Source organism: Eucyclogobius newberryi, unplaced genomic scaffold (genome assembly GCF_026437365.1).
Source record: "Eucyclogobius newberryi isolate DKJ021-1_F unplaced genomic scaffold, fEucNew1.0.hap1 SCAF_14, whole genome shotgun sequence".
Lineage (NCBI taxonomy): Eukaryota > Metazoa > Chordata > Actinopteri > Gobiiformes > Gobiidae > Eucyclogobius > Eucyclogobius newberryi.
Genome location: NW_027315768.1, coordinates 17,038,808 through 17,106,629, shown reverse-complemented (window position 1 = coordinate 17,106,629; position 67,822 = coordinate 17,038,808). Strand labels below are relative to the sequence as shown.

Below are 67,822 nucleotides of genomic sequence, written 5' to 3'. Positions count from 1 at the left end.
AATTCATTTACATGGGGAAAACTGATACTTTTGAAAATTCAACAATTCTGCAAAAAGTACAAGTTGTTCAAATGTCAAAAGTAATAGCACACGTACTACTGCAAAAGCGATCATAATGAGGTATAACATGTTGAAATCGGTTAAAGCGTTTAGGAGTTGAAACTGGCTAAATGGAAAATCATGGAAAATATAATTATAAAAAATATGTGAAATACAAGAACATATAGTGCCTGCGTGACATCACGCAGACACTCAATAATAACAGATACAGAACAGATAATAACGTTAACAAAAACAGCAGTATGACAAAACATTAAAAAAATTGCATTTTGTCCAAAGTCCATCAGAGATGTCAAATTAAGTTTGAATGTCATTTTTTCCATGTGTCAGATTCCCATGTCAGTTTAGTCCTTGATCGTTGATAAGGTTTGTGTCATCCATTTCTTTGTGAAGGACTTTTTTCCTGCTGCGAAAAAGTACGTTCCTAAGCTATCCATTTATTGTGTCCATAGCAGGAGTTGAGAGCCCCAAGTACATAGTTCTAAAATTGAGAGGGATTGCAATGTCAAAAACAGTCTGCAGTGCCGTGTTCGTTTCAGTCCAATATCTTTGAGCAACAGGACAGTCCCAGAACATGTGATAGTGGTTTGCCCCCAGCTTGCCACAGTCTCTCCAACATTTAGCATTTCCTTGTGAATAACAAGCACTTTGACATGGTGTTATGAAAAAACTTGACACATTTTCTGGGACGTGTACACGTAGTTATTTTCACACTCTTTGAAGAAAACAAAAAACAGATGATCATAATGGTTGGTGCTGAATGCATTTTGATATATAGATCAGCAGCACAGCAAAAAGTGGAGATGTTTGTTAATAAACAAATTAATAAAAAGTGCATTCAAAGCTCTGAATCAGATTAGAACGTAAAGGCCTGCTGATTCTGGAGTATAAATCACCTTTTCTAACATAGAAATAAACAGTTGTTTAAAACGTGACCATTATTTTTCCTTCCGAACACACACAACCTTCTTCTTAAAATACCTCACCATTCACTATTTGTTTAAAAAATACTTTGTATTGAAAATCCATTTAGTCAGTTTTAAACTGAGTCATAAAAGTGTATTTATGTATTTACAGTGCATGCGAGAAGTATTCACAGCGCTTCACTTTTGGTTTTGTTACAGCCTTATTCCAGAATAAATTCAATTAGTTTTTTTCCTCAAAATTCTACAAACAATACCCCATAATGGCAACATGAAAGAAGGTTGTTTGAATTATTTACAAATTTATTTAAGGAAAAAAAAAATAATTAAAAAATGAATTAGTACACTAGAATAGATCAGAATCACAAAAGATACAAGTGACCTTGCCCCTATTTCCATTACTGTTGATCCGGAGAAAAAACAAAAACACACTTTGGAGGTTCAGTTCCAACCGGCTTGATGACCTTTTGTTTAAGAAAAAAAAGGCAAATCACATTGAGACTGATGTGGAGGAAAATTACAATAGTCAGACCTCTCCACCCATCCTCTTGGAGGCTGCACTGGGAGGCAGTTTTTTCCTCGACAAATAAAGAAACAAAGGGGAAAAACCTAAATGATCTGAAAGAAAAACTAAAACTGCTGGTGGTAAATCATGCCAAGAATGTGAATTAAAATGTTCTAAATGATTAGCCTGGAAACTTACAAAACAACAGGCTGAAAGGACAATTCAGAATGATTTAACTCCGCTCTATTAAATAGAGAATTCATGTAGTTTAGTTAAATGTCCACAGGTAAGTTCAGGATGCTTAATGACAACCGGCACTGTCCATTACATAAGCTGTATATTTGTAAAATTATTTATCAGGCATGATTAATGTCCATTCATAGATTCATACATAAAACAGATGTGGAGCAACTGTACATTGTGTCATTTGATCTTCATAGAGCATGTGGTCCGAGGCTTAAGACCCACCAACAAGACAAGGCAGCAGCTACAGCCTCAGCTTTAAACTATGAATGACAAAATGTGTAAGGACTAAAATACAGAGAGGATGGACATCAGTATTTACAATGCTTTTTACCTTTAACAGCTAAACAAGTTTATGACCCACATGGGGAGGACATCAACACCATCACAGAGTGCATCACGGACTACATCAACTTCTGTTTTGAGAACATTGTTCCCTCCCGGACGGTGCGGTGTTTTCCAAACAACAAGCCATGGATTAACCGTGAACTGAAGGCTCTGCTGAAGGAGAAGAAGAGAGCCTTCAGGTCAGGGAACAAGGAGGAGCTGAGGACTGTGCAGAAGGAGCTGAGGAGGAAGATCAGGCAGGCTGAGGCCGGCTACAAGAGGAGGATGGAGGAGCAGCTGCAGCAAAAGAACATTCAGGGAGTGTGGAGGAGCCTGAAAACCATCTCGGGCTTCAAAATCCCCCCTGCCCAGACAGAGGGGGATCTACAGTGGGTGAATGATTTAAATACTCACTTCTTGAGGTTTGATCGGTCACCCGCCCCTCCCCCTGCACAGCTGCATGCTCCCTCTTCCACAGCTGGACAATGCCCTGCATCTGTTCCTCTTCGCTCATCTGCCCCGGACCATCGGCTCCCCACTTCGCCTGGACTCACCCATCCCCCCAGCACACAGTCCCCCTGCCAACCACTGACTGTCACAGCAGCACAGGTGAGGAGAGAGCTGAAGAGGATTAAAGTGAGGAAGGCAGCAGGACCTGATGGCATCAGCCCCAGGCTCCTTAAGTCCTGCGCAGATGAACTGTGTGGAGTTATGGAGCATGTCTTCAACATGAGCCTGAAGCTGAGGGTGGTACCACAGGTCTGGAAGACCTCCTGTCTGGTACCTGTGCCTAAGACACCGCGCCCCAAAGACCTCAACAGCTTCAGGCCAGTGGCTCTCACGTCCCACCTGATGAAGACACTGGAGCGGCTAGTCCTGGACCACCTCCGCTCCACCGTGAGCTCTGCCATGGACCCGCTGCAGTTTGCATATCGGTCTGGCATCGGAGTGGAGGACGCCGTCATCTCCCTGCTGCACCGCTCTCTCTCTCACCTGGAAAAGCCTGGCAGCTCTGTGAGGATTCTGTTCTTCGATCTTTCCAGCGCCTTCAACACCATCCAGCCGCTGCTCCTGAGGGACAAGCTGGAGACGGCTGGTGTGGAGTATGACCTGGCAGAGTGGATCCTGGACTACCTTACAGACCGACCCCAGTTTGTGAGAGCCCGGAACTGTGTGTCTGACACTCGGACCTGCAGTGTGGGGGCGCCCCAGGGCACTGTCCTCGCGCCCTTTCTCTTCACCCTTTACACTGCAGACTTCAGACATGACACGGACAGCTGTGTCCTGCAGAAGTTCTCTGACGACTCTGCCATCATCGGACTCATCACGGACGACGATGACGCGGAGTACAGAGGACTGGCGCAGGACATTGTGGACTGGTGTCAGCGGAACCACCTCCTCATCAACGCGGGGAAGACCAAGGAGATGGTGGTGGATTTCCGCAGACGCAACCCCACTGCCCCCTCACCAGTGAAAATCCGGGGACGGGACATTGAGAGAGTGGACTCATACAAGTACCTGGGTGTTCATCTGAACCACAAACTGGACCGGACTCATAACACAGACGCACTGTACAGGAAGAGCCAGAGTCGGCTCTACCTCCTGAGGAGACTCAGGTCTTTTGGAGTGACAGGGCCACTCCTGAAGATCTTCTACGACTCTGTGGTGGCATCAGCCCTCCTGTACGGTGTGGCCTGCTGGAGCAGCAGCATCACAGAGAGGGAGAGGAAGAGGCTGGACAGAGTCATCAAGAAGTCCAGCTCCGTCCTGGGCTGTGCTCTGGACTCGGTGCAGGAGGTGGGGGACAGGAGGGTCCTGGCTAGATTCACATCTATGCTGGACCATGAGTGTCACCCCCTGCAGGTCACTCTGTCCGCTCTGGAGAGCAGCTTCAGTGAGAGACTGATCCACCCTCGCTGTGTGAAGGAAAGGTTCCGTAGGTCTTTCCTTCCTGCTGCTGTCAGACTTTATAACAAAAACTGTTAGTACTGAACACTCGCAATACTGACCTAACCTAATACTGATGTGCAATTCTGTCATATGTGCAATTGCTGTTGGAATTCATGTGCAATTCATGTGCAATCTATGTGCTCTCGTGACACATATTCATGTGCAATTACTGTCGTGATCACATGCAATGGTATTTATGTATTTATTTATTTATTTGTCTATGGGAGTTTTTATTTATTTATAGGAGATCTTCTACTGAAAGTGTTTTTCAGACTTCCTATAAGTGATCTGTTCTTCTGTATCTACCTCTGTATCTACCTGCGTTGCACCAATGACATTTCCCCATGTGGGACAATAAAGGAATATCTTATCTTATCTTATGTTCATTTGTCTTTACGCACCGCGCGCACTGGAGTTTGGATCAACTCTATGATTCAACCCGAGCCCAGTGTCTGAACCTGGCAATTTTATTTGTAGAGCACAATTCATACACAAGGCAATTCAAAGTGCTTCACACAAAAGGGAGAAAATGCATTCAAATCACAAAGACAAGACAGAAATTACAAAGCAGTTTAAGACCTAAAAGAGAAGAGTGCAAAGAAAATCATTTCAGTCACATGCACAGCTGAACAAAACATGTGCTTTCTCATTATAGATAATATTTACTTGATTTTCCATCAGGTTCAATACAACCATTTTGACATGATCTTGTTGTATATAGTGTTGACAATATAATGCTCACCTCGACATTTGTATTTTAATAATAATGATGACAATATGATGACACTTGTACAGTATTGTCAACATTAGATCATCAACATGGTTTAAAGCTAAGATACAGGTTAATCGTGGTTAAGGTTTGATTATGGTTAAGGTAAGAATCAGTCTCAAAGAAATTCATATTGGTGCGTTCACACTTAACTTCATTTCATTTATTTTATTCATCCATCCAAATTCAAAAGCGTATTTTAGCAAACAACACAATTAAAATTATACATGGGTGAATAGGAGCTTGAAGAGCATGAATAGCTTGTCGTTATTTGGTCATGAAATTATAATTTTTTTCTTCCATTGTGGATGGACTTGGTTTGGTCCTGTTCTAGTCGTTTTGTTGTTGTATTGTTGATTGTGATTCTTCTTGCTGTCAAAAAACACAAATAAATAGATTACTAACCCTAACCCTTACTAATAGATTATTTATGACTAGTACACCAATAAAATAATTGTTATTGTATTTTAATAATTGTTCTCTGGACTATACACTCTGAAACACATGCCAGAAACTCTTTTATAACAAAGACAGTGACAATATAAAATCAAAATCAATCAATAATCAATAATACACTCAATAGTACAATCTCAATTTTCAATGGAAAGACTAGTTGCCTAAAAATATAGCTGACTAGTTGGCTATAAAATAATCATTAGTTTTATCTCTACTAAGCTTCCTTCTTTTATGTTCCACTTTTACAGGGGAAGTTTGGATTTTTCCTTTTGCTTTCAATAATATTAACTTCATGAGCTTGCAAAAGGTGGTAGTGATAAATATTTCAGTAGACTCCATGATAGAAAAGACAAGGTGAACTTCTGCTATGAGCAAAATGCATGAAAGCTCGCTTATTATCTTTGACATGGCATAACTGTGAAATCATATGCAAAGCCCATGTACAAGACGTGTTACCGCTCCATAAAATAGTGATTCATACACGCCCAGTCCAATTTAAATTCTCAGTCACCCCACTATTTCATGCGCTGCCTGCAGTTCTCCATGTGCAGCTAAATAAATTACACAAATATAACAAGGTAATCATGAGAATTTTACTTGGCAGAACACGCAGAATGCATTAAACAACTTATCCCAAATGAACTAAAGGGCACCTCAGGTCAAGCCCTTATCGGTTTCCTCATGTCACTTTAACCCGAGTTGCACGGTTAAACTGGAGGTATACATGTCACGGGAGGAGCGAGGGAGGGGCCGTGCAGAGCCTCTAATCTGGGGCCATTTGTGCTGTCTGAGAGGCAGATAAATGCGATTATCCTGTGATGGTGGCGGTGGGCAGCTGCAGAGGTGCAAAACACGGGGGCTATAATGCTGCAGGACCCTCTGGTATGTGGCACCTCCCACAGCGCAGTGAGCTGCACAGACCCCTCCCCCACTCCCTCCTGGACTTTGAGTGTTAGCTACAATCATGTCACTTCAAAAGGGTCTGACTGAGCAAATGTTTAACACAGGGCTCCTCACACCTTGCGTTGTGAGCTAGATATGTCGCAGGTGCGAGAAAAATGGCTCTAAAGTTATACTTGAGTTTGAGTCATAAATGTGTTGAAAATGTTGTCTACTCAACTCAATCCACTACAATCAATTTGTCTCTGCTTCACTTGTCAGTAGTTCTAACGTCTAACATGCCACAATAGAGATTTCTCTAAATTAATCATATTTGTTTATTTGAAATGGAACAGTGCAAACACATAAAGGATTGTTTCCATCTGCAGCCCCATGACAGAATGATGTTATGACTGTCGGCCAAAAAACAAGCAAAAAAATCAAAGTTAAAAGCTTTACAGTAAATAAAAGTAAAATCTATAGTTCACTAGCAAGGACCACACCACAACAATGGAATAAGAGGTAGAGGCGTGGTCCAGCTCCCGTACCCAGTACAGTTAACATCTCCAAATACACTAAAAGCAGTCGCATAAGCAGTGAGCAAGCACTTTTCACAAGACAGCAAATGGGAAATATAACATAGAAGGGAAAAAATACACAAACATTTCAATCCTTAGTAAAAACTACACATTGTGACTAGAGGTTTGATTGTCCAGTTTTACTGACCTAGAGACGGTTCTGAGTGTTGCTATGTCCCTAATATTGGCTGGGACAGTGTGTGAACAGCCCTCCGAGACGGCCATCTGTCCAAAAGTTTTTCCTGAAAGGAATATCACAGTCGCCTGTGCATTGGGCTTGTGTGCCTGTTTCAAGGTGGATACATTTGTGCAGTGGAGTCTATGAATTATTTTATACACAAGAACACTATTGTGAAAGTTATATTTTCCCATCTTTAAAAAAAAAAAGGATTTCGAGATAACATGACAGTGGTGGGGAGAGTCATCCTTTTTGTCCAGAACCTTTAGAGATTGTCAATAAATCCTCTAAAGGGGACAAACTGTATTATAATAAAAACTTGAATATTGTTACAACAATGTTTCTTTGTCATTTGTTTACTCAAAGTTGTATTTTGATTGATTGATTGTTTGATTGATTGATTGATTCATTCATTCATTCATTCATTCATTCATGCATGTTTGTGTAATACTACTTCTCTGTACTTTGTTGTGTATATGAAACAAGTCCAAATGTAGAGTTAAAAAATGTCACATAGCCACTTTTAAAAAAGAAGAACGAAAAACATGTCAATGAAAATCTGCTGCTTGTTACGGTGAAATTTCACTACGAAGAACTTACAAAAGCTCTCTGCAGTTTTGAACAGGAAGTTACTGAATCATCTTCTGTTCTCTCAGAAACTCAATGAGAATTCCATGGTATGATGACGAGATCGAAACCATGGTATGATGGAGCTGCATAATAATAAAGACAGACCAATAATCACTGAGGCAGATATAGGCACAATAGACTTAAGTGATCATGCTCCTATCTACATAACTCTAGACTAGGAGCAACAACTAAAAACACACTATAGAGGTTCAATTCCAGCCTTATTATTGACCTCTTGTTTGAGACTTATGATAAGGAAAATGACAAACTAAAACTGCTGAAGGTAAAACATGCCAATAAGGGGAATCTTCAAATGCTACAGGAAATAAGATACAAGGAGAAATAAATGACCTCACAGGAAATTGTTTGGTTAAATGCTCTTTACCAAAATATTAGGAGAGTTAATCAACATTTTCTAAATGATCAGTCTGCAAACCTTTGAATAAATTACAAAATGAAAACATGATGATAGAGGCAGAGTAATAACAAACAAGAAATATAGCCGCAAGCGGCAATGATCGGCCCTCGCCACGCCGCCGCCACACCGCCGCCACGCCGCAAGAGGAGGGGGCGCTAACGCGCCCCAATTGTCCTTTTATTACGCCTACTGCTGAATCTGTGACGCTGTCACATCTTCTCCCCTTTGTTTTACCATCAAAAAGCTATTTTATTTTGAATTCTTGGCAAAATGTGCAGCTTTGCCGCACAGACACCGTGACTCTTTGAATGAAAATGTGGATAACTTTTGATGGTCCTGAAGATGAGTCTCACCAAATTTCAGGTTAATAGGGCTGATGCCCTGGGAGGAGTTTGTGAAAGTCTAAAGTGTAAACATGTTCTGGCGATTTCCCCATTGGAATAACATGAAAGGTTTCGGTCATCGTTACGGCAACGCCATAACAATTATGACATGGGTCTCATTGACTTTTTTGATGGGGATGCTAAAATTGAGTTGTGTGTCAAATTTCATATAATTTCGCAAAACTAAACATTTAACCTCCATATAAAATCTGTAGGGGGCGCTGTGGCGCCAAATGAATTTATTTCACTTCAAGTAGGTTTAGGGCAAAGAGTTTAACAACTGATTCTAATTTGACGCAATTCGGACTTTATCTGCGCAAACGGCAGAAATTTTAAATATGGGAGATTTCTGAAATTCTAGCTACAGTTTGCGGCATCGCCGCACCGAGACCGTGAGAGGTATCAATGTAATTTGGATAACTTTTGATGTCCCACTCCTCAGTAGCATTTTCACCAAATTTCAGCTTTTTAGGGCCAACGCCCTGGGAGGAGTTCGTAAAAGTACGACGTTTGGAAAAACTCCGAAGTCATGTTTAGCCATTTTTGAAGCAATATGGCCGACATTTGGTTGGGCGGACGGCGTTGCCGTAATAATATTTTTTACTTCTCTTGTCACCATCTACCTCTGCGCCAAATTTCATGATTCTACGATCAGATTTTTTTTGGGTCATTTCCCATCTCTCAATGCATTTTTGGTACATTTGGGGGCGCTGACGCGCCAATTTTTTTTATTTTAGAAAAGGGAAATAGCCAGAATGTAGAGAGGCACGATTTTTAGAGGTGTGCAAATTTTTGTGACTTTTCGTCAATGTTCACTGGGTGAAAAATAGGGGGGTTGGTCCCGAGAAGAAGAAGAAGAAGAAGAAGAAGAAGAAGAAGAAGAAGAAGAAGAAGAAGAAGAAGAAGAAGAAGAAGAAGAAGAAGAAGAAGAAGAAGAAGAAGAAGAAGAAGAAGAAGAAGAAGAAGAAGAAGAAGAAGAAGAAGAAGAAGAAGAAGAAGAAGAAGAAGAAGAAAGAATAATATTCCGATGCGAAAACAATGTTTCCCATTTTTCAAATATCATAAACTATACATTTTCGGAAAGCGCTCGCGCTTTCCTACCTCATGGTGTGGGTCCCTGGTCACTGACGGGTACTTTCGTTAATTTTGAGTGGGCTCCGCCCACTTTGTGTTTTTGGCCCTCTATACAGTAATAATGTTCAAATTTGCATTACATGCTTATATGCATGGAACATGCAAGAGATGGGGAACGTATTCGTGAGCTACTTAGCGCAAATGAGTGCTTTATATGGGGATGACGAGTTTAGTGCGCACTTTTGCACGGGCTTCGCCCGTTTACAACGGTAATGTTCCATTTTCCTACTACTAATTAGTATGCACGGGGCGTGCATGAGTGAAGGAGTGTGTTAGTGAGTGTTTGGAAGTGGGCGAGCGCTTCGCGCTCGATTTCGTGCGCACTACGTGCGCACTTTCGCAGCCGTGCTTCGCACGGCCTTACGAGATTAATAGGCCTCTCGCCAGCTTGTGGCGCTCGGGCCTAACAAGTTCAATCATCATTTGAATCATTCTATAAAAAACTCTGTATAGTTAAAGAAGATGAAATACATTATTTTCTGGACACTCTCAATTTGGCCGTTATGAGCGAAGAGCGAAATAAAAAAAAAATTAAAAGTAGGAGCTGAAATAACAGTGTTGGAAATACAGGTCGCAATCAAGAAATGAAAGAACAATACATCTCCAGGAGGTGAGTGGTTCACCTCAGAGTGGTGTAAAGCTTTAAAAAAACACTTATCCCACTGCTTTAAACTACTTTAAGCTGTTCACTTAAAAAAGCTCTGAGTTGGAAGCAGCCATCATGTGACTGGTGCCTAAAGAAGGGAAGGACAGACTCGACTGTGCCTCATATGAATGTGGACAGTACATACACCTCAATGATGTCTAAAATGATGGAACAAATACTTACAAATGTAAACCACAATGATCAGACAGGATGAATTATCAAACGACAAAAACAAGACCACATGACAATTTTCACACATAATGAGTCATATACAAAAACATCAAAACAAAGCCGTAATGATTAGTTTGGACGCTGAGAAAGCTTTTGATTGTGTTATCTGGCCTTATTTATTTAAAGTGCCAAACACATTTCAAATAGACAACTTCCATCCATCCATCCATCCATTTTCTACCGCTTGTTCCCTTTCGGGGTCGCGGGTGACTGGAGCCTATCCCAGTGACTTCGGGCCTTAGGCGGGGTACACCCTGGACAGTGGCCAACTTGTCGCAGGGCCAAAAATAGACAACTTAATAATAACAAATATTGGGGCTCTCTACGACGGTCCAACATCATGAATTAATTTGACAGATCCACTGACACTGTGCTTGGTCCCTCCTTTTGTTTGCATTGCTCTTTTAACCATTGGCCCAATATATTAAACAATCAAAAACAATTTATGGTACAACATAACATAAAATGCAGATTATGTTCTGTTGTATTTGATCAAACCAGACCTAAAGTGATGCATTTCCTTCATGATATTGGTCCAATGTCTGGATACAAACTGAATGTACAAAAAACTGTAACGATTTCTTACTGACGACCAACTCTATCCTTTAGAAAGACGTATCCATTTAAATGGCAAACAGAATCCCTTCAATATTTCGATGTGGTCCATCAATCTCCAACAAAACTTACTCCGCTCTTTTTCCACTATAAAGAAAGACCTAGAAAAATTGAACCTTATTCCACAATTCATTCTAAATCAAAAGATTGGAACTATAAAAAAGATTTTTTTTCTCCCAGATGTCTCTATTCTCTATATCTATTTCAGATATGAAAATCAATTTAAAAGCTTTGATATGTTGAAAGAATCATTTGGCTTAGGTGGGTAGGTACTTAGTTGGAGAAACTGTGGCAGGCAGGAAGCAAACCACTGTCATGTGTTCTGGGACTGTCCTGTTACTCAAAGATATTGAACTGAAATTAACAATGCACTGCAGATAGTTTTTGACATTTCTGTCCCTCTCAATTTTAGAACTATGTATTTGGACCTCAAAACTCCTGCCATGGACACAATACATTGATACATTTGGAATATACTTTTAATAGCAGGAAAAAAGGCCATCACAAAGAAACAGATGACACAAACCAAACCAATGATCAAAGACTGGACTGAACAAACATCAAACACATGGAAAAAAGGACATTCAGACTTAATATGGAAATGGAACAGGTGGGACTCTTATTTTCATTTCAATGTGCCATGATTTTGTTTCTTTGAATATTTAGTGCTACTTGTTCTTCTTTTTATTTTGTTTTTTGCTCTCTGGTCCCGTTCTGTTTTGTTCTGTGTTTTATGTATAATATTCTTTAAAAATTGAAAAAAGAAAATAAACTGTTTTGTCGATACCGTCAACAAGGCATTTTAATACCACTCAAAACATCAACATACTACTGCAGCACTAAATCAAACCACTCTGCAAAAGAACACAAGTGGTATAGTATTTGAAATAACAATTAAAACACAGTTTTTAAGAAATGTGCAGTTCCATACTTTCTTAGTTCCATACATAACTGCAGTAAAGTACCGTTCCTCTCCCTCAGATGAACAACATGGGGCCCATAAATCTCAGCACCCTCCCAGACCAGCACCCATCAGCTCTGGCCTCTGCTCATTAGCGCCTCCCTCAGACTAATGTATTCAGCTCATTTCAGATGGGATCAGGTCTCGTTTGCTCGTTTTGTTATTTAGGACAAGTGAGGGCCTACCTAAAAAGATATATTTGTAAAACAAAGATCACTTATGCAAATTAATCTGTAACATAAAAAATGATAAAAAAAATCCTTTCTTTTTTTTAATAATATAAATTAATTAGTCTAAAAGGGCCAACATGAATAATACAGACTTTCCCTGTAATTAGATCTCGGCGGAGCGTACGTGTATAAAACAAAACATGAATATGGATGGCATGTAAACATGTTTCCAGGATTTTCCTCTGAATGTTGGCCACAAATGGCTTGGGTCTGTTAAGAAAAATTGGAGAGACAGATTTTGTTGTTTAAATCTGGTAAAAGCTGGAGCAGATCAAACGTGGCATTAGTATTCACAGACAAATCATGTTTGGCTGCGCTTCCTCTCCCCCCACTCAACTCCAAGCATTCCCCACTGTGTAACCAATGCCCACTGCCGCCTGCCTGCCTGAAACCCACCCCGCAACAGTTGCTAGTCACATTTGTACAAATATGTTTATCCGGACAATAATGCCGCTCTATTTTGGAAATTATAATTTGGTGACGATAAGAGCAGACACCTTGTACCAAAAAACTGTCATAGCCTTTCAAATTGAGGCCAGTTACTTAAAAAAAAGAGGAGGAAAAACATCTAAGAGGCCACCCTTTAAGATTTGGATTACACCCAGGATAAGAGTGCCATCTACAGGTTGAAACGTTGCCATGTCAACCGAGCAGAAAGCCAGCGTCCACAAAAGCATGTGCCCTTTTCCATTCCCCACATAAAAGGCTGGGATAAATAGCCCTGTGCTAATGAATGATAAGTCAATTCAATTCATTTTTTTTTTTTTTTTTGCTGTAGCAGAGATGCCACTGACTAATGAGAAGTGACACCTGTGGACAGCAAAATATTCAAATGTTCAAATCAGCAGCCTTATGTTGGGCTTCCTGTTGGTAAAGGATACGCCACAGTGCTCAATCCAATCTCGTTTGACTTCTTCACATTTCATGGCTCATATTGAATTTTAAAGCCTAAACGAGAACGCTCTCACGAGGGGCACGAGGCCAGCACAGATTCCACTAACACTATTTGACTTGACATATCGTGTTAGCTACTATCCTCCTTGCTTTCCATTCTCAGTGTTAACATGGAAACGAGTGTGTTCCCAGGGTGGCGGCCAAACGGATCAGTGTTTGCATGGCGCTTAGGGTCTGTTGAAAAAATAACGGCGCGAAACTTTGAAATGAAAGGATTGTTTGAGCTGCTACAGTTATAATGCCGTATAAATTGGAATAGGATTAATGTTAATTGATATGAGGTTGAAGTTTGCACTGTTGTAGAGGAAATTAGTTCTCAAAGTTTCCATATTTGCACAAAATGTAATTATTTCTGTGAATGAGTTGCAAAATATTCGGCTGTAGCTGTTATATCGTTGTGCATAAAGAGGACTCATAACTTTTACTGCACAGGGTGTGGGTTCAATTCGCTGCGCTTTCCTTTCATTATCTGTAAATGTGCGTGATTGTAATTCCAAATTATAGCTTTTATTGTGAATAAATAAAATAATGATATTGGCTTTCTGACCACAAATACTGAGCCTAGACCACCTTGTTTTTTATCCTTCTTATTAATTAAACCTCTCAAACTTATTTAGAGCGATTCATGGATGTTTGAGTCATCTTTATTCTCTTGCATTAGGCCAATGGACCAAAACTGTCCCCCATATATGGCCACTGTTCTGTAGTTATTCTATACTGATTTATAATTTTAAATGTTTTCTTAATATGTAATACACATAGGATTCAGCGGTCAAGTTAAAAAAAAGAATATGCTGCCAGTCTGGTCCATCAGCGTGGCACTTTTATGACCTACCATAAAGAGGCAGGTGGAAATCAATGCCACAGCCTTTTTGTAGATTATTTGTTTTTGATCAGTATTGCAATGGTCCAAAATATAAAAAATAATAATCCCTGATTCATAGAATATAACTACTGTATATAGTAGTTAAAAGCATGTGTCTTTTTTAATTGAGAGCTAATGATGTTATGAAATATGGGCTACCAAAATGAAGCCACTGTTTGAGAACCACTGCGCTAGAGGAACTTTCAAAAGGTACTAACTTATATTTAACGTATAGAATCAGAACTGTATGAACTTGTGACAATACAAACTGAAAAGAAGAGTGAAACTAGGCCAAATGGCTCTTTTCTATGCTTTGTTTTGATCATCAGCGTAATAATATGCAAGTCTAAGTTATATTTAACGCTCTCATCTCTTGCACATGATTCTAAGCAGTGCAAATCAACTGGAGCCCTTTTGCCTGAAAATGGATCTTTCATCGTGTTTAATACAACCTAACAATTCTGTGCATGTGTGCCAATGCTAATTTCTCTCCAAGGTCTCACACCTTCACCTTACACAAATTCACACTTCTTCACATCTCCATATCCTTGAATGCTTCACGTCTTCAAAGCAATTTCCTCATAGCCCCATTATCTGATGCTCTGTGAACTGCTTCCCCTCGTGGCAGGTGCACATGACACCACTATAGGGCTGTGTGCAGGATGCTGGCTGTTAAATGTACCACTGGCTCCTGGCCCAAGCACCAACACGCTCTGTTCCCTTATACAGGCCTGGCCACTGGGGGCGGAGTGTTGGGCCAACTGGCCACTGAGGGGTGTAATCACTCCCCCTGACATATTTGGCACAAGTGTGGCTATTTGCTAGACAACAGAAGCTGAGAGAGAGAGAGAGAGAGAGAGAGAGAGAGTAGGGAGCAGAGGGGTGGATCATGTTGCTTAATCCCTTTTAGACCAGAAGATGGCAACATTGAGGCGGGAGCTATGGCTTGGAATGATTGGAGTCTTGTAATTGCTCATGTAATGTACAGCGGAGGGAAGGCAGTGGGATGAGAACGGGCAGGGGGGTTATATTTCCTCCGAGGTTTTCTTATTTTCTGTATTTCCAATTTTAAAACAGAGAAAACGATAGGTATAATAATATGTACATTGTTTTAGTAATACAAGTACTATAAATGTTAATTTGTTGTTTCTGATATTGTCTTTAAAAAAAAAAAAAAATATATATATATATATATATATATATATATATATATATATTTTTTTTTTTTTTTTTTTTTAAAGACAATAGTTGCGTGATGGCAAACATTATGGAAGTGAACCACAAATAGAAAATGCAGCTAGACTTGATAAATCCGTTTTGTCCCAGTAGGGGGAGCTCTATAAAAGGCAGTTCATGGGCTTTCGTGGCAATAATACAGTGGACCTGTGGTGAGCTGGAAATCATTATACACGTTTACAAAGAACTCTACTATTGGATGTAATTATACTATCTGCAGCACAAGTCCACCAATTATGTTTTGACTATTCCAATGTGCAATAAAAAAGTGTGAACGTTGTGTGCAGTTACTAGGGATAAGTCTAATGTCTGTTGTACTTTATAGCACAATATACCATGGTAACTGAAAGTGTAGTACTTTGTGTTAGTTAGTTAGTTATGTTAGTTATTCATGTAAACAGGACACTTTCTACTTCAATTCATGGTATCTTTTAACAGCTTTTTCTTTGTTTTTTTTTATGTTTTACATGGAACATACGCTGAACAGGAACAAGCACAGTGACAACATACAAACATTTTATATGGTCCTAAACATGTAGTCAGGTATGCTAGTCCTAATTGGTCCAAAGTCAGAAGGCAATTTTTATTTTTCATTTTGCAAATGTACAAAATAGATTTATTCCTGTCATTTATTATCAGCAGCCTACATCCCTGCTCCAGAAAGTATGTAACAAAGTTATCAATTTATTGTGCTCATGGCAGGAATTCTGAGGCCCAAATACAGTTCTGAAGTCAAGTGGGATTTGGCATTGTTGTGAACAGTCTGCAATGATTTGTTTATCTCAACAAAACTGCAATTTTATCCCTCATAATCAAATGTATACCTTACAGTGCTGTAAAGTGTGATGTGTAACAAAGAATGAGATGCTGTTACTATTGTTCATTTATTCATTTTTTACCCCTTGTTCCTGTCAGGGGTCGCAGGTGACTAGAGCCTATCCCAGAGACATAGACACACAGACAACCATTCACTCAGAAGCCGGAGAGAACCCACGGTAACATGGGGAGGACATGCAGACTTCACCCAGAGAGACCATGTGATATTGGTCTTGCTCGGGAATCGAACCCATGAGCTCGTTCTTGGGAGACGAGGGCGCCAACCCCTCTGCTATTATATTTCGGAAAATTGTTATTTCTTCAAGATCCATTGGCTGTCTTTGGAAAATGTAACCCCAATGTCAAATCACAAAACACAATGATTCCGAGACATTTTCGGATAATATTATTCCATGCATAAATCCTTTCTCTCAGGTCCAGAGGTTATCTTCACTCATGCAGAAATGGGCTTAGGAAATTGTCCATTTAAGGTTGACGATCTGTGTTATTGTGTTGGCAGTGACCTTGCCTGGCAGACATACTATACATTACATACCTTACAAAGAAAGCTGGATTGACATGAGACATGATCTTCTTAGGCTCTTTGTTCTTTAGGTTTGTAGATGTAGATGGATTGCTGTGAGTGGGTGGGCTTTTGGTTAACAGCAGCCAGTTCTGGGAATAGAAGACAGTGTGTCAACAAGCCAAAACAAGCCGTGTTCAGATGACATCACAACACTCTAAACTGCCTTGTTGAGCTGGAGGACACGTCAGAATTCTATGATGAATATTCCTCTTAAAAGTACAGATTTAGTTTTGTTTTCCAAGGATTATTATTTGTTTGCCCGTCGACTTTATCAGACATGACAGCTAAGCATGAAATGGGGATGAGCGAAGGAAAGACATGCAGTACATTTTTAGAGCTGGGAATTGAACTCATGACAGCGTGACCGACTGCACTTGGAGCCTAGCGTGTGTGCCGCCCTAACCACCAATAAAAACATCTACATTTGAATAAACACAAGATAGAAACAGTTAATGCCATACTGTGGAACATTTCAGGCAAAGCAATAACATGGAGACAAGCAGGTGGTGGGAAAGTAACATTGTGCACCTTTAAACAGTCACATTGCAGTGCTATTTTGACCTGATTTAATCTCTCAGTTATTACGCGGCTTGTCCAAATGAATCAGAAACTGGCACAAAGTCTATTCTGTTTGGTGAAATTATCATGTGGCTTAAAATATAAACACTGTTGTGAGAACTTTAACTTACAAGATGAAATTGGATAATTTTCTAACAAAAATGACTACGGTAAGGTGCAAATGGAAGTAATTCTACCATAACAACCTCAATAACATTGCATTGTGATAAATCCCTAAAGTTTTAGCTTTATTAAAGGTACAGTGGCTCTTTAACTCTCTGCTTCAAATACCGGTATATATGTTTACTTGTTTACCCCGTGCTAGTTAATATCGGTCCGGCTTTGCGAGGAGAGTCTGTGTAAACACATGCAGGTTTGGTCATGCACCTGGCTGTCTTTGTAACTGACCACAGTGTGTTTGTTTTTCTGAATCTGCTTCTGCTATTTGAACATTTTCTTTCCACAGCACCTCCTGTGGTTAGAGCAAATTTCAACCAACAGCTATTGTATACGTGCCAATGTTAGTCGTTACTTCTTAGCTGAAATGTACATAAAAAGGTCTTATGAAATAACATAGCAACAGATATATAGAGCAAATGGTTTACTTAGTCTTGCCTTTGCACTGAGGGTTTTCCTGAAAGGGAATTGTCCACAAAGCTGCCAACAGGAGCCGAGCATTTGCATACAAGTGCATGAGTGGTGTTGGGAGATAGATAAATGGAGAGGGGCATGAGCTTAGAGGATGTTTTGTTTCCCCGCTGAGTGCAAAGGGGAGTAAAGGGATTTCAATCTGGTCGTCGGGTCCTGCAGTGCGGAGAATGTGCCGAGTGTGCTAGGCGATAGCCGACTCCATTACGGGCGGAATCTCAGGGTAGGCCGGGTATTGTGGAGGCAAGCGGGGAGGCTAATCAGATTCCAGCTCCTTTATGAACGCTGCTATTTCTAAGGGGCCTTATGAATAGAATACTGTAAGCGGTTGGGAGGGGGGGAAATGAATTGGAGCTTGGTGCTTTTAAGGAACAAGGCAGATAAAGGATATTGTTGGTGTACATTTGGAGGGATTCCACATGCTTGCGCCCCTGCAGAAATCCAAATGAGTGTTTTATGGAGGCCCAGTTATTAATTATCCGAGATTAGGAAATCCTCTTCCCGCTCAGCTTTAGCTATGTTTCTCATGTCTGCTTTGTTTGCTGTTGAGGGTAGATTAGCTTAATTGTTTTATGAAGTATTAAATTAATTTTACATTGTGAGTCACTGACATTATTCTCCTGCTAACCAGCAGCTAGGCATCTCTAAAAATGGAACAAAACATCATGGTACAATTGGTAAAGTAATTGTGTGTTTTTTATTTTGATACTGGAAGCATTCATGTGGTGTTTTTTCCATTGGCAAGGGGGAAATGTGAGAAATAAGACTACAATTAGATAGATTAGTGTATGTGTATACACAGTTGATTAAAACATACACAGTTGGCGGGGAATTAAACACTTCATATGAAAGATATAAAGTCCTAGTGGAAGAAACCAGCAGAGCTTGTTGCTTCATCTTGCACCTGCTCATTCTCTTGTATCAAACATGGAGACAGTTACTGGTACAGTGAGAAACTTTACCATGGTGATTTGACTAAGGCTGTGGCAGTTGTGAGGTTTGTTGGTGGGTTAAAGAGCAACAAGAGATATTAGCACTTCTTGGACAAAACAAAACATCTGTGAAAATAGTTGAGGTTAAGGTACATTTTATTGTCCCCTTAGGAAAATCTGTCCTCTGCATTTGACCCATGCATCAATGCCACTCTCAGGAGGAGCAGTGCGCACAAGGACTCATCTCCAGAATTTGAGCTCGGCTTGGTCAAAACCTTAACTTGGGGATTTTACCTATGGTGCATGTTTTGGGTTGATGAGGGAAACTGGAGTGCTCAGAGGAAATCCACCCAGACACAGAGAGAATGTGCAAACTCGTACAAAAATAAATCCATGACCTTCTTGCCAAGAACTGAGAGCTTCTAAGCTGTGCTGTAGTCAATTCTATAAAAACAACACCGTTCATTGCCTCTATTAGGTTCATTAGGTCTTCGAGTTTTCATATGTGGAATTATTAGAGTCAGGCCTGTATTATAGTGTCATACCTTGACATTTTTAGGCAGCACTCTGCTGTAGAACAGATTTCACAGCACTGTCTTCTTTAGTGCAACTCTCGCTCTAATTGGTCAGAGTGGTCATGTGGTATGCGAGCCTGTGCTCCTTAAACGCTCTCGCATGGGAGAAATAAAACTACTAACACTACTGCACATGTTCGATGGGAACTATCGGATGTGGCTAGCCACTACAGACTAAATTGGCAACACTCGCCAATGAGCACCGCCATTGGCTCAAAAGGTTGGCCAATGCTCTTTATGCATTTAGGAACACATTGAGTGATTTGAGTTATTGACGAATGATCATTCACACAACATATTCACAACATTCACAATTTATCCAAACCAACAGACGTCTCAGACATGGCTTCTTGTGACTCCATTCAACTTTATTTCTCTGGTTTCTATAATATGCTAATACAGAACTTAACTAACTAATTATGGAGTCACTTTGTGCACAACAACTGTATTTTAAACTGAAAGAGACGCTGCCTGCCAAAGCCCTAAGACTCATTTCCTTACTTGGAAACCAGGGCCATCCAAGTAGCACATGTATACAGCATTAGGATGAACTCCAATTGGGATTCACATCCCCAAAACACTCAAAGTGCTCTTGGCTCCAGAATCACTCCCCATAATTCAGATTTCAAGTCGCACTGAGCTGAAGGATAGAGAACAGGGACAATCAAAAATGACTTTGAGAAGAATGCTTTCTGTCAGCCATCAAGACAGTATGCCCTAACCATGATTTACAGAGCAATAACCTGCGCCTAATAGGGCAGTATGCATTTCACACACTTTGTACAGAATCTCATTTCTTTGTGCTGCTAAATTCAACTAAGCCCCCCAGAACAACACGACGCTTATATGGGAGGAAATGTGTTAACAGAGCAGACAGTTCTATTCGCAGCAAAAAGGTATTTAAGTAGCGAAGATGAAGTGAGATGGAAAATCTAATTTCCATACAAGAACGGGAAAAACAGTCTGGCAGAAGGTGTAGTATTGTCAGAGCAATCATAGTGGCGCTGCAGCCAGGGCAAGAGGGTGGGGGGGGGCTTCTTTCCCTAAAACACATACAAATGAACTTGAACAATCACATGCAGACACACACGCTGATACACAGGGATGCAGGGATGCACAAACACTACTTAGTCTCAGAGGAGCAGACAGCCAGCACATTATGCAAACACAGGCTTTGTGTGCGTATGCCGCCGAACGTGTCTGTGTGCTGGAGAGAGAAATTAGACTGATTAAAAATCAGGGAGAAATCACAAACTGTTGGATGGTTCTCCTAGGGGCTAATTAGTATGTTGAATAGAGAGCGCAAACACACTGTTGAACAAATCAGGAAATATAGGTGCGATCATGATTTGTTTCTGCAAATCCACTTTGAAAAATCCACACATTTGAATTGCTAAAACCTTTGCGACAACAACAAGAAAATGTGCAGAAATATTTCAGCGGCCTTCTATTTCTTTTTCCCTTAATACAATCAGTTTCTTGGCCAAGCTGAATGCATAATATCTCCTCTGTGTTCCTTTGGGGTGTATGGAGTATATGAGAGAGCCTGAGAATACCGAGTAGAGCAGAGGTCAGTCCGTCGCCGAGAATCAAATCAGGTCTCCAGTCTGTGAAAGCCCAGGTAACGGCAAGCACATTTAGGATCTTCAGGAGCAGGAAATGAACTATTGTTAGCATGCCATTGTGCAGCCGTACAATGGACAAGGCTTGGGCTGTGGAGGGAGATGAAGTGAAATGACCCTCTTCACAAAACTGAATAAATATTTAATCCCAGCTGACGATCACGCCGCCATTTTTTTGTCCTTGACCATAAAAATCACTGCAGAGATATAACTTCAGCAGTGATGATAATCAAATGCCAACTCATTCTTACCTCATAAAAGACATCCTGAACACTTTCTTTTTCCATTCTATATTTTATGAACTTGATGCACCATCAGTATGAATACATTTAACAAAATACAGGCAGAAGGGTCATGTTTAATGTTTGGAGGAAATTGAATTGAATATTTAAAGCAGCCAGCAACAAAAGAATACTAGATAAAGTAAGGAACAGTGTAGCATAGGTTCGTCACCCGTGACATAATTAATTGTCTGTATGCGGGATTGAAAGCGTGCATAAAATATAATAGGTTTCAATCATGGCAATGGGAATTTCATGTTTCACAGCATGAAGCATCGTTACATGTAGTGTGTAATAAACATGCAGTGTACAGAGCATAAGGTTGAAATGTGTGTGCTCTAAAAGGGATTTCCTGGTGTCCCAAGGCAAGGCAACAGGACATAATGCATTGACATCACAAAACAGATCAAGACATAAAAGAGAAGAGTGAAAATAAAATCCTTTCAGTCATATGCACCGCTAAACAAAATTGTTTTAGCCTAAATTTGAACATTGTCAGAGTAGAAGCCTGTCTCACATCTTCAGGACTGTTCCAGATTTTAGCTGCATAAAACTTAAATGCAGATTCCCCATTTTTAGTCCTGAAAGTCCATAAAAGTATAGATTTGATCAAATATAAATCTATACCTGAAACAATGTTATTACATAGATTGTTGCATTTGTAAGAAAGAGGAAATGGTGAATGTGCTTCTTTGTTATTCTTTGATGACAAGAAACTAATAATGTACCCTCCCCTGCACATAGAGTGAATATAACTGTCACAGCGTGGAAACATATTGGTGGCGGTTCATGTTTTGTTTAATAATACGCAAAACAGTTTTTATCTTAGTGAAAGAGCTCCCACCTCAACCAAGGCAGCTTTAGCTCTATCTTGAAGCTGGGTTTCTGTTCACTGACAAATTGAGCTTGGTTCATCCTACTTCAGGGATGACGGATTGTGTCGGATTATTTGTTGGGCTTTTAGAATTTCACGATAATTTTTATGAAAAAGTCACCCTCTGCTGTTGATAGTTCATATGACTTTGAATACCGGCGGTACTCTTTTTCAGTATAACAGAATGTGTTTTACTGTAGCATTAGTTTTGTTGACACATATTACAAAGAAAGCAACATTGTTCTATCAAGTTGATAAGTTTATTTGTCACACAATTATGTCAGTTTTAGTTGCGTGTCAATAAATAAGTTACTTTTTGTTAACAGGTCCATTTCCATTCAACAATTCAAACAGGTCCAGTCCTTAGAACACTTTATACAATGGGGTCATGCACATATACAGTCCATTTACTCATCTAAATGTTCAAAGCCAAAACATAAATTGAAGAAGACAAGGCAGCCAAACTCGTCCAGCTCCAATGCTTGGCCTTTTTCACCTATTAAATCATTGCAATGTGGTCAGCTGATCTCTTAGCATCAGCTCATCAAGGCGTGGGTCGACATCACTTGGTGTGGGGCCATGAGGGAGGGAGGGGTCATTCCCACAGGTCGTCAGCTTAGGGACCAACACCACCCAGGAGTCTCCCTGTATCCTCACCGCGGCGCTGTGATACAAGCCACTATCTAGTAAGGTTGAATGTTATCTCTACATTTGCTCAAATAAACACTAGGATACCTGAGCGCATGGAGAAGCAGGAGACAACCGGAGGACACGACGAGGAAGTGTGTGGGGGCAAAGGTCGAGTTAAATGCTACTGCCATCTGTTGCATCGGGCAGCTTGGCACATTAAGGAATTGATCAACTGCATTTGACCCATCCTTCAATACATCAAGCGCAGACCAGGGAGCAATATTCAGATCTAAGTTTGGTCAGAACTACTGCTGACGGATTTGCCATTTTTAAGGTTGGAAACAGCAAACCCAGTAAACTCGGTAAAAGTCCTTAGTGAAAGAGCTTATTTTTTAAATGTCAAATGTGAGAAACTTCACCTGGATCCGTTGCATTTGAAGTACTTGAAGTATTGTGTGATGGGTGATGGAGATACCTGTTCCAAAGATGCATGGCCCTGGGCTCAAGGAGGATATTTCACTTTAGACCGGGGGAACCCTTATCTTTGCTGACAAAAGATAGAGCCATGCAGAGCCTAAGCAGAAGTCTCTGGGGTGCCTCTAACTTGTAGGTTTCAGAAAAGTCTTTTTACCCTTCTAGTGCTTGGATGTATTGCCAAACCTCAACAGGATTCCCTTCGTGTTTTTCTCAATTAGTTCTCCTTGTGGCCCTGTTTTTTTTTTTACTCCAAAGCCACAAAGTTCCTAGCACACAGTCTGCCCACACGCCCCTTAGCCTCACATCAAATCATGAAAAGCCACAGTATTTTCCTCCGCGCTATTAATTCTCTGGTGCAAGCGAGGAAGGCTTACACTGTGTTTTGAGAAGAAATCCGATGTTTGCAGTGACTGATTTCATTGGCCGCCTTAATCTGGGCTGCGGTTACATTTCTGGGTTTGTATAGAAAACAGAGAGCCTTTTTTTTTGTGGAAGGAGCCACGAGCGATCTAGCGGGTCAACAGAGCACCTGGGCCTCATTAACCGTCCTGTGTCTGTGTGTGTGTCTGTGTGTGTGTGCATATGTGTGTGCGTGTGTGTCTGTGTGTGCGTGTGTGTGCATGTGTGTCGCGAATGTTAAAGAACGTAAAAAACACGGGCATATGTCAGCACCCAAGGCACTGCCACTGCAACATGCTGGCCCGCTTTTAAAATAGGCACTGTCTGCATTTTTGCAAACGAACATCAAACAGCCATTTAAACGGTTGATAGCGATCATAAATCAAGCAAAAAACAAAGAGGATTACCGCTACAAAACGTGACCCAAATTCGCACCTCACCTAAAATAATGCATGTTTGAACGTCCCTTAGCACCCACTGTCTGTCTGCCACAAAGAACGGCAACGGAACTACACTTCAAATATTCATAGCAGCTAAAAAAAAAAGGAAGACATATGAGTGTGAGATGATATTCTAGAGTAAAGTCAGTGACAGTAAGACAGCGGAACAGCGTGAAGTAAATTATTTCACACGCCCTTTTGCTGGTGCACTCCAATAGCTTCGCAGATATTGAACAGGTCTACGAGAGCCGCAGGGCACGGATTCACCTTCTTCAAATCACTCGACAGACAGACATTTACATCATTGCACTTTACAGGGACACTAATATCTGCTGACAGTACAACAGCGCCTGTCTGTATTGTTTTTTATTCACGCCGAGTTGCTTAGGTGTTGCAAAAGTCAAAACAATGCCGAATTCATCACACTGTATTGGCTGTATTGTAGGGAGAACTGTCAAGGTCTCAACAACAAGACAGTGCAATATAAATACATAATGTTATTTAGACTGAAAGCTAGTGCTAGTTTTGCATAATGGCACTGTGGATAGGAACACTTGCTGTGACCATGTTCATTTATTCATTCCCGTCTGCATTGGAAAGTAGGAGATAGTACGTATGAATCAGAGTCTGAGATTATTGAGCCATATAATGAAATACACTATATTTCCATTTCACCGCATGGTATGGCAGTGTCTCAGTGCTTGCTCAAGGGCCTTGAACAGTGAGAAGATGGTACCACACGGAGAAGAACTTGTAACTTAAAACTGTTAGCCTATTTCACTGGGTCCATTGTATTTTATCATTGTAGGTAAATATCAAAGAAAAGTGACAAAAAATGCAGATGTCTCATTTTGCATAAAAATCAAATCAAAATCTAGCAATTGTGTTTTGAGTCCTGGAGACGACAATCAAACCAGAGGCAAAATGCAGCGCTTTTTTGTCACTCAGCAAGAAAGTGCGTGTTGCTTCTTTCTCTCCAGCCTCATCTCCTCTAAATAAATACATATTTTAAATGGATCTAAAAAGTGCCTAGTGAAAGTTCTACTGCGTAACCTTTCTAGTGAGCTGTCCGCCATCTGCTTGTCTCCATGGAGATGCTGCTTGGTTCTACAGTCATTATGTTACATGCACAAATGATGCACAAAGAACTGGATAAATGTGAACAAGGGGCTAGTAAGAATAGCTATCATACATATAACTACACTTTGAGTAAACAAGTAAACAACTTATATCCCTGAAGATCTCATTTACGGGGAACATTTGATTTCAAGACATACTAGGAATGCGTTGTTCACAATTTGTTTCCTCTCACAACACATATAAACACAGCAAAGTCGTTTTTCCTTTCGCTTTAATGCAGCGGAGCAAAACAAAACATGTGGGACTGTCCATAGTTTGTCCATGCGTACACGTCCAAACGTTTCTAATATTTCCCTGTCTCTTTAATTGACTGTTTCTCAGAGTCATGGTAGATTAAAAAAAAAAAATTGGACCAGTTATCCAGTTATCTTGGTGTGCACGTAACATATGGCATGGCTTTTATGTGTTTTTATTGCTCAAAAACCTCTTTGAAAAAACATGCATTCTTACTGTGAGTACACTCGCCTCCCCACAGATCTGACCTGTAACTTGGTCTGGTGGTGCCACAGACTTTTCTCCATGAAGATGTGTTGAATGCAATACTGTGGAAAACCTAGTTGCTGGGATTGATTTTTTGCAATAAACTGTGTCAGTCAATAGAATCAATGGTCTGGTGGAAGGAGAATGAAAAATGTGTCACTCAAACCAAAAAGAGAGCAGATATTTCCAGTAAGGGGTTCGGAGCACAACCAGACAACAAAGGGAGCTTTCTTTTTGAACCAAAACCATAAAAAGGCAAACCAAATATGACGTTAAAATCATATTACGAACATTGTATTTAGGTTGTAAATAAACAACAATTCTGTACATCAGACTTTTCTAAATATGACCAAAGAAATCCAAGTGAAAAGCTGGTTCGAACAGGGTTATCAAGCCTACTCTGTGACGGCCCGTCTCGGCAGTCTGGAAATAGGCCTGTAAGTGGCACTGATCAGGTATAATATGGGCACAGCTGCTCACAATAACAGCCTTCTTCCCCGGGCTGGAGTTGGACTTGATTGCCAGAACCAAACCCATCCATTTTCCTCTTAACGCCGCGTACATTCAGTGAAGGATTTCAGTCAAGTCCATGCATTTTCCACGCTTTCAGTAAACAAAGAAATCAGGGCCAAAACATGTGGTTCTCGAATAGTTCAGGCTTGACTCATACGATGAAATACATTTCCTGGTGGACTAATATATTGACAGTTTTATTTGAGGCTTCAGAAAGGGTAGAAAGAATGGGCAGGCACTTTTTTTCCCGAAGACTTCCACGTGAATTATAACACCTTTAACTCAACTAAATCAAGTCAGTCTCGAAAGTCAAGATGGGAAAAAATGATTTAGTTTGACCCGAGCAGGACTAACCCTTTCCTTTTGAAGCACACACATCATGTTTCTGTTGGAAATGTGCTGCAAGGTTCAAATATAGCCTCAAAACGTTTCTGTTTAATCATTTTGAATAAAAAAAATGTCTCTGTTATAACTATTTGTATGTGTTTTGTGATTGTTTGGACTGGTTAAAAGAATGTGTAATTAAAAACAAACGAGAAATGGAACATAATGTGATTTCCATGGAGAAACTGGGATTAACCACAGAATATCACAAAATAAGTATTAAAACTGTTGTAAAACTATTCAGATCTGAATAGTTTTAAATACAAATTATCATGAAGTTTTCACTATAATCTCAAACACATGAGATTAAAGTGAAAACTTCTTGATATTTAGTTTTTTACTGAAAACAATACCGTTTCATTTTATCTACTTTTGTAAAGCTCAAATACAATTTTGGGCTCGGAAAAACAATATTTTTCAATCTTATGTAATAGAAGCAAATTACAGTAACTGATATTTCAACCCTGGAAATTCAACATTGCTTCTTTAAATATATATATAAATGCATAAAACTACTACTACTACTACTATTAGCATTTTGAATTAATCTTCGAAAATGTTTTATGGTTAACTACGTTTTGCCTGGAATTCTGATACTTAAGTGTCTATATTGTACTTTTGTATTTGTTTTGTGATTTTACAGCATTTAAATTGTTCTAAAACACTTTGTATTTGTGGATCAATTGTGCTGCACAAGCAAATGTTGCTTGCTTGAAAATTGTGTTAAACGTTGTTAGCGTCAAAAGTCATGAGGTCATAAACTTTTGAACGGTTAAATCACATGAAATACTGGGCTTTAACTCGCAAACTCCCGCACCTCAGGACAAACTTGAATAAAACTCAGCACATCTATTTAATGATTACCTGCACTGCATGCCGAGTCGGACACGCGCCACAGCTTGAGAATCTCTCCTTTAGATAACGTATTGCCCTTTCCGCCAGCCCAGGCTCCGAGCATTGCACACACAGGACTTCAAACTACTCAAGGGTTTCCTCGCCAAACTCTGGCGCCGTTCCCTCGATGAGATGCAAAGTTGCTCATGTCAGGAAACTAGTGCGTGGACCAGTGAGCATGGCTCCAATCTTGGCCACGCTTCGGCCTTGCACTGTCAGGCACTGCCGATGGATTTAATGCTCCAGTATGCTATAGATATGGAGGCTATTGTAGCCCTCAGCGCAGCCACGACCTTTGATGCATCTGTCTCTTCCACATTGTCAGGGCATCAAAGCGCAGCATTCTCTTAGAGATGAAGGCTGTTATGTTTCCTCTTTTTCTGATCAAACAGTCCATATGGAGACTACAGTATACAGTATATGAACAGTACATTACATCTCAAATAGGTTCACCAGATTGTAATTAGGTAATCACATGGAAACCTTTGATATGATGAGTTCTGCCCAGTGGTTGAGTGGTTAAGGCAGAGCACATGTACAGTCCCATAGTGCAGCCGGCTGCAGTGTCATGGGTTTGAATCCCAACTTTACTGCAATTCACTGCCTGTCCTCCCTTCTCTCTCATCCCCTATGTCACGCTGTCTTTCCTGTCTAATAAAGCCTACGGGCCAAAAATCTTCAAAAACAAAAAGAAAGAAAAGAAGACCTTTGATGTGTTGAAAGAATCCTTTGCCTTGGAGAGAATTTTACTGGAAAGAAATTAAACAAAGTAATGACCATTATAACACTGACTGAATTTTTTATCGAGGCTTAGAAATCACAACCTTCAAGGGGAATAATATCTAAATCATATCAATGCAGTTGCCAATCTGGACAACTAATGTATTGGTTATTTTAAAAACAAATGGGAGAGAGAAAGTAGCCTTGTTTTGACGGACAAGGAGTGGGAAAATGTGTGTACATTCCAGTGGAAGATCACAAAATCACATGTCTGGAGGGAATTCTGTTCACACCATGTCAAAGTGCCCATTGTTCACAAGGAGATTCAAACTGTTGGAGAAACTGGGGCACTACCACTGTCATGTGTTCTGGGACCGTGTTGCACAACAATATTTGACTGAAATGACCAAGGCACTGTTTTTGATATTGCAATTCCTCTCAATTTTAGAACTACGTACGTGGGCCTCAGAACCCCTGCCATGGACACAATAAACAGATACCTTTGGAACATACTTTAGGTGGCAGGAAAAAAGGCCATCACAACCCTCACCAATGATCAGACTGACATAATAACAGACATCAGACAAATGAAAAAACATGTCTTGTTTCTTGTTTGTACACTTTTTTTTTTTTAAACAGGAAATATATGAAATGTCTCTAAGCATGAATATTACTGTCTGAGTTGCCATTTTAACTAATGTAATTTATGTGGAATCAAAGAAGATTCTAAACATAAAATTTGACAATGAAGTGGTGAAAGCGTTGAACAATGTTTTCACTGTTGTATTTAATTGTAGCACTAGGCAGGAGGCTTCGCACTTATCAAGGCTTTCAAACCAATTATATCTGTTGCTCTTTAAAGATGACATAGTGTGTATTTTTGTTGCAGAGTACAGCTTACAATCCTGGTTTTACATTTTCTTCATCATAAACCACAATATTGATGAAATGGCTTAATAATAGAAACAGGTCAATTGACATCCTGACTTCCCAAACGGATCAGCCTCGTGACCCCGTGCTCCGCCTCTTCACTGTGGCCAAGCAGTGGATTTTCAGTTTCACGGTTGAAAATTGTGACATCTGTAAACCCTACATGTATGACCCGGACACTGATTATTTATTTTCTATTTTCATAATTGCTAGCAAGTAAAAGAAGGTGGGTGGTGATGGCTGGCAGGTCAAAGCATTTTCTGAGCACTCAAGTACGAAGGACAATGCGATCCAACATTCAATTTCCATAGAATTATATACATGACCTTCCACTTCAAGAAATGTATACACTGTTGAGTTTACTACAGTAATGGTGTTCTTCTACTTTATTTTTCCACAGACCATTATTGCTCTAATAAACTGTCAACTGTTGTTTTTTGTTTTGTTTTTCATGGCGAGAAATACTATTTTTACTCATAAATCAACATAATAGCAAAGGTTAATTAAACCATTATGATTAGACTTCAGTTAATTTTACTAATTTAACTAAACTAATTATTTTGTGTTCTATTTGTTCAAAAGTTTTTAGTTCTGTTTTATTGTTGATGTTGTACACAGAAAAACTTTCCTTGCTTTAATATATTTAAAAAGCTCAAATTTGAACATAACTTAGTGTATACACAACTTTTTACAGGCCTCTAAAGTGCTGATTCTCCCTACTTTTCTTTCTGTTTACCTCTTAAAATGCCTTGCACCCTCTCTGCGCTGGAGGTAGACAAGCTCATGGCCCTGGAATCACAAACTCCCTGAATACCTGTCGACACACGCCTCTAGCAAGAAAATACATTCCTCCTTTTGTGATTTGCCTGTGTTTACCAACAGATCCACTTTTAGCAAACAGTCGAAGCATTTTACTTTCCAGGCTTGCATCACAAACACATGTCAGAAAATCTCTTGTCAGTCTAAATCAGCGCCTGTGATGCTCCCTCATGTTCCACACACCCAGCTCTCCCCGGGTTTCTCCACTTCCTCCTGAACCGCGCCGCGCAGAGAGCTACATACAGTGTGTGCACCTTATGCACGCGCTGTCAGCTCAAACAATACAAGCGCGAAGAAGTGAAACATCTCCAGACGGTGGTTGAAACAAGATGATTGGTTTATTGGTGTCAGCGTGGATAAATTAGTTGGTTTAATTGCACTTCTTTCGGCGTCCCAGTACAGAAGCGAATCCATTTATTGACAGCTCTGCGCACTGTGATGGTATGGCTTTTTCCACTTGACATTTCACAGCACAGCGCAGCGCAGAGACATGTTATCAAGATAGGAGGTAGGGAATAGGATGAATAGTGTAGTTCTTGTTTCCTTTACGGTATGTTGTGTGAAAGTTGGAATTTAAGGTCTCGTTTGGTATGCGATGGGAAAGTGTTTGGCATAAAGAAGCATCTTATTGTTTTTTTTTTACAATAGATAAAGTATTTTTTTTATCTGGAGAGAGCAATAGATAAACAGGGCGGGCAATTATCGGGTGGTTCTGCTCAGTGGCAGGGCTTACTCAGCCCAGAGAAGGATAAATATCTTGAGTTCCCTGACTAGATCCACAGATTGAGAATGACATTTGGATGAAACGTCTAGTGTCCAGATGACTACAACTGGATCTCTTTCTACAGAAAAGTAAAAGAACCAAATCTTCTTGTACCTGTTTTGACCTCTACAAATATGTGTTCATCCTCCTGCATGGAGATGTTTGCAATGTGCGCTCTGAACAGAATACTACTAAACATATATCACCTATCAAATCTACAAATTTGCTAAAAGAAAATGCAATAACAGTTTACCAAGTGACGTATGAGGGCCACTGATCTGTTGGCAGATGGAGTGCTCTAAAGGAAAATGAGCCAAAACAAACAAAAGGACATTTAAACATATGTATGTTCCAACCTGTCTCTGTGCACCACACGTCTAATTATTCAAAATCTGCTGAAGTTATACACTTGGATGTGAAACAGAAAACTGCTTACACATTAATTGACTGCAAACATCTTGATAGTGATCACAGAATGGAAACAGAATTCCAGTGGGATTGGCAATCGCTGCTGACAGGATAAGACAGGACAAGCACCATGGCTGCAGAGGGAAATGTAAGAATCTTCCGGAGCTTTGTCACATGATTGGGACGGGACAGGCGCATCTTAGATGGGATAGTAAGAGAAAGAAGGATAATCCACTGCCCTCGCCCCTATAGTGTGGATAAAAGACAAGGCAGGTTTAGAGGGTTGTTTTAACTCGGATCTGAGCGCCTGACCCTCAGTTTCCCCCCTCCAGCTTTTTGAAGACACTCACAAATCTCTTCAACAGCTCAAGACATTTCAAATAAATTCTTCATTGGCCTGTCAAAGTAGTTTTTCCTCCTGCCTTCGACACACACGCCTAAGACTGCCCTGATCTACTATGAAATGGTCTCATTGTGCAGTGCATCAAGGGGTTCAGCACGGCTCCATCTGCGGGTGTGCCACGAACTGTGAATTTCACTTTGAGACAGTTCGCCCGGCAGGCAAGAGCCCCCCAGCGCTGGTCTGACATTCAGTAGGTTCACACGTTGGAAATTGGCCGACGTGTTTAACTTTACCCTACCTGGACTTCGAATTTGTCCGAGTAAAACAAAACATGCACGGTTGCGAGAGGAATCAAGACCTACATGTGTCAAGGCAATAAAGCTCATCTTCCAGTGTTATTCCCAGAACTGCCACACACGCACGTTTGGGAAAGATTTATGTTATACATAGAGAGACGCAATTTTTACACGGTAATCTTGAGGGATTCTGACAGATATTTTTTTCCCATTTGGATTCACCGTGGTAATCCCATAATATCTCACCAATAACTATTTAAAGCTTAATGTCACTTACATGCTGACAGAGGAGTCTGCAGCCAGGGTCAGAGACGGACAGGAAAATGTGTGGTCAATAGTGATGTGTCAGCGTAAGCTCCTTTTCACTTGTAACACGAGAGCTAGAGCTGCTAATAAACGTTTAAGTCGTCATGTTATGAGAGTACACACCATGAACGAGGAGGATGACAACGCAATGAGGACAAATGTAAAAAAAGGAATATCTCATTTGGAAATAAGTGAAATCTCCCCTCTGTCACTGGTTTGCTGTGGCAGGGGAATCGCCTGCATGAAGTATTCTGCAACCTGCAGCTGAACTACTATAATGATTTGAAGTGTCTGTTTATTCTCTGTTCCTATAGAAATAGGGATGCAATAACACTGACACCAGTATAGGCGCCTTGGCCTCGTTTTTACTACCTTCAACTTAGTGAATTCAGTTATGCCATATCTCGTTTCAAAACTCTGCCACTATGTTTCTTTTACAATAAATTAAGTTAAATAAGCAGCCACATTGAAGACATAAACATTCCGACTTAATCTCAGTGAATACATGGACATGCTATACGACATTCTAAAGATCAGGGCTCAGTTTATTTTATAATGAATACTAATATTTTTCATCAAAAGCTGCCAAGGTCAAAGTTCAGAGGTAGACCATTGGTATTATTGACCTGACACAATGATGGTAAAATGAAAAATCTAATAAAAATGTTAAGTTCAGCACTAAGTAAAATTGAACCGAATTATGATTGCCGACAGATTTTGTTTAATTTAAGCACATACAAGCTTTTATTATTAATTTAAAATGCTCTTTTTGATTACTGTAAACATGCAAATAAATCTGCTATGCCCTCGTAGTCTAAAAAGGACCAGCTCAAATAAACAAATAGGAAATTACTTTGTGGCAAACCCTTTTAGCTTTATTTTCAGCTGCTTTTGTTGCAGAGAAACTGTATTGGGCCTATAAATAATACAATTGGCCATCATTTACATCACTTGCTCTGACTGCCAGAAAGTTTGAAAGATATTCATTTTGGCCTTTTGACCCTCTCACTGGGAGTAGTCTGGGCTGGAGATGCACAGCAGATGCCACATTCTCTGATGCAAATTGTTCACATTTGTTACGTGAATGGAATTGAGTGCATTTCCAAACGACAAATTACTCAGAATTTCAACTTACCACATGGGCAGCACATCCACAATGCACATGTTTCTGGTAACACTTATTACTGTGTATGTTCTACTTGTGTCTGTCCCACTATAAAATAAGGTTTCTTAGTAAACTCCAATCGTTTCATGTCTTTGCACTTGTGTTTATGTGTCATGTTTGACCAGAGACAAGGTAAGGGCATTTACATTATAACTGATCCAATGGCATTTGAGAAAATACGAGTAGCATCCTGTGATGTTAATGGTATATTAAACGAGAAAATAGACATTATATACCGACAAGAACCAATTTATATGATCCAGAACATCAAAAACTAATGGAATTTGGTGATACGAGACTGCACTATTCTTCATAAAAGGATAAACATAAAATATGAGAGTAGGCTTCCAAGAAGTGCTGTTGTGTTTTTTTGTGTTTTAATGTTTTTGTTTTAAACAATAAAAAAAAAAAAATATATATATATATATATATATATATATATATATATATTTTAAATAGAACAATGTTTAATAGCCACTACATAATGCTCTTCCAATAATTTTGTACATGGTTTATTAACACACATGTTATTAGTTATAAGGCCGTGGCTGGAGAGCCGCAGCGCGGCCATATGGCCACGCAGTTTCAGGGACCGCGGCATTTCCCTTATAGCCCATTATAGCCTCATGGCTAACGCTAACGCTAACCCTAACCCTAACCCTAACCTTAACCCTAACCCTAACCCTAACCCTAACCCTAACCTTAACCCTAACCCTAACCTTAACCTTAACCTTAACCTTAACCTTAACCCTAACCCTAACCTTAACCTTAACCTTAACCTTAACCCTAACCTTAACCCTAACCCTAACCCTAACCCTAACCCTAACCTTAACCCTAACCCTAACCTTAACCCTAACCCTAACCCTAACCCTAACCCTAACCTTAACCCTAACCCTAACCTTAACCTTAACCTTAACCTTAACCTTAACCTTAACCTTAACCTTAACCTTAACCCTAACCCTAACCTTAACCTTAACCTTAACCCTAACCTTAACCCGGCGCGGTCTAAAACGGCGCTAAAACGCGGTCAAATAGCGGCGCAGTTTCAGGAGCCGCGGCGCGTGGCCGGCACAAAAATAACATGGCAGTTTCGGCCGCGCGCCGCGGCTCTGCAGACACTCCCTAGTTATAATCCATCTACAAGTGCTTATAAACAAATAACTATTTCTTATTAATGCCTTATAAATACTTTACTAAGGAACCTTAGAGTTACTAAATTAGGGTCTATAGGTCCCTTGTACGGCCCAAAAAAAATCCAAAGTTTTCAAATTTACTTATTTTTCTCATCAATTCCAGAATAGAGTTGGTGCAGCTCAACTAAAGATGATTCTTAATTAATCCTCATTATAAAAGTTCAGTGTGGTGTAGATCTGCTGTTCAATATAATCACCCATATATTTTTAAAAGATTACTTTGAAAAATATGTCTTCAAAGATGTAACAGTCAATAGCGCTGTCCAGTTAATCTCCTTGACTGGACCAATATTTATTTCAAATTACTGCTTACCAGAGCAAGGATCAGTTAAATAATCCTCCAGGGATCATGAAACCATCCTCAAATAGACAATCAGATCAAGTTTAAGTTTTCACGGCATTTTTTAATGAAAGTTAACAGCCCCTTCATTCACCATTTCAAAACATTGGCAGTTGTATTCTATCTCAGTGTGGAGTCTATTTATGCTACACAAAAAGCCAAATGTTGTTTTTATGTTGTTCATAAAGGCCAACTAGTCTCGTGTGTGGCGTATGATGTACAACTGAAGCTCTTCAACCAACACAGAAGGAACAATAAATAATGTATATTGGCAAACACACTCTATAATTGCTTTGTGACTAGACAATGACACAAACATTACTTCCACTAACAGGGAGGTGTTGTGTTGAATGCAGGGTTTTATTTTTAGTTGTGTTTTCACTTGCAACACTGCTTCATATTTTTATTGAGACATTTGGGGTACATTATTTCTGAATCAGTTTAATATTAACTCATTATGGCTCAGTAAAAAGAGTGATTATCCCTGAAGATCCCTGATTGACAAGGGATTCTAAGATGATTTCATTTAAATTCAATTCAATTTATTTTTGTAACGGCCAAAATCCAAACAGCAGTTGCCTCGGAGGGCGACAGTGAGAAAACAGATTAAATGTTCATAGGGACTTTGCAATGTCCAAGCATCCTGTGTCCTTAGATAAATGTCCAAGCATCCTGTGTCCTTAGATAAATGTCCAAGCATCCTGTGTCCTTAGATAAATGTCCAAGCATCCTGTGTCCTTAGACAAATAGACCCTCTTTCTCGGCCAGGAAAAACTACAAAACCTCCTCTGGAAGAAGTAGAAACCTTGAGATAGACAGTGGAGCTGAACCCATTTAACAATAATGGTGATTGTACAGGTCACAGTGCAATAAAAGAACTACAAAATAATAACTGTGAGTCATTTAGAAGTAATTTAAGCAAGCAAACCAAAATTTAGCTTCTGACTTTTTACGTTACTTTTATCATTCAGAAAGATTGATTTCATAAAGCTTGTCTCACACTTGGTTATGTATCATTCATGTATTTATCTACAATATGTATTCATGCAGATAACCACATCAAATCAATAACATCAGCAGCTTTTTACCATCTAATGCGTTTGTCTCCAGTAGACTAGACTACTGTAACGGCTGCTCACTGGCCTCTCCAAACGAGCTGTAAAACAGCTGCAGTTCATCCAGAACGCTGCTGCTCGGGTCCTGACCAGAACCAGGAAGTATGATCACATTAGTCCTGTTCTCAGGTCTCTGCACTGCCCCCTGTGGCTCAGAGAATAGACTTTAAAGCAACTCTGCTTGTGTACAAGTCTCTCCATGGCCTAGCACCAAAGTACATCTCAGACATGTTAGTGCCATATGAACCATCTCGGACTCTGAGGACCTCAGGGACCGGCCTCCTGCTGGTGCCAGAGTCAGGACTAAACATGGACCGACCTCCTGCTGGTGCCAGAGTCAGGACTAACATGGACCGGCCTCCTGCTGGTGCCAGAGTCAGGACTAAACATGGACCGGCCTCCTGCTGGTGCCCAGAGTCAGGACTAAACATGGACCGGCCTCCTGCTGGTGCCAGAGTCAGGACTAAACATGGACCGGCCTCCTGCTGGTGCCAGAGTCAGGACTAAACATGGACCGGCCTCCTGCTGGTGCCAGAGTCAGGACTAAACATGGACCGGCCTCCTGCTGGTGCCAGAGTCAGGACTAACATGGACCGGCCTCCTGCTGGTGCCAGAGTCAGGACTAAACATGGACCGGCCTCCTGCTGGTGCCCAGAGTCAGGACTAAACATGGACCGGCCTCCTGCTGGTGCCAGAGACAGGACTAAACATGGAGCGATCTCCTGCTGGTGCCAGAGTCAGGACTAAACATGGACCGGCCTCCTGCTGGTGCCAGAGTCAGCTTAGAGTCATCTTAGACGCACACCGGCATATCAACCACGCATGCGCAGCCAGGCAAACGGTCAGCTATGCTGGGGACGAGCCGTCGAGGCAGTAGGTGCTGTCCACGCCACGAGGAAATTAGACTCAGATTTGGCAACAAAAAAATCCTCCATATTTCCTTTAATAATATTAATAATGTAACTGTAATAATTATTATCCTAGTAACATTCACAGTCTAATCATGTTCTTCCAGCATATATATATATATATTATAGTTAAATATAGTTCTGTGTCTTCGTACCTTTTGAATATGTCTTGACAAATTTAATGGCAATGGCAAAGAACACAATTTTGGTCAATCTACTTTCTACTCACAATAATCGTAACATTAAAAATGTGTTATCACGCCATCTACTACTTAAATGAACAAGTTTTAAATATTTTCTGTATAAATGTGAAATGATCGGGGAATGTAGTGTCGCCCACCAATCTTTCCGGGATAAAGATTGACACAGCCGACAAAGTACCAGCATGATGAGGATTTTTGCTGCTTTTATTCTTCCAACGTTTATTGAATTCCTCTCTTTTGTGTTTATAAGAAATAAAACATCACATCACCGAAACAAAGGCCTTGATTTCCATTGCATTGCTACAGTTCAGAATACTGGCATATCCCAGTTTTAGGCGTGAGACAGTGTTAAGTAAAGAAAGAAAAACATCTAGATCACACTATGCAGACAGATGATGCAAAAAAACACATTTTCAACTCAACTCAAAAATCTTCCCCTTTAATTTTTCATGGCCATACCTTTTAGAGACACGTCAGTTTGATTTAATGTGCGGCTGACAGTTATTGGTTTTTGGTGTTTACCTCTTATCACGTCTGAAAAACTGTGGAGGCCACTTTCTACTCGGGGAAAGCACATAAAGCGGCATCAAAAATTAAGATCTTGACGCCCTGGAAACATTATAAAAGCTTTTCTCTAATGCCATTGCCAGTGTGTGTGTATTTACGCTCTTTTTTTTTAGCTGTTAGAAAGACAGCAGGATTCCAATTTGAGTATATTTGTATTTTTGCAGTTAGTTATTTCATATCGACACAGCAAACACATATTTTGTATTATAACCTTCAAGCTGACATTTGCCGTACTGTATGGCAAATGAATGTTAACGTCAAAGCCTTTATACTGCAGAACGCCGCGCGGGCATATTATTGTTGCTTTGTTGTAGTATGTTATGACTGGGTCAAACGAGTTTCTAAATGTAGTTCTCGGTTTGTATCAGCGGGGTTGTGAGGAGTAGTGGGGGCTGTGCGGTTGATTGAATTGTAAGAAAGATCAAGATTCAGTCATCGCTCTAATCGAAAATTACATGCTTGGGTTTTTTAAGTAGTTGAGTTGTGGACTTCTCTTCCATCAACAAGAGCATGTGGTTTGGAGAGGTTGTTGTAATTAGTGTTTAGAATTATACACCATTTAATAGAACATTGTGACAAATCAGTATCAATCAATCAAAAGGGAAAACATATTCAAAATACTGTCAAAATACACATTGTATTTAGGGACTTTTACAGTGGCTATGTCTGAAATACACTGTCACGGCAGTCTGTAGTTACCCCAGCAACAATTGGAATTTTTGTCACTGCCTGTGCAAAGTGTGAATAGCCAAGAGTTTTTACATTTATTCTAGTTTCAACCCCAAGTCCCAATAAGCAGGATTGAATTCAGATCAGAAAAGGTTTATTGCCATTGTTAGTGAACAAATTCACAGACTAGGAACTTGCTTTGGTGATTAGGTGCAACATACACCAATGAAAATAAAAGCAAGACATGTCAAGTCAACTAAGGCATGCATTAAAGAAAAACTATTACTACTATTACTATAAAAATAGACTTAAAGGCGCAATGGACAATTTTTCGGCGATTTGAGAACGCAGGCGGAAGTGCGCATGCGCACTCCCCCGTGTGGACTGATGCAACACACAAGTGCGTTTGTTTATTAGCGCGACGGATCGTATCGCATCGCTCTTCTCCCGTAGATTTCCGTCCACTTCTGCGTCAGCTCGAACTGTCTTTCTCCATCTTCATTTTGCCCCGTACACTGAGGGAACTATATTATGATAGATCAATGCGCTTAGACACGCGGAAATGTGGGGACGATCCGCACGCGGCTGCAGGTGAGCGATAGGTGCGTTTTATGATTGATACGTGGCAGAACTAATGGGCAGTCCACGCCACGAGGAAATAAGACTCAGATTTGGGCCAAAAAAGTTGTCCATTGTCCATTCAACCTTTAATATATACATAAAATGTATAGTTACATTTACAGATGTAGTGCAAAATAAGATAAGATAAGATAATCCTTTATTGTCCACACATGGGGAAATTTCATTGATACAACGCAGTAGATACAGAGGAAAAGGACAGATCACAGAATATAGGAAGTTTAAAAAACACTCTCAATAGAAGAACTCTTATAAACAAAAACTCCTATAGACAAAACCTCCCATTTCCCAACAAGGGATGGAGGGGAAAAATTAGGATGTCCGCCGGGATAACGTGACGATCTCCGGGTAAGACGATGGTTTTCCGCAGTTTCATGAGTTCCTCCTTTGTATAAACGCACCGGCGCCGATCCATATGGCGGCTGTGGCCGAGGAGCGCGGTGGGGCCGGGGGGCCTAGCTCAGAGCTAGCGCACATCACGACGACACAACGAAAAACACTCAATAATCCAGCCGAACAAAGTCGAAACAAGTTGAATTAAGCGATTCCAGCACGTGTCCCGATCGTACAACTAAAGTAGAAAAAATATTTACAAAATACAAAAGATAAAGCACATAAGTGTGAAAAAAGTGTGAAAAAAGAGCGGAGCGTTGCACCGGGCTGCCAGCTGGACCGGCGCCTTTGTGAACAGTGCAGTGAGTGGTTGATTAAATTATAGTTAAAGTGACCGGTGTTAAGGAGTGTTCATGAGTCCAACGGCAAAGGGAAAGAAAATGTTCTCGTGGCGGGAGGTTCTGGTCCGAAAGGACCGTAGCCTCCTGCCTGAGGGGAGTGGCCTCCTGCCTGTGGGGAGTGGCTCAAATAGTCTGTGTCCAGGGTGAGAAGGGTCGGCTGTGATCCGAGCTGCCCGTCCCAGGGTCCTGGAGACGCACAGGAGACGCACAGGACTTTCAGAGATCACCTTCTCAGCAGAGCACACAATGCACTGTAGTCTCTGTTTGTCCCTGGCTGTGGCTCCAGCGTACCACACTGTGATGGAGGAGGTGAGGATGGACTCAATGATGGTCGCGTAGAACTGCACCATCATCTGCGCTGGCAGCTTGGCTTTCCTCAGCTGCCGCAGGAAGTACATCCTCTGCTGGGCCTTCTTGATGGGGGAGTCTGTCAGGACGAGTGGGGGCCGGGGGGGCTCTGACTTTCCTAAAGTCCATTATCATCTCTTCTGGGTGTTGAGCTCCAGGTTGTTACCACTTTAGGAGACACGATGGATACGTGACTAGCACTCTTACCTCACAGCCAGAAGGTTCTGTTTTTGTTTCCCACTGAGACACTCTAGTGTTTCTGGTGTGTTTGCCTCTGGTACCTTAACCTCAACCAATCAGATAAATGCATCGTCTATGTATATCAAAACAAATATGTAGGCTTATAGGAAATATAAAGATGCACTATGTAATGTTTCTGAGATGTTATTGCTATCTCCAATCAGATGATGCCACCAGGCCATGGTACAGGTCAGATCTGAGGAGAGGCAAGCCCACTCGCACAAGATTGCACGTGTTTTAAGGTATTTCTAATATAATGAATTGTACCTGTAATTGCATAAATGGATGAATATACAGGTTTAATGCCATACGGAAGAGCACTCTAGGCAAAGCAATAACATCTCCATTGGGGCGGTGGAGCCCCCACCAGAAAAGTTACATAGTGCACCTTAAAAATCAGAAAGGATGAACAGACCTCTGCCCAATCAAGAGAATACGCACTTTACACAGGTAATCAGATGTGAGAGAAGCTCACTGTAAATGATGGGGAGATGCTGTGATAGGCTGACTCTGATTGGTTCAACAATACATTTGGAGCTTTGATTTGCTGTCAATTGGATTTCAGTTGCTTTTGTTTTGAAAAGTAATGTGGACTGAGCTTAGTAACAAACTAGGCTAAAACAGAAACATGCTAATAGAGAACTTTACATACACTGTGATATATTGTATGGAGCTGTTTAGACACAACTATGTCCAAGCCAACACACATGCACGTACCCAGAGAGAATCCACAGTAGTAGGAGAAGGGCATACCGACTTCTCATACATGTATTCATTCCATTGTTTTTTCATGACTCGTAACTGCTGTGCTTCTAACTTTTTGCCCGATTTTGTGATGTTGACATAATTCCACATTACAAACACAACTGAGCCGCAGCAAATGTTCATGATGCCCACGGTCTGTTGGCACTTTTAATAATGAACGTCTTTAGAACGGAGTCTCGCGGTGCACAAAATGTCTCGAGTGATTGGAAAGTATTTGAAGTGGAAGAAAAGAGGATTGATGTTTGTGCTGCAAGCATGTGGACCAGCGCTGGCCCACAGTGTAATCAGGGACCAACAACGCCTCCCCCCAATCCTCGCTCCCCTTCCTCCCAGCCATAGGATTTTCTCTCACTATTCAGCCCTGATAGATGAGGCGCTCTTTGTATTTCAGCCATGCACTTTCTTAAATCTGAAAAGCCAATTCATCTTGCAAAGCAAAGGGGGGCGGGTAGTAGAAAAGAGAAAACTTCAGAACTCATATTTTTCACTCATTTCCAGAGCTCAAGTGTCATTCAAGTGCTTTTTTTTCCCCCTCTACTTTGTCTCGAGTTCATTAGTTGTCATATTCGAACGTCACGGCGCTAAAGAACACCTTGGCTATTCCCCGCGCGTCTGTGTTGTAGATCCTTGTAAGAAGATAAGAGAAAGCGTCTGCGCATATTTCATTTTGGGGTGCGATATGGTGGGAAATGCGTTTCTGTTTTTCTGATGGATTGGATTAATCTTTGCTTTTCAGGTACAGTGCTTTTCAGACATCGAGGTAAACTAGTTTATCTACGCCGGCTGTCAGGCTGAATTCAAGCATTTAGAGAGCCAGACAAATAAGCGCTGTAATAAATCATTGCTCTTTTTTGTATATAGCCCGGCGTAGGAATTGGAGCGAACCGTTTGAAGTTCAGCCACTTTCATTACACACATGTCAACAACGTGTACAAAGTTGAATAGTCTTGGGGGGTAGGATTCTTTACACCTCCACAGGCAGTTTATTTTTAGTGCTGTAGTCGAGGCCAAACTAACAGAGACCAAAACATAATTTATTAAAGCTTGTGCAACTCAGAAGTAAACTGTATATATGGTGGTTAGGTTTGGCAATCTCTCTACAGCATAGCTTAGTTTACATCTGCACAGTGGACAGATAAGTCGCAATGTTTACATGCTAAGATAATACGAGCACGAGATAATACTCTTGTGAATTATATTGCTAATACAACTGCTCAGTGGTTTGTTTGTTTGTTTGTTTGTTTGTTTGTTTGTTTGTTTGTATGGTTGACCACTTAAGTGAGTGAAGTGACTGTGAAAGGTGCTAATGTTTTTATAATTATTACTTTGTTTGTTAAATATTTATCATAGTTTACTTAAACTTGAGAAGAAAATTTGAAAAATAAAAGTAGAAAATTACAGAGAGAGTTCAAAAACAAAATCCCTCTATAACATGGATGGAAAGTCACTTATTGATGACATAGAGTCTATGTCATCAATAAGTGACTTTCCATCCAAAATGGGACAATTTGAATGCAACTGACACACTTTTTCCGACAGTATAAAAATGTATTTGACAAAATCAGGTATCAGGTATGTTATCAGGTATTATTATTTGTCAATATTATAATTAATAATAACAAATTTTCGCCCTTGTTTACAAGAAGATTGCTTGATAACAGTTATGGAACTACCTCTACAAATGTCACATCTGATGCACCAAAAGGGAAAAACAAGGTACATTTTAAAGTAAAATATCAAATGCACTTTAAGTTCGTGCCCCACCCCTACGTGGTGTTGTGTCATTGGACATGACACAACGGTGCGAGTTTGAGAACACTGTAGTATGAATTTCCCTTCCCTGTAGTTCTTGTGTTTGTGAGTTGTGTTCGATCAGAGAGTCATATCATTGGTAAATTGATAAGAGTAATATCAATACAATCAACCCAATGGCATCGGAAGAGTTACGAGTAGCATCCTTATCCCTATCCATATCCCTAACGGCATATTGAACCCAATCAAATGATCAAAAATACTAACAAAAAAGAAAATATACATCATATACTTACAAGAAACACATTTAAGATGTGATGTTATAGAACATAAAAAAACAAACCAAAATTATTCTCTTCATCATACAGAGGCAAACACAAATAGCTTTTGAACAAAGATTTGAATGGAAAGACAAGTCGAGTAACATTGAGACTTATGTGGAGGAAGATAACAATTGTGAAACTTGTTGAGGTAAAATTATAAGCATTACCTCAGCAAAATAAATACTTAAAAAAAAAAACAATCTGCAATAAAAACTAAAACTGCTGGAGGTAAATCATCCAAGACAGGGCTGTGCTTGATCCCCCGTCCTGTTTGCTTTGTACTTGGAGCCATTGTCCCAATATATTAGACAATATAAAACAATTCATGGTGTTACATTTGATAGGAGAGGATGATAGGATAATTGCCACACCAACGCTTAAGGACTGGACTGCCCTAGACGAATGGGAATTTTTTTTTTTATATATTACTTAATATGACTTAATTTACAAAAATGACAGACTTTGGACCAAGTGGGACTTTTAATTTTAATTTGAATGTTCCGTGATCTTGTTCCTCTTTATGTTTCCTCAGTGTTCTATTTTGATATTCACTCTGTTCTGTGTTTTATGTTTATTCTTTATTTTTTTAAGTTGATGTTTCTCCTTTTTTGTAGTTTTGAATCCTTTAAAAACATTTTGTATAGTAGACAAATATTATGCACACTGTATATTTGTATTGTTGCCCCAAGTTGTCTTCATGTTTAATGCAATATTGATGGATACATGGAAAGAATGTTTTTCATTCACAAAGCACAATCAATATCTGATGTATGCTAGCAGTTTCAACATTTAGCTGCTTTTCTTATTTTCATTACCTATCCTGCTTTTTAAATAATGTTACGTTCATCAATTAACATTTAGCAACAATAACAAACAATTCCACACGTTCTACATCAACTACATGGCTGCGCACAGAGGTCGAGTTATAAGAGGTCGAGTTATCAAGAAACCAAAGCAAACAAGAGTGTTGTTTCGAGTTTTGTGGATCAATAATGCTGATGAATAAATAGCGGCGGTCGCGGCTGGTTCTTTGCACTTTTAAATTCAGAGTCCTTCATGTCAAGTCGTAGATAAGACCACTGCATAAGAGAAAGAAAAAACTGTCCAGCCTCCCCGCTCTCAAACAACACTTCTGTACCATTTCTTCAGCCGATTATTTTGAAGTCGAGCATTGTACTCATAGTGTACTTTTCGCCAGTGTGAAGAGGAGAGACAGCCCCCGTGTCATGTTTAATTAGCAAATTCTCCCGGCATTCGCGGACACCTTGTTGACACATCCATTCCACATGAGCTATCGCTGATTTCCTTTTTGAATGCAATTTACATAATTATACCTCATCTAATCCCTGCCAAGCACATGTCTCCAAACGCCACGTTGCTCGCAGCGGAGGCAGCGTCAGGAAAGCCATATTAGCAAGAAGGGAATAAAATATATCCAAGAAGCTGTTGATTCCATCTGCATTGTACAATACATAACGGTCTCCAATGCCCCATTTGCAGCTACTTTCCTCACAGAGAACAGAGTGGATATCTTAGCCTGCCAAGATGACCTAAATTCAAGTCTCACTAACTATACATATTTAAGTTGATCCATCTTTAGTATGCAAAACCCACAAAGTGCCGCCTCATTCCTAAACATAAATTCTTGTTTATATGCAAAAGTTTAGAGAGAAAAAACAAGAATACATTCTTTTGCAGTCAGTGTTAATGGCAACATTTAAAGTCAAACAACCTCCAGTCTCCCCTGAAGAACAATAAAAGATGACAGTCTGAATTTCCGCAGTGTATATTATCATAGCTCGCTTGCATTGCTTTCGAAGCCCATGTCCTGCTCCATCTAATAACTTTGTTTATGCCTGCTTTGGGACACGTCTAGAGAGACACCTTGAATGCCTCACAACAGCTCTGAGCCTCAACATAAAGACGAGAAATGAAATATTCACTCTCCTTATTGTCTCTGCAACTCCAGGAGAAGAATCAATAAAGCATCACATTGCCGTCTACAGTGATTTTTAAGGTTTCCGATGGGGGACAGAACGGCTCTCTGCGTCGGGGAAAGAAAATGCAAAAAATAAAACAGCTCTTTAGGCTCGCCGGGTGCAAAACAGCCCAGTTTTATTTTGATGTTTGGAATTAATCAGAGGAGAGCATCTCACAAGAACAAAAAGATCTGATGTTGCCTGCGGGAGCTTCAGGCAGCCAGTGGAGATTTGAGGAGTTTTAAAGCATATATTTTTGAAGAGTAATTTTATATATATATATATATATATATATATATATATATATAGCTGTCAGTTGACTTTGGGGGATAGATAAAGACTTTACAAGTGGGAGACAAGAAAAAAATATATATATATATATATTTTTTTAATATATATATATATATATATATATATATATATATATATATATTATTTATTTATTTAAAAAAAATATATATATTTTTATCTTTAGTCTAGTCTTTATCTATTCCCCGAAGTCAAATAAGTGTTGATGGAGTAGGAATTGGTTAACAAAGGTCATGACCCCAGGAAGTGTGCCAAATCTGGTGACACAATGGGGCAATTACATGGATCAGACGAGCAGGAGTCTAGGTACCAGTGGAAGACAAAAGGCGTGGATAAATGGAGAAGCTCATGACCCCATTACCATGTTGTGAGTGAGGTGGAGCAAATCCAATAAGCCTCTTCTCCATACATTAGGCACTGAGACAAATAAAGAGCAATTTTGGGTTTAGGTCGACTGCAACCCATATAGTTGTAGACAAATCATAATGTAATGATATGCAAATTTCATATACACATGTTTTATCCATGAACACATACAGTGTATGTCCATTTTTGTTTTAAAACTCTCAGTTTCACGAGTAAATCTAACAAAAATATTAGGAATCTGTGTATATACCAGTATTATATAAGTCATTTTCGTATTAGAGATATCAGTTGGCACATTTTAATGTATCAGTAATCAGCCTTAATTCTCCAGCAAAGGCAGATCTTTTGTTTTGGCCTAGCTGCGTCCTAAAGAACACACATAAAGCTTTACTTTAACATTCATGTGCAAAGAGACCACTGCACAAAACGACATTCCACCGCTCTCTTCTAGGTTTGTGGTGTGACACGGCTGCGGGTGAGTTCGTAGTTGATTCAAATGACTGAATTTGGGGGAGAAAATCTAAAGTGGCCCTACATGTTTTTTCTAGTCTTGGAGTTTGCGAATTGATTTGTCTTTTGAGCGAAATCAAAACAATAAGGGCCACCATCACCAAATTGTGTACTTTTAACTACATTGAGAATCTCAACAACGGGTGATATAAAGAAGTACTCATTAGCCCAATTTTATGATGGTGGAGTTATATAGTCCTGAGATCTGGACTCAACAGTCTTAGTTCCAGGGTAAATGCCCCATGAATTAAGAGCTGTATTTGTGAATGAGATTTTTAAAGAAATGCGGAACAGCGCCGGTGTGATTTGTGTCTGTATAAACATATTCCACATTATAGTCTTTACTGAACTGGCTTGTATTGCATTCAAGCACACGGTCACAAACAGAAAGGTCTTTTTAGCTAAACAATATGTTTAGAGTGGTAAAATTTAACCCCATATGTTGGCCTGAATTTCCTGGTGAAGATGTTTTTTTCTGGCGCTTCACTCCAGCGCAGAGTAATTTGCCTGTGATTTCTAATCTTTGTAACAGAACGCCGAGCTGAGTGCCTTCTACAAACGCAGACGGTCGCGGCGTTACTCCAGGCACATTATGGACTGGAGTGATTAGAAGAACTTAAAATGCAAAAGCATCCCTTGAAACTGAACGCATTTACAATCCCATTAAATATGGAATTGTGTCTGTGGGCCAACAGTAAATTTGAAATATCTTTCCTGTAAGACTTTTTTCATCCTCTCTTCATACAATTTCCTATCCTCTTTCTGCACTTTCTAAGGGATTCTGTTTGAGGCACTTGAATAATTGGCAAGGAACTTTTTAATGAAAATAGCTTCACTTGACATAATTATGTTCTGCGAGTCAAAGGGTGTTATCATACTTTTTCATCGGTATCATGCAGATTATTATAATGACTTGATGATGAGATTGTGAGTTGCTTTGGCTGTCAATGTGGTTAAATGTCAATATAGTTAAATATTTGTGTTGTTATTTTTAACAGGACTGTAAGCGCTGTCCTATTTACCAAATCATTTGATCATCACAGAACTAACACAGAGATGTTTAAAAAGAATGTACATCCACAATTTAGTCATACACGCAAGGAAGAAAAGAACTTTTTGCTGAGATAAATGGTATAGGTAGGTATAGGGGAAAAGATTTGTAGACTTAAATCAAATTGAGTCAGGATTAAGTAATGTATGTTAAGATATATATATGTCTTAATAATATAGTATTAATATGATATATGTATGAGTAGATATATGTCGCCTTACCCAAAATTAAATAAATTCAAACATTACCACTTACATCAAACTGACATAATTACCATATGTGTTGTGCAGTCTTCACCCTCGATCACTCTGGTGCCCAGAGGAGACCAGAACGCAAAAACAGGTCAGATAGACAAGCAACAGAACGGACCAGAACATCTATTTAAAGGCGCTCTAGGTAAGGCATTGGCTCTAACGCTGACCTTTTATATGCTTAACGTTCAAGTCATGGGCCGGAAGAAACGGGGACCAACATGTGAGCGTTTGATTGGAACACATCAAGGAATTCAGAGGTGTCAGGGGATTATTATCTGTGTAGAGTAGACCACTGAACTGAACCACAAATATACTGCCAAATACTGACAGAATAGTTACCGTTTAAAACTATTTAGAAAAAAGGCAGACAGGCAAAGCACCCCAGTCATCCTCCTGAAGCAAGTGTCCTGCCCAAGGGCACAATAACAGCATGCTCTTGCTCTTGCTCTTGCTCTTGTTCTTGTCCTGCTGAACATAGAGAAGAAATTACTTCAATCCATTGAGCCGGTCTGGGAACTGAACCGCAGAACTCCCTACTGAGAAGACAGCGCACTAATTATATGCAACCTGATATTTTCTTTCTTTTAAATTCTCTTTTGTCTCTTGAACTGACAAAAATCTTGACAAATAGCTCGCAATTCGAACAGGTCTTTGGGATCACAAATTCTTTTTACAGCTGAATGAATTCTCAGTAATTTTCCAACCTCCCCATAACTAGACAGCGCAATTAAACAAGGATATGCAAATGCCTCTGCCGGTAACTGTTTACTTCCAGGAAGAACCTCCATCTGCTAAATAACCTTTACCACTGTTAAACAAGCATTTAGTAGCCTAATCATATTTACATAAACAAACGCGTGGCCCAGTTCAAGCCGCTGCCGCATTGTCGTATACAACTATTCATTTATCAGTGCAGCCGTTTGACCTGGTTGTGTGTAATCCAAAGAGACTCGCCCACACCGAATCCACATCACCTCTGTTCTCATTAGAAGAAAAATCAGCCTACATGTGAAGCCAAAAGAAGAAACTATTTTTTTATTCCTACCCAACCCCCCAGTGGCTTCCTTCTATTGCTTTACTGCGACAGTATTGTCTGATAATATATGTCTTTGCTTTGAAATCATGCCGTTTTGATTTTTTTCTGTAGCTGATAACTTTGATAGAGACAGAAGACAACTCAAATGTGTTCCAATTACGAGGCAGTGTAAGTACAAGTTGATAAAAGGAAAAAAAAACAACCCACAATGATTAGGCTTACCCGTACAAGAATACTAGTGACAACAGTATGAGCTGTAAAGTGAAAGTAAAGCTTTTTATTGCATTATTACAGGTGAATATAAAGTAATTGGTGTGTGGTTCAGCGCATCTGTTGGACTTTAATGGCGTATTGGAACCAAGAACTGAGTGGGAGTCTTACACTGTGTAGCAGCAAAGGTGTTGTTTACTTTATATATTAAGTGATGTCTAATTGACAGTATTTATTGTGCATATGTTGTTTTAGGAAAAGCGAGTCACTGCAAGTGAATAGAACTGAATCCTAAATCTAGAGATAAGGATTTCTGCTTTACGTATATGAATACAAATGTATTACTTGTTTGTAATCATGTTATGTTCTCATATATAAATAAGGCATTTTATGTTTAAAACTTCCCAAAATTGCACAAATTAGGGACATATTAAATCTGAAAAAATAGAGCCAGGCTCTATTCTACATATTAAATACTAATTGATTTACAGAGGGGAGTTTTTATGTATCTTTATTAGCGATTGAATAAACTAGCTATTGCTGAAAACTGGTGTGAAAAAATAAATAAATTTGACTTAAATGTTTTAAGTTAAATCTTTAATGAATAAGTCTTGAAATTAGAACTCAACAAACCCAGATCTGTTAAAATCTTGTTTAGTAGAAGATGTAATATTTTCTAGAAATTGCACTGCAGCTATATGAATCTGAGGATGGAAGTTCATTAAATGAAATAATAAAATATATGTATGTGCAGATTGGGCTATGTCGTTGAAAGCTCATATTTTGAGACTGAAAAAATAGTTGTGCCTGTGGTGTCTCGCCTTAGTCTTTTCAGATCTATTCCCTTGTGGATCAATAACATTTAATAAAGTTTTATTCACATTGTTGTTCATGCTCCAAACACTAAATGATGGCAATGGTTCTTGGAGGAATGGCATCTGACATAAACATATGGAACCTGAATATTCAAAAGGAAATACATTTTTACTTCATTGTTATGCAGTCATTTTAGGAACTGGTCAGTTGCATCCTTGGTTATTTTGAAATATCTTTGCACCATTGTAAGAAAAAGTACTAAGATACCAACAAATCCCACACATAATGAGATAAATTAGATTATTTACAACTGGGACATTATGGTCCAAATGTGTGAACCATTTCGAGTGTGTCCATCAATGCAAAGCAGAGGGAGTGCCTCGGTGCACTCTCAAGAGACTTTTTTATTTATAACAAATGCTCCTGTCTTCACACAAATCAATAGTGAGATGCAGAGAGATTTATAACAGAATGCTGTTATTTTCAGTGACATTATATGTATAGCTTTGGGGCTCCTGAACAAAGAGCACATTGTGTACATTTTAGTGCCCTATTTTCAGCACATGATAAATAATAAAAAGTTAGATACTATTTTTTTGACAATCAAAAAACACAAATTGTAATACTTTATTTTTTTTAATGATGAATACATAACCACCCATACTCTAAATGTAGAATGTATTTGGTTTGGAAACTACAATTAAAAACTACTACAACCAAATCCTTCTATTACTTCCATAATAGACTTAATACAAATTAAGATAGTAATATACTGATTTTGTGAAAAGGTTTTATTTATTAATCCCAATATTATTAAAAAAAAAAAAAAAATCCAGGTCACAATATAATTGTAAGAACTAAAAACAAATAACCGTGAGTATTTTCAAAGTAAAATTAAGTAATTTCAAATCAATCCGCTCTTCAAAAAAATACACTCAGATGTAGAGTGCTTCTATGTGGCTGATTATAACATAATCATTTATACTTTTGCATTCAGAAAATTTGCATTCATAAAGCGAATCACTTACGTTTGGAACAGTAATGTATTAGAATAAAAGAAAATATTGTTGTGTGTCAATAATCGATATATGTGATATAACCGTGATGTTTCTTCTCCCAATAACTGTAACACTGAAATTCAATATCGTCGCCACATCTTACTGTGAAGCTGTGAAATGAAGCAGAAACCTATGGAGACCTGGCCTGAACTGCAATGGTCTGATGGTGATGGTGATGAAGATGAGGTTTGCCACAAGTGTCACACGGTTTGTCACAGCTGTCAACACTCGTCTGCATTCACACGTATTGATGAACATGTTGTTTAACAGTAAGCACATTCACTTTGTACTTCCATTGGCAATTCCATCTGGCACAATAATGGCACGTCTTATGCCCTGAACCATCTCTCAAAGGAGCGCAGACTCTTTTAGATGGACAAAGGTACAAATTGAATTATTTCAATCTGTTGAACTAAAGTATTTTCATGTTTTCAATGACATTTTTTGTTTCTTTGTTCGATAAATGAAAAGTGTATGTTTTTGTCTGTAGCCTTGTTAGCAAAATGTCATTTATATTGTTTGAAACTTTTTCATATCTATGTTTAGTTTCTTATTATTGTATCAATTGTACTAATTTACCATTTCAAACCGGTTTTGGAGAAAAGCAGAATAAATACAATTGGAAATAGTGGGGAATTTAACATAAAGAGTAAATAAAGGCAAGGCAAGTTTATTTGTAGAGCACAATTCGTACTCAAGGCAATTCAAAGTGATTCACACAACAGGCAAAAATGAATAAAAATGACGAACCAGATAAAGACATAAAACGTCGGAGTGCAAATAAAATTCTTTCAGTCACATTCACAGCTAAACAAAATGGTTTTTATTATAGTTTTGAACATTGTCTGAGTAGAGTCTGTCTCACATCTTTAGGAAAACTCTTCCAGATTTTGACCAATTTAAATAAATATTGTTATATACAGTGAACTATACAGCAAATAACAGTAAAGTGTTAGATGCTATCGGGTCTTTAAAAGTTTTTAATTAAAAACATTCATTCACATTTCTGAAATGGAGGCTTAAGTGAAGTGGAACATAATTTAATCAATGTTAATGGAGAAACTGGGATGAACCTCAGAATATCACAAATGAAAAGCACTCAGATACATGTGAGTCATTTCAGAGCCTGGTTTAAGGACATTTGCAATTGTATTTTACGTTCATTGTTTATTTTTGGATAGCAAAGGACATTTAGATTTAGTATTTTTCATTATAAATGTGAGGCTCTAATACAATTGTATACGTTTTCCTTTATAATAGAATAGCAAACTAACTGAAAATCAAATTACTTTGTTAGATATAGATTTAAAACCATAATTAATTCAATCAGATGTCAGTTTATTATTGGAAATGTGTTATGGTCAATTTCATTCACCTTCATTCTGAACATAGCATTTTAAATGGTCTGCTACAAAATAAAATTATGTGCTGGAACATTGCAATCAGCAACAAATAAATTGCTTGGGGTGAAATGTTTTGCCTAGTGACACAACACCAGTTTTAAACCCACACTTAACTCACTAAACCTAAATAATTTACCCCTGAACTAGTCATATCCTGGGTTTCAGACTATGACAGCTTGGTATTGTTCATGTATATTATTTAGGGCTGGGCAAGTTAACGCGTTATTATCGCGTTAACTCATCACTTATTTAACGCCATCAATTATTTTGACGCGCATTAACGCAGGTCGGATTCCCCTGGTCCGCACCAGTTCTAAAGCCTCGTACAAACCGCTGCGCCCGACGCAGAATTTGAGTGCGTGTACATTAGAAAAACAAACGCCCCAGACGCGCGTTCTAGACGCGCCGGACTCATGTCCGTAGAATACACTCAGCAGCAGACGTGCGTCAGAGTCGTCCTGCACATGCGCAGTGGAGGAGTTGTGCTGTGTTGCTTTTCTCGTGGTGTAAATGGAGTTTAATGGCAGATCATGGCTTTGGTTTATTAACTTTACAAAGTCAGCTGCTAGGCGCCAGCCGAGGCAACCCGCCGGGGGCCCGCGTGAGCAGGTCCCGCCGGGGGCCCGCGTGAGCAGGTCCCGCCGGGGGCCGTAGCTAGGGAGATCCGCGAGAAGGGCCCAGCGCGCGTCTTTATCAGCTGAAAACGTGAATAATCTGGTGCCTTAGCAACTGGCTTAGTGCAGAGGAGTAAAAAAAACACCCAGTTTTAGGAATTAACAAACTTTTCTGGTTCTTTTCAATGCCCTGGCAGTGGCAATAAGCTTTAGTTTTGTGTTTGATAACATTGTTTAAGTTAAAATGTACACAATGTATTTATTTGTATTTAACTGGTTAAGTGTTTGTTTGCACAACTAATGTTATGGCGCTTTAGTGTCAAGTTCTAAGAATGTACAAACTGTACTGAAGTGTTTCCTGGTTTAGGGACATTTGGTACTAGACTGGTTCTGCTGCTCCTAAAATGTGTTTTGAGTGTCTAATGTTTAATGAGATTACAATGTTTCTGACGTTACCTCTGAAGTGGCCTGTTCATCTTTAATGATTGTGGCTCAGGATTGCGTGGCAAGTGAATATGTAATATTCTATTTAACTGCTACTGAATAAAAATGCTGATGCACTTCACACTTCTTTTGAATTCGTTTTGAATTTTGCACATAAAAATGCGAATAATCGTGATTAATCAAGGAAATAATGTGATTAATCGCGATTAAAAAATGTAATTGTTGCCCAGCCCTAATATTATTATTATCAATTGGCGTTATATCTCAGTAAATTCTTCACAATATACTGACTTGTTTAAATGTTTTAAATCTAATCTAATTATGTGTTTTCTTTGCTAATATAATAACTATACCCCTAATACATTAAAGACCCCATCAAAAATATTCCTCTGTTTACATTTGGCTTTCTCAAGTCATTTGTGCCTAATTTTTCCTTCTCTGCCCAGCAAGTCCTCTCATTTGAAAACCCCTTTGTTGCAAGAAACTGTTTCGTAATCAACAAGTTAATTACTGTATTCAGTGTGACTTAAAATATGATCATGTTAACAATATAATCAGCCATGCCTTGTTCGCCTGGAGTGATAATGTGTACTTTATGAAGCAAATGCATGGCACCACACTGGGTCTTTCTATTAGTCATGAGGCCGGTTCAACAATGTGTCCCTCCTACCATGCTGTTTACCGCAGCTCATTTCTTTACTGTACGCCTCAGAGGAGCTTTTCAACATTGTTTCACATAATTATTGTTATTTCTACACCTTAGCTTTAAATTACACTTACTGCCTGAATTGTGTCAGTAGCATTATAACTATCTAATAAATCGTTCACGGCAATACGCTCGAGCAATAATTCTTAACTACAATACACCGTGTCCTATTAAAATCCTGGTGTAGAGCGGAGATAATACTTGAGCTAAGGTCCACCTATGTAACTTATTATCTGTATGTCTAAGCTGCGTGTTGTGTGTGTGATTGCTTTGGGCTGCGTCCGGGAGAATGAAGAAACGCAAACATTATTTATGGTGATGAAGAAAAATCAATCATCAACTCCAGCTGAGGCGCCGCACCACCTGACAGGAGAGCGCTCGCCCGCCCACACGTAATTGGCAGAAATTCTAGCTTATTGAGATACGTGTCAATAACAGTCCGACAAATGTTTTCATGCAAGCAGAAGGTTATTATATTTCGCTCATCTACTGACTAATGAGGTTTGACTTGTCGACTCCGGCTTACAGTATCCTGAACTCAATGTACATTCCATTGTGAAAGTATTAAAAAGTGGATAGCGGAATATAGTGTGAAATGCATTTAAAAATGAAAAAGATATTTTTTCATTTGAAAGAACAAGAGCAGAACACCAGATATTAGAATCTAAGTCTGTATTAACCAGTCTGTATAAACCATTAGAGTTTACCAAAAATATACTACAGTATTGGTACTCAAGCTTGAATAATTGACAAACACGTGAAAAAATGTCAAATCGTTAACTGGGGCACATTAAGAGTTAGAATAATGATAAAAGACAGAAGATACTGAGAATATTAAATATTTTTGGAGAAATGATAGCACATATTGAGTTTAATGGATGCTGAATGGGGCAACAAAAGGGAAGGAGGAGGGTTATATCGCCCTTCATATAGTGATACTGTGTTAATAACATTCTTACTCTGAGAGTTAATTGGCCTGGTGGCGTCATAATGCTTGTTTCCATGGAGAGAGATATGTTTTATGCCATATTGTAGAACATTCAATTCCATTCACACTTTTTTGTGAAGCCCAAAACAAACCGTTAAACCACAGATGCACTGCCACCGCTTCCATTAGGCGCATAACGCGCAGTGCGTCAGGCATCAAGTGCTCCGAGGGGCACCAACCTGACCAGGCAGTGTGTATTAGCACAAAAGGCTATTTCTACACGATTCCTTTTGCAATTAAACTAAGAGACTGGAATAGGCCTACTCTGTCTTTAGTTCTTAATCAATTCCAATCTAACTAGGACTCGAGTGTCGCCGCTCTCTCTCGCTCTCTCCAAGTTGGAGGTGCTCACGGGCAGCTCCACAAGCCACACTTTAAACAGACACAAACAGATCGGGGCAAAGCTGGGAACACCTACATATTCTATAAAACACAAGCAGCAAAACAGTCGATAGATAATGAAAATCATATTCTCATATTCAATTAGAAACCACAAAAAAGAGAGAATGAAACAAGATGTGCAATGCGTCCAGCTGGCTCTGCTAACCGCTGAGCTGACATCGCGCCGTGCGCAAAGCCAAAGGGGTTTAACTTCTTACAAATGTCTAAATCATGTTTTCCATAAATGCAACAGAAAACGTCAATAGTTTACAGCCTGTAGTGTTTTCCAGAGCCTCGATCTGTTCTGCAGAAGAGGAAAAGAAAAAAGTGGGTGACACTGGAGCAGGGGCCGAGCGAATAGTCACTTTAAGGTTGTGTTGCAAACCCTCACACAATATTTACACATTCGAAGTGAGAGGCATGGGGGCACCACTAAGCATTTCTGCATAGAGCACTTAAATGGCTAGCAGCGTCCCTGCACAGATTAACTAAATATTGAATATTAAAAGAGGATGAACCTGAAGATAGCTCAAGATGCCATACTTTCCCCAGCGTAGCTAAAACTGTAGGTTTTTATTTCTGTCACTAATTGGCCTGACCATAAGCAATTTCAAAAGGAACAATTTAAGCCTGGTCTTAAATGTAGAGACTGTGTCGGCCTCTTTAACATGGACAGGAGCCAATTCCATAACACAGGTGCTTGGTATCTAGACGCTCTACCTCCTACTGTGCTTTCAGAGACTCTTGAGACCACCAGAGGTCAAGCATTTTCAGAGTGATGTGCTCTGTTTAGATTATAATGTACTATAGCATCTGTGAGGTAGTATGGCTTTATAAGGATTTTAAATCAGATTCTAAACTCGACAGGAGCCAGTGAAGAGACTCGAGCACCGGCATAATGTGCGCTCTTCTTTTAGTTCCTGTTAGTATTCTTGCTGCTGCATTTTGAACCAGTTGAATGCTTTTTATAGAGCTATTTCTTTATTTATATGTTGCTATTTTTATTTTATTTATATATTGCACACATTAAAGAAGGCTGTTTTACAGGCTTGATTTATATGTGCTTTAAATGAGAGCTCCTGGTCAAATAAGACTCCAAGGTTTCTTACAGTAGAACTGGAAGCTACACTGACTTACTGACTGATTTTTAGGGTTAATAAGTAGATAATCAAGTGTCATCCAGGTTTTTTATCCTTCATGAAGGCATTGAGTCTGTCTATGTGATCGATCTGATCAGGTTTAATTGATAAGCACAGTGTGTTGTCTGCATAGCAGTGGAAGTTAATGCCTTCAGATCATTTTACCTACTGGCAGCATGTGAAAACAGAATTGGGCAAAGTACTGAATCCTGTATTACAGCTTAAGAACAAGGTGAGGAGCTCTGGTTTACATCAAAAAGCTTGAACCTATCCGATAAAAAGGATTCAAACCATTCCTGGCAAAGTGAAAACATTTCAATTGAGAAAAAATACATAGTACATTATTCATCAGTACGTATTCATCTTAAAATTACATTTAAAGACAATTGCATTTTCAGTTGTTCGCATTGTTTTACGAGGTTGTCTGTGGTTAATACTGCATGATTAATCCTATTTTCTATGTTAAAACCTTGTGACAAGAACTTTTTGCTCTTATACAGCCACAAGAGCATTATCGACATCTGGACATAGAGCTATAGCTTATGGAGCAAGTTCATCCTTAGGTCAACGGATTTGGCTTGAGGTCACAATGGGGGAGAGGTTAAAGATTAAACGCCAAAATGTATGTGTAATGTGTGTTAATATAGACATACAAATAGCTATGTGTATAACAGTGCATTATAGTCACTTAACAAATCCATGAGCCTATACACAAAAGCATTTTAAGAACAATGGCATGAGAAAAGCTATGTCCCTGTGCAAGCCTCAGAGTGTTCTGTGTAAAATAAGAATTGAGCTACGAGACTTGAACCTATTCATCAATAGAAATTCTCTTCAACAATACAAATAGATTAATTTTATGTATATACGCCAATAAATATGTGTATTAAACCTGAACTGTATTCATTAATAAACAGAATAAAAAAATATAATACTGTTATAAACATTGTAGAAAAGGACACTGTTTGTTTAGACACGTCATTGTCAGTGAGGTGGACACGTCTTTGTCAGTGAGGTGGACACGTCTTTGTCAGTGAGGTGGACACGTCTTTGTCAGTGAGGTGGACACAGAGCAGGACCTTGAACAGTGCTCTCCATCACAGACCAGTCTTTTAATGTTCTTTAGGAGACGTAATCTCCAGAAACGCATTCAGCTCTCCAACAATGAATACTATCAAACTATTCATTACATAATTTTCTATTGCCTCAACAACCACATGCATAGACATAATAGGCCATATTTACAGGCGCCTCATCAAATATCATATTGTACATCAGGCCTAAAGTGGTAAAAAAAAAGATAGCCTCAATAGATTTATCCAGAATGGTAACACACATTTGACACATTTTGTTTTGTTGTCATTGTGGGTAATTTCTCTGTATTTCTGTGGTTTTATTTTAATTGTATGTAATTTGTTTGAAATGTATACTTGCAGGACCTTCAGAATAACGTTTTTATTTTACATTATGTATTTTACTGTATTCATTTATTTTTTCTAGATGCTTATTAAGTCATGATTTATGTGCATACAGTACATATAATGACATACACATACATATCATTTTGCCTACACAGTGTCTTTGTGAACAAAAGCAAATCTGTATCTCATTGTTCATCCATTATGTCTTTGTCTGGCATCTACCATATTTTTAGAACAGTGAAATCTATTTTTTACATGCAACATGCTGCTGTAATCCCAGGAGCCTGCACGTTGTACACAGACTCAAATGACGATGACGTGTCACCTGTTTCCCAAGTAACCCCAAAGTCACCTGAAATATGAGCCATGGTGTGCGCGTTTCTAAATCCCCACAAGTGCCCTTTGTGTAGTCTATAAGTGATGGATGGGGCCACTGCTCCCTCACGAGCTGACAGTTCATTATGGAGTATGTCACCCGATAATTAAGATGTTCTCAACCGAATAAACACTCACCAGTTAAAAGCAATTGAGCTGTCTGTGCTGGTGCCCGTGCGTAAACCGTGCGCTGACATATAGGCACCATCTAAATAAACGTGTTTTGGTAAATGTGGCCAGTGAGCCTCTAATAGCTGCAAAAGGTGATAAGGGCTCTACGGTGTCTCCAAGCAAGAGCCTATCGCTGCTACGTTCTATTCTGTAAGTTGCTGCTCTTAAAACAGGCTTAGAGGGGGTATTTTTAATTCTAAAGCGAGGGATTGGTCACACTTCTTCTCATTAGCATGAGGAGCCGTATAAACCCCGCCACTGCAGAGTTTGGAGCTGTGTTGAAGGCGAGGCAACAAGCGTATCCGAGTGGCTGCTGCGCGCGAGGAGCGAGTTACTTTCACTTTGGGCACAGTTGTGAGTTGATTAGAGCGCGGCTGTATGGAGAGCTGGCTCAAGACGTGAGCGCGGGGCTTTCACAGAGGATGAGGCTGCGCACCGAGACGGACCGCGCCGCTGCCGCCGCCGCGATGGGACCCAACATTTTAACTTGCCTGAACCGGTGGATTTTCAGCTTTTTTCTTTACCAGTTTTTCTTTGTCTTTCTGAGTGCGTCTGAGGGAAATACCATCCGCTATCAGACTAACGAGGAGAGCGCACCGGGCTCTGTAATCGGAAACCTGGCCAAGGACATGTCCTTGAGTCTGTCTCACTCCTCTAAGTCCAATTTCAGGATGATGAAACAATTCAACGATTCATTCATCAGGGTGAGAGAAAGCGATGGTGAGCTCAGTGTGGGAGAACGAATTGATAGGGAGAGACTGTGCAGGCACTCTCCACAGTGTCTCATTACTTTTGATGTGGTCAATTTTTCAAAAGAGCGCTACAAATTGATTCACGTTGAGGTGGAAATAAAGGACATCAATGACAACTCCCCGGAGTTTCCAAACAGGGAGTCTATAGTGGAGATCTCTGAGAATGCTGTGGTGGGCTCCAGGATCCCGTTAGACCCGGCTGTAGACGCGGATGTTGGCTTCAACTACATCCAGAGCTATCAGATCTCCGTCAACAGTCACTTCACCATAGATGTGCTCCAGAGAGCGGATGGGGTTAAATATGCGGAATTGGTGCTAATGAAGGAGCTAGACAGAGAGACTCAGTCCTCTTACACTGTAGAGCTGGTGGCCACAGACGGGGGCAGCCCGCCCAGATCCGGATCCGCCAAAATCACTGTGAAAGTCACTGACTTTAATGACAACAGCCCCGTGTTTGACCAGAGCAGCTTCTCTGTCAGTTTGCCCGAGGACGCCCCAGTGGGCACCGTCATCCTGGACTTAAACGCAGTTGATGCTGATGAGGGATTGAATGGGGAAGTAATGTACACATTCGGAAAGGTTTCTCATGAAATAAGAGAACTTTTCCAAGTGGATAATAAATCAGGACACTTGACTCTAAAGAACCCCGTGGACTTTGAGGAGAAACGCACTTATGAGCTTGATGTGCAGGCGACAGATCTAGGACCCAACCCCATCCCCTCTGTGTGCAAAATCATAATCCACATAACGGATGTAAACGACAATGCCCCAGAAATCAGCATCACCCCCATGACCTCCATCACCACGGGCATTGCGCACATCAGCGAGACGGCGGAGAAGGACAGCCTCGTGGCGCTCATCAGCACCTCGGACAGAGACTCCGGGGTGAACAGCCAAGTGCACTGCACGCTCTACGGACACGACCACTTCAAACTCCGCCAGGCGTACGAGGACAGCTACATGGTAGTGACAGCAGCGCCGCTAGACAGGGAGAGAATTAGCGAGTACAACTTGACTGTGATGGCAGAAGATTTCGGGACGCCCCCTTTGAGGAAAATCACCCAGTACACCATCAGACTGACGGACGAGAATGACAACGCCCCGCACTTTACTAAGTCCGTCTATGAGGTGTCGGTCGTGGAGAACAATGCCCCCGGAGCCTTCATAACCACTGTTGAGGCAACAGACGCAGACTTGGGGCTAAATGGCAAAATCACGTATAGACTCGTGGACAGCGTCATTATGGGCTCCCCTGTCAACACGTACGTCTCACTCAACTCCGTCTCGGGCTCTATCTACGCGCTGAGAAGTTTTAATTATGAAGTTATGAAGCAGCTCGACATTCACGTAAAGGCCACAGATGGAGGGTCGCCGCAGCTCCAGAGCATGGCTGTCATCCGGCTAAAAATAGTGGACCAAAATGACAACCAGCCTTCTATAATTGAACCCCCGCTTTACAAGGGTTCCGCCGAGGTTTTCCTGCCCAAAGACGCACCTGCGGGCTACTTGGTAACCCACATCAAGGCTGCAGATGCTGATGAGGGCAAAAACGCACAGCTGTCCTATAAAATCACCGAGGGGGGGCACCTGGGCTTCTCTATTAACAAGGACACGGGGAAATTGCATGCAAGCCGGCAGCTTGCGTACGATATTTCAGACAATGTCAAAGTCACAATAGCGGTGAGCGACAATGGCTTTCCTGCACAAACTTCCACAGCAGTCATCCACTTGAGTTTTATTGAGGGGAGTCTGCCCAGCATGCCTTCCTCTGCGTCTGAGAATAGCAGCGAGGATTACTTTGAGTGGGACATGTCTGTGGCCATTATTATCGTCCTGGCAGGAAGTTGCTCTCTCCTCCTCCTGGCCATAGTGCTCATTACCACCATTTGCAGCCGGCGCAGGAAGGAGCCAAGGGAGAGTAACAGCTACGAAGAGAAAGAAGACGCACCAGACGTGGAGAGGAAAGTGGAAAGCGGCCATATTGATTCATTGATTGCCAACCACAAAGGCAAAGTGTTTGATGCCCATCCATTTCCAGAGACGGCTCCTTTGGCGAGCAGCACCACCAGCACCACTGAAGCCCGGTGTGAGGATGCCAGGCAAACTGCGGGCATCTTTGAGCCCAACAACAGGACGGTGGAGGGGAAATTAAAGGTAGAATGTCAGCCAAACTTTCAGACTTTTAGTTGGATAAAGGGGAATGTGTCAGATAACCTTTATGTCTATAAAGACACTTTTGAACGTGTGTGAGTTCCATGATTTTACATTGACTCACACATTCATAGCCTCATGGAAGGCACTGCTGCAGCATAGAGTGTGTCAAAATGTTGTTAGTATCTATTAGGTTTGTCAAAAGTATAAAAAACTGATAATAATCGATACTAAAACAAGTATTGAACAAGATAGATCTACCTTTTTCAAAAATGCATAAATTGTGGCCTAAAAATGGCATTGGCGAGTCTATTCCTACTTAAGATCTAAATAGATTTTGAAATTTGACTATTGTGACAACACTTGTATGTATGCAAAATAATCAATGGTAAACCAAGATTCTTACATCCAAACTTTGACTCGCATGTGCATACACAGCCATGGAAGACAGGTAAAGTGTCTTGCTCAAGGACACAATGGCTGAGGCACTGTTGCAAAGGGTAGCATCTATGCAAAATAACCAATTATAACATCAACAATGATTTGGGGTGCACCTCTGCCAAGGCACTGGTTGCTTTCAGACAATATAATTAAGTTTAAAGGATGTGTGTCATGTTCCCTTTAAGTTGTGAATAATTCCTTTTTGCTTTAGTTTAGTATAAACATCTTCCTTTGTCCTCGCAGGGCTACTCCACACTGCCAGGATATGGTAAAGAGACTGTCAGACCTATTACGATCTGGAAGGGCAATTCTTTCACCACTATCTCAGCCCGGGACCCCCACATCAGTGGCAAAGACAGCGGCAAAGGGGACAGTGACTTCAATGACAGTGATAGCGACATCAGCGCCGACGTGCACAAGAAGGAGTCTCCGCCCACAAACAGTAAGTCAATACAGCATGTGCTTCAGATGGAAAAAGATACACAAGGTCAAAAGCCAGTGTACATTTTGTGTCAGTCCCATGCAAAAATAAATGGAGAAGGAAAAGGCAGTGTAAAATAAAACAGCATTATTTGTATCCATTCGGAATGAAGACATTCTACAAAAACAGATCATTCAAGATCAAGTTTAGTTCTTCCAACTAGTATGACAAATTAAAATTCTTTGTTTGATGGTCAGTTTTCTTTCTCAACATATACATGTTCACCTGGCAGCAACAGCATTGTCCAATCTGCAACACTGTAATTGTTTTGTTTTTCAAAATGCATTATTCTCACATAGGAACATAAAGACTTAAAGAAGCACATACACTCACCAAACGTCACAGTCTTTACAAGATTTTGTAAATTGTAAAGAAGACGTTGTTGATGCCTATTTTGTTGTTGATGTTTCTAATATGTTAACAAAATGAAGCAGGACATTTAAACCTGGCTTTGTCCATTTTTCCAACTTGGATGTCCCTACTATGTGCAACTTTACACATAAATGTCTGATTTGTGTATGTATGAAAACATGATGTGATGAAAACTGAATATTACATACATCTTGTCTCACATTCATGTAAGTAAAGTAAACTATAGAAGAAGATTCGAAATTAGGATTTGTTCCTATTCATGCAGTGACTTGATTTAAAAGCCTTTCTTACCACATCTAATACAGAGATAGGATGCCTCTTGTTCCCATTTGCTGGTTGTCAGAAATCATCTCGCACTGTAGATATCAGATGGTGAGTTTATTTAGGAGGCAACTTGTGACAACATCCAGGCAGAAGAACTGTTCAATAAAAAAAAACACTGAATTTAAAATGTAAACTATTAATTCAGAGTCAGACCGTTCTCTAGTATGACCCTGAAAGCTGAGTACAATCAATGAGGAAAAATGAATTGAAACATTCAAACATGACATTTGAGACTGTTATCCTATATATCTTCTTTGTAAATACAGCCTTGGCTTTTATATATTGAGCAAAGCGTAATGTGTTCATAGATAATGCAGCGGACACTCCAACACTTTCAGCCCACTTAACCATGCATTTATCTCCTTGTCTGTCTTTTTACAGGTCTTTGGGCTTGTACCAGTGAATGTAAAGTGCTTGGCCATTCGGACCGCTGCTGGAGCCCCTCGGCCTCTCGACCCAACACCAGCCTGGCCTGCGCGCCCCACCTGTCCACTTTCAACAAGACTGCCTCACTCCCACGGGACGCGCGGCGGGAGAACTACTACCCTTCCCATATACCCAAGCCCAACGCACTCCAAAGTGTGTACGAACAAGTCCAGCACCAAGAATTTGATTACATATTGGTTGGTCCGCCCACACCAGCCCGGATACAAGAGACGGATGAGATTTCCATTCCTGAATACAACAATTCATAAATGAACTGTAAATGTTGTGAAAGTAATTCTGTAAAAAGCTTTCAAACTCCATGTTACGGTGTTTTTTTGGTAATGCGTCATCTGTGTCTTGGCTCATGTCAGACTGTTTATTGTGTAATATGCAAGATTTTGTATATAATATATTTTTCATAACCATGTACAAAGACTTTATTACAAATTTTCAAAAACAAGCATGTGCTATTAATATATAAAGGGGCATGATGACCTGTGAACAAAATGAAAAAGGGGGGAATCTCTGTTGTGAAAACAATCAACTTTGTTTGTGGAAGATTTTTGTCACACTGTTGCACAAATAAATGGTTAAATTAAATATGATTTCTTGTTAAAGGTGTGCACATTGAGTAACGCAGACAGTTAATGAGTTTTTGTGCTATAAACAGAAAAATATTGATACTTTCATCAATAGTAATGGCTGGGCCACTAAATATGAGCATAATAAACTGGAGTTCTTGAGTGTTGTAGGTTAGTTACTGTGACAATTAGTAACTAAACTGAAATGTGACAATTTCAGTTTAAAAATATGCAGGTGACAATGAAACAATATGTTGTCTATGATTCAGTTGGAAGAGGGTCGGCGCATCTGTCCCATGCTGTTTGTGCATATTGTTGTTGTGTCCTTGGGCAAGACACTTTATCTCTTTAACATTACTCCATGATTTTTTGCTGTAGCTCTGCTAAAGCTGAAGAATAAAACTATTCAAGAGAGGTAAAATGTTGCCATATTTATGTTCCACGGTTTTGATATGAGTTCTGATTATAGGTAGTAGTCATTTTTTGAGTATATCTGTGGGTCTGTGCATTTTACAAACTTCGACAGACGGTTGGTAACAGACCGGTGGTTATTATGTGTTGTCCCGCTACAACATATAACATGATGACCAGCAGTATCATGTTGTTCTGGTCATAATGTTTTGCCTGATAAGTGAATGTGTGGTTGTTCAGGCGTCTTGTTAACTCTCCATTGTCCTACACAAAACCCTAATTTAGCTGGCTGAATACTTCCCTAAACCTGCTTAATCCACTAGAAATAAAACCTATGTTTCCCTATTTTTAATGGTCACAGCTGAATTGACAGCAGGCATAAGCCAATGTCAAATTCTTTTCATGGTACACAATGCCATTAACTCCGGTCAACGAATGTCCTCACCTTTCTGATTGCTCCGCAGCCTGGCAATTATCCCAAAAATGTGCTTCAATCTGTTTCTAAGCAACAGCGGCATGGCAAATTTGAATCCATTTTATTCTTACTGTGCGTTTTTTTTTTCCTTTAACATTTTTTTGATAAGAAGTAAGTAACCTTGACCAGGCCATCCTTTTGCCAAATCAAGCAATTCACTTCTACAAAAAAGGATAATAGAGTGGGCCCAAAAAAAATAATAAATGAATGTTATTGTAAGAGCTTTTTAGTTGAACCATTTTTTCAGTTGGACCTTTTATTATATTCATTTACAGTTTTCTCTTTCTGAGTTTGTTTTTGACTATTGCTAATACTGCAGCTAAATACACCAACACTAATAATGTTATAACATGTTGTATCTTCCCTTTGAAAGCTTGTAGACAAATACATTCTACATTTTGGAATAGGACCAAAAATAAGAAGTGGAGCATGATGATAATATTCAAAGATAATTATCACTTAACATTATTAGCATTTTTTTAGTACTTCTATATGTATTTAATTCTTTAGTTTAGTTTTTAGTGGCTTTTTTATTGGATCTAAAGAGTTAAATGACACCTTTTACCTCTAATTTATGTACGTTTACAAAATGAGGCTCGACATTTCGGTGCTTGATGTTCAGGACAACAAAACACGTTTCCCAATGGTATTGGTTGCAACCTAAAGAGGGTAGAAACAACAGAAATGACTCAAAAAATCAGACAATATCAAAATCCATCTCCTAAACCTAAAAGTAAAAATTGTCCTTTTAAAAATGTTGTTTACTATGTTTAATCAATTCATATTCTAATTTAAATTATTATTATTTTCATTATTATTATTTCATTATTTTTGCCTAACATTAGTTCTAACAGTAATTTCAAACCAAAGCAAACATCTAAGGTTATAGTGATCATTTCTTAATTTAAAGGATTCAATGCAAGAAGGTCCTTGTTCACAGAATTATCCTAAATGTGCAAAAATGTGAAAATAGTTGCTTGTATAAAACGTTATTATAATCACAGAATCCAGATCTATTAATTATTTGTATTGGCCTATTTTGTAGTTGAATCATTGGCTCTATTTCTAACGGTTTGTTTTATAGAATATGCCCCAACAGTTGTTGATATGTTACGCTTGCTGTGCTGTATATGGTTTACAACAAATATGATGCTCTACAAGCTTTGATACAGAGCTTATTTTGATACTTAAATCATTTGCATTAACATCTAATATCAGTTTATCATCAAGTGTTTTAATTTGCCCCCAGTTTTCCCCCGTGTCCAACATGTTCAACTTTCTGTACACATTCACATAGCATTTAATTTTAAAACAAATTTCTACTACTATTCCTAATGACTGCTTCCTTAGTACCACTGCTGCACTGTATAGCTCAGAAAGTATATTTACTCAGTTGCTTTCCAATACTGTAGAGAATACTGCCGGTACGCAGCGCATCTTGGAGATATTTTACAGTAACTGAAGAAGATAAAAGTAGAGCAAACCGCGTATAGCACTTCAGTAAAATGTCAAGAAGCACAATACTGGCTTCTTCAAAACAAGCCACTTGATAAAACATCGGAAAAAGTCAACATGACACTGAAATCTGCTTTGTAAATAATACAAACGCACAGTGTAAAATTGAGAAGTGTACAGCTGAACAAACTGGATCTCTGTCAAAACACTATTCATTCATTTTACTTCATTTTATTTATTTATACAGGGAAAACCCAATGAGAAAAGTTAAACACAAATAAAACATTCTATAAAATTAACCAATACATAAAAACACATTTACACATACAATATGAGATAAAATTATATAAAACATGTGCACTGGCTCTGTGGGTAGTCAATGACCAGTGCTTTAAAATCATTAAAAGGCATAAAATGATTTAATTTAAAAAGTCTCTGTGTTTTGTTCCACAGGAGCAAATTTGTTGAAAGCCTTTTTTCCTGTCTCTGTGATGATACGATGGGATTGTAAGATAAAAATCTCCTGAGACCTCAAGCGCTGAAAACCTGAACTGATGTGCAATAAACTGGATAAATAATCAGGCAAAATGCCAAGTAGAGCCTTGTACACAAACAAAAGGCTGTTCTCTTCTTGCATCCAATGATCACATTCTACTTTAGAGTATAATTCTGAGTATAATTGAGTTCTGCATCCTTCTCCTGTAATGAACCTTAGAGCTGAAGCTTGGAGCTGAACCCTAGAGCTGAACCTCAGAGCTGAACCTCAGAGTTGAACCTCAGAGCTAAACCTTAGAGCTGAATCTTAGAGCTGAACCTTAGCTCTGTACCTTGGAGCTGAACCTCAGAGTTGAACCTGAGAGCTGAACCTCAGAGCTGAATCTTAGAGCTGAACCTCAGAGCTGAATCTTAGAGCTGAACCTTAGAGCTGAACCTCAGAGCTGAACCTTAGAGCTGAACCTTAGAGCTGAACCTCAGAGCTGAACCTTAGAGCTGAACCTTAGAGCTGAACCTCAGAGCTGAACCTTAGAGCTGAATCTTAGAGCTGAACCTCAGAGCTGAACCTTAGAGCTGAATCTTAGAGCTGAACCTCAGAGCTGAACCTCAGAGCTGAACCTTAGAGCTCAACCTTAGAGCTGAACCTCAGAGCTGAGTGATAAACTGAGTTCAGAGGTTTGAACACTGCTGCTGTAGAATGCATATATATAATATCAACTGAATCTAGAACTGAGAGAAATGTAGCCTTTTCTACAATTAAGAGCAAAACGCATTTTATTTCTAAAGAAGAATGATAATCTGGCTTTAATATGATTTGTCAGCTCTTGAATGTGTTTATGAAGGAGAGTTTATCATCGTTGTGTTAGAACGTTATTTAGAATGTTATTGGTTTGAGTATTTGATATGGGCAGGCTTGTTGATTAAATATTGTCTGTTTTGTTCCATTTATTATTCACTACACAAGTGTCACCTGATTCCTTTTCCCATTTGCATAGGAGCAATAGAGTGTTGAGCAGGTTGAGGCCCTGACACTCATTTTCTCCTTGTAATCCTGAAGCGCTCCATGATCATTTGTAGTCACCATCCTGCTGCACTATAACGAACACTAGTGCACAATTGCATTTAAAGAACATATTTTGCAACTATTTATCTTAGACTGCAAATGAGATCTTTCGGACTATTTAAAGGAACACTATACCATCCACTGATATTGTGCTCCATGCAGGTGCTTTGCCCGGAACGTTCCACACTATGGCATTAA

General features: G+C 39.6%; 1 protein-coding gene across 1 annotated transcript; it reads left to right on the top strand.

The window, feature by feature from the left end:
• The first annotated feature begins 58,449 nt into the window (after window positions 1-58,449).
• LOC140359589 (protocadherin-8) lies at window positions 58,450-63,651 on the top strand. The gene is made up of 3 exons (XM_072444587.1): window positions 58,450-61,103; window positions 61,785-61,983; window positions 63,100-63,651. Exons 1-3 carry the CDS (start codon window positions 58,620-58,622, stop codon window positions 63,411-63,413), a joined length of 2,997 nt encoding a protein of 998 aa, XP_072300688.1. The 5' UTR covers window positions 58,450-58,619; the 3' UTR covers window positions 63,414-63,651.
• The last annotated feature ends 4,171 nt before the right edge of the window (window positions 63,652-67,822 follow it).

What these genes read in the sequence shown, in the direction of transcription:
- LOC140359589 (XM_072444587.1), top strand. Translation starts at nt 58,620, where the DNA reads ATGAGGCTGCGCACCGAGACGGACCGCGCCGCTGCCGCCGCCGCGATG. An exon ending in CGGTGGAGGGGAAATTAAAG is followed by an intron (nt 61,104 to 61,784) that starts GTAGAATGTCAG and finishes TTGTCCTCGCAG; the next exon opens with GGCTACTCCACACTGCCAGG. An exon ending in GGAGTCTCCGCCCACAAACA is followed by an intron (nt 61,984 to 63,099) that starts GTAAGTCAATAC and finishes GTCTTTTTACAG; the next exon opens with GTCTTTGGGCTTGTACCAGT.